The following is a 57507-nucleotide window of genomic DNA, read 5'->3' as shown; positions in this document are numbered from 1 at the left end:
ATTGGAAAGCTGCTCGTGGATTTCTCCTCACTGTACAGCAATGGAGTTTCAGAGTATCTTGCCTTGCAGGCTCAGTCAAGTGCACGGCTTCAAGAAGACTCTGTTTAAAATCCAATTCATTATGCAGTTGTACCAACTCTGTTTGCCTTTGGCATTCTTCCTATATGCAGCCTGTCCAGCCATCAGTCACTGCTGTCTAACAGTGTGACTGCAACTCCCCCAGACATGCCCTAACTGGTTTTAAACTAGCTAGGGTGAATACTGATAGCAGTGCAGCAAATGCAGTAGGGAGCTAAAGAATGGACTAACTAAGGGCTTAGTGAGTAAGATAACATGAATTAGGATGAGTGTGCGATTTTTTACAGGCTACCTAGCTGTTGCTACCTAGGTCACTTTAAGTAGGCTAACTTGAGCTGTAGTTTAAGTATATTTCAAGGTGGGGAGGCACCATGTGAAGTAACACATTTTAACAGCTCTGCTTTAACAACAGTCCAGTTCTTTTTTAGACCTTAGTAACAGCTGCTGTGAACAGCATTTGGAGATAATCTATTATAAATCATAGAATCACAGAATTATAAAATAGTTCAGGTTGAAAAGGACCTTAAGATCATCTAGTTCCAGCTCCCTGCTGTGTCACTATGGCATGACACTAGACCAGGTCTCCCGAGGCTCTGTGCAACCTGGCCTTGAACACTGCCAGGAATGGAGCATTTAGACTTCTCTGGGCAACCCATGTCAGTGCCTCACCACCCTAACAGTAAAGAGCTTCTTCCTTATACTTAACCTGAACCTTCTCTGTTTCAGTTTGAACCCATCACCCCTTGTCCTATCACTACAGTTCCTGATGATGAGTCCCTCTCCAGCATCCTTGTAGCCACCTTCAGACAATGGAAGCTGCCCTGAGGTCTTCACTCCGCTTCTCTTCTCCAGGCTGAGCAGCTCCAATGTTCTCAGCCTGTCTTCATACGGGAGGTGCTCCAGCCCCTGATCATCCTCATGGCCCTCTCTTGGACTTGCTCCAACAGCTCCAGGTACTTCTTATGTTGAGGACACCAGAAGTGCACACAGTGCTGCAAGTGGGGTCTCATGAGAGCAGAGCAGAGGGGCAGGATCACCTTCTTCGATCTCCTGGTCACGCTAATGCTGAGACACAATTTAGGAAATTACTCAGGACATGGGCATTTCCAGGCTGCTGCTGCAGAGTCACCCTAAGCCAGGGGACATGGTAAGTCCCTGTGTTAAGTCTTGTTTTAGATAAAACCGCTTCCTTTGCTTTGTATTTTAAGCTTAGAACTGAGAGAGTTTCTACCTATGTGTATGTGCATGTACACAGAAATAACAAGTGCACAAGTGAGTTATCTTTGGCCAACACCTACCACTTTATCACCAACAAGGGCATTTGATTTTGAATGATGCTTCTCACTTGACAGCGTGTATGGAGGGTCTGAAAGATAAGTGAACAAATGGAACTAGTTACATATTTGAGGAATCTGTGTGAGCAGTTAAGGCTCTACTTCCATCTTTAAAAGTCTGTAAAAAAAGACAGCATAAAATAAACTAGGTAAGAAAAAAACTGAAATATGTGTCTCTGTATCAAAGAAATTCCACCATCACACAAATAAGCCTCAGAGCTGAAATACTACCGTTCTGTAGAACATGACTGAAGAAAAATGTTTCTTTGGAATCACTTAAACAGAAAGTGAAGACATGACCACAGAAGCAAGCAATCATGGTGAGCAGTGGAAATGCACTGTAAACGCTGCTTCCCTCCGGTACAAAGAACTCGTACCAGCTCGCAGGTGTTTTATAGTCCCAAGCCTCCCTCGCCTCTGGTACTGTGGTTATTGCTACCAACCCTAAGGCTTCCCCTCTGTACAGCTCTACCCTGCTCCATCCTCCCGTTCCAAACCCTCTTTCCCGACCCAGGCACCAGGGCCAGCTCTGACCCCACACCTCATCCTACGGCCCATGAAGGGACAAGGGCCTGCTCGGGCGGACCAGCCGCCTCACGACCCTCCCACCACCCCTCCCCTGGACGCGGCCTCCTTCCCTGCGGAGACCCCCCCTCCCCGGGGGCTGCAGACAGGGCAGGGGGGCCGGGAAGCCGCTGTCCCTCCGGCCCGGACCCGGTACCGTAGGGGTAAGAGAGGGTCCGACCGGCAGCCATTTGTCGGCCGTCCCCAAGGAGCTGGGCCTGCAGAGCGCCGATCACCGAGCGGCTCATGGCGCCTCCGGCTGCGGTTCCCATGGCGACCGGCGGGCGGCGCCGGCCAATGCCACACAGCCTGCGGCAGGCTAGGGCTGTGAGCGCCGCTCCCTTCATGGGGCTTTCTTCGGGGACGGCTTCGCCCCATGGGTGTTCTCGCCCCACTTCCCCCGGATCCAGGGGCTGTCTGTCCCCTGTGGGCACCGAGGCCTCCATCTTGTGCTGCTGCAGGCGTGGACAGTGGAGGAGCAGGTGTCCATGCGGCGGAGAGCCCGTGTCCTGGGCTTCGCAGTGGAACTGGTGTGGGGAGGCTTGTCTGTAGTTTGAGGAGGATGGGGAATGGTCGGCGGGGATGAGTGGAGGAAATAGGATGGAGGTGTTTTTGCTCTGGTGCTCTCCAGTTCCTTTCGGCCCTCACTTGGTGCTTAAGGAGAGAAGATGCCAGGGAGACCTTATTTCAGCCTTTCAGTTATTAAAAGTGGCCTATAAGAAAGACAGGGGAGAGACTTTTTAGCAGGGTCTGTTGAGACAGGACAAGGGGTGATGGGTTTAAACTAAAAGAGGCTGGATGTGAGGAAGAAATTCCTTACGATGATGGTGATAAGACACTGGCACAGGTTGTGCAGAGAGGTGGTGGATGCCCCATCCCTGGAGACATTCAAGGCCAGGCTGGATGTGGTCCTGGGCAACCTGATCTAGTTGAAGATGTCCCTGCTCATTGCAAGGGGCAGCACCAGAGGAGCTTTGAGGGTCCCTTCCAACCCAAACCATTCTGTGAAAACCAGTTCAGCAATTACAGCTGGGGATTGGATTCAGGCCTAAATATTCCTGTTCCTGGCTTTGCTTGTTACTGCTCATGACTTCCGCTGCCATACACTGGTGAAAATAGGTTTGTTACCTACCAGCCCAGGGAGGCTGCAGGTGGTTTTGCATTTGTGAAGTGCCTCGATTGCCCTGCACAAAGCATTACAAAATAGCATCATGCTTCAAAAAACGTTCCTGTTTTTGCAAGGAGGAGGTCACCATCTTCTATGAGGAACAAAGTTGGACGCTTCTTTATGCTGTTAAAACAGGAGGGGCTAATGCTTTTGTCAGCCTAAGGAGATCTGGGGGCAGTGGTGGGAGACTTGGACATAAAAAGAATTGCAAGTGGGCCCTGTCCTCTGCCTGTACTCTTGAAGCAGGTCCCTCATGTTTGTTATTTTGTGTATAAAACTCTGTATACCAGAGAATTATTCATAGCTTTTCATGCCTGACATAAACTTTGACTCCTCAGTGTTCATCACAGGAGAGCAATGTGCAGATTGTGGTTCCAAATTCCTTGGCTCTGCCAGTTTACACATAGACGTTTAACTCCACTTTGAATTTAATTCAACTTCTTAAAGGCCCATCACTTGTTTGAAGCAACAACTTCTTTCGATGTAGGTCGATGGAGTATTTGGATGTGAACTAAGGAATGCTGTTACAGCTTTGTGGCTGAATGACATCTGCAGGATGCTACTTTCCACAGTGGATTAATCCATGCCCTAAGGATATCCAGCAGGCTGTAAAGGCTCTCATTGTACTGAAGAACTTTACAGTGTGATACCTTATTATAATTATTGACAGTAAACGTCAGTTTTCAGTAGAGTTGCCCAGAATTTCTCATGATCGAGTTTTCCTTTTTTGTATCTCATTTCATTAGAATTCCGTCATTTCAATGCTGCATTTTTTCCATGCTGGACATCTGCCTTGATGTAATGAGATGGGTAAACTGCCCTTTGGCCAAAAAATTATTCTTTATGGGCTCCACCCTCTCACATTTTTCCCCTTTAAGGCTTTCAGAGTTGACTGGATGCAGGTGGCCTGGACTTTCATCTTTCTGATGAGGGAAACTTGATTTGACATCTGATTTGATGAAGCCTTGGGTGATACGGTTTAGTGTGAGGTGTCCCTGCCCATGGCAGGGGGGCTGGAACTGGATGATCTTGAGGTCCTTTCCAACCCAAACTATTCTATGATTCTGTGATTCTATGAAAGAACCCGGTGGAAAACCAGGTGGAGAAGAACAACAAAACAATTACATGAGTTCTCGAACAGAGTACAACAAAATGCAACAGATGAGTGCTCTCTGGAGTTGTGGAAGACCAAAAGCTGTAGTCCCACTATTAACTTTATCTGCATTAAATTGGACTCAATGTTAGTTGCTACCTACTTTGTTCACCATGAGCTGCCTGTCCCCACTGCCTCTGATCTATTGGTGTTGCAGCTGAAAGACTGTGGGGAATCATTTTAGGAGACTGATGTGGCTGAAAACTACCCTGTCAGAAAAGGAAAGATTAAAGTTTTCAGGTCACTGCATAACTCCCTGAAGACTAATACTTATTCATGGGAGGTGGCAGGTGTATGTGGCTGAGCTAAAAGCTCAAGGTTTAGGTTTATGGAGCTTGCTTAGATTAGATAGGGGGGCTGTTTGTGAAATACTGGCCTATTTTAAACTAATATTTCTGAGAAATCTCTGTGAATGACAGATGTGAACAGTGAACAGCCTTACAAGTGTTGAAAGGTGTTATTATTATTGCTATCTTGAATGTTCTTTGCCTGAAGTCTTTATCTTCCTGTGTACCTGCAGATGGAGTGCAACCTGGCCAGGGCCCCTGCCATGCTGGTGTGTGCTGTGGAATATACTGCAATGGCCAAGTGGTGGGGTTTGGTCTGAATTGGTCTTCTTGTTTGGTTGGTTTAATTTTTAAATGCAGATGAGCCATTTCCAACAAAAAAGAAGCTCTTTGCTACAGTTTTCAGAGAACTTGGCTGATGAGCTTTCTCCTCAGACCTGCAGCCATAGCATGATTTTTTGGGGGTGTTTTTGATTGGTTTCTTCCCAGTAATAGCTTTTCTAGAACAGGACTGTAGCTGAGCTGGAGTGCTGTCTGTCTGATTTTATTTATAGCTGCTTGGCTCTGAGGAGACACCAGGTGCTCAGATGTATGAGCAAACTGTCCACACCTTTGGGAGTTACTGTGCAGTGACCGAGTGTAACTCTGCAGGAGTAACTCCGTGCCAGGGCATGTTGAAAAACTGCAGTAAAGTGCACTAGTTCAGCTGTCCGTGAAAGAGCCTGAGCCAAACACATTTTACCTCACATTAACCTTGAGATAAGATGGTGTAATTTGCTTCAAGATGAATTACTGATGCTCAGTTGAGGGACTTGTTACGCTGTGATGACTTGCTGATGTGTTTGACCTGTAAAATCAGATAAAGAGAAGTGGAAGATTTAGGCAAGGAGGGTAAGTCTGGGCTTTACTTAAGGGCAGAGTAGCTGGACAAGGAAGATGTATTGGATGTGAAAGTGTAGCTTTAGAGGAGAAACTTGGCTGGCTGAGCAAAGAAAAATTAGGGGAGTGGGGTGGTAGCAGTGTTCAGGGGAAGGAGGGAGAGACAAGGTGAGCAGCCAGAAAAGTGGAGCAGAAGTAATCTGGACAAGAGAATGAGAGGCCTAGATGTGGAGCTGAAAAAGTGGGGAGGGGTGTGGAAAGGCAGGACAGGAGGGGAGAAAGCAAAGAAGTTGAGCTAAGCAGATGACGAGTCTCTCTACTCGTGTCTTCCTTCTGCCCTCCAAAGCCTGGGAGGGAACTGGGTTTCTTGAATGTGATTTCCCCCCTGCAATCCATGAGGACCTGTGAAACCCCTGGCAATATGTAATCTTTAAAAGGCTTTAAACTGAATTATGCAGATAGTCCTCTTCTGCTCTCTGTCAAATGACAGCACACTTGTGATGCTGGGTGCATGTGATGCTTCGTGGTGGTGGGTTTTTTTTTCCTAGTTATTAAAAAATCTACGTTACAAGCAACCAAGCTATAGTGTTAAAAACGCTGTTGAGACCTTGACGGCAGGAAATGCCCAAATTAATGGAGTTAAAATTAGTAACCGTTAGCGTGCCATTTCCCATTCTTGCCACAGGATGTCACCATTTCTCCATGTGTGATCCATCCCGGGCTGACCTGGATGGCACCAGTTCAGCGCTTCTACTAAATGTGAAATGAGATCAAATTAATTTGGCCTTTGGACTCACCCAAGGGAAGCCCACACGGTTTACTGTGTACAATAAACAGCTCCTTCCAAAGGTGTGATTCAGAAGGAATGGGAAAGCAGCAGCACAAGGCTGCAGTCAATATGATTGCTGTGGTTTTAATCCAGAAGGGGGCATTCCTCCCAGCCCACCAGAAGAGGTGGTGAAGGAGAGTGTGGAAAAGAGGAGGATGAAGACGTGGTTGCTCTTCTGGCAGGAAGCCTGCTGAGAGGTTTCAGTAATGGCTTTGAGCTGCACTTTAAAAAAAGGGAGAATTAAAGACATTTTTAGCCCATGGTTCAGAGAAGTCCAGTTTCTGACAAACCCCCAAGTTTACCAACATTTCAGGCATCTTGTGAAGGCTATTCATGTATTTAATTTCACTTGGATTGGATGAGCTTTTGATAAGCTTCTTAATGAACAGGGATGACCTTTGGATGATTTGCTTGGCTGCAGTCAGGAATGTTGTTTCCTACTCGCATTGGTAGGAAAAGTATCTTGGATTGAATTCCTTAGGGAACTAGTGAATTCCTAGTGTTTGCATTCCTCCCATGCAATACATAGAGGAACAAATGGCAGTGCCAACATGTTAGCTTGCAGCTTTCAAGTTCCAGTGTGTTAAGATGTTTCTTTTCAAAATGAACTTTACATTCCCTCTGTTCCTTGCTCATCAGTCAATGGCTGAATCAGCAGAGGAGATCCTAATTCCTAGTCCACAGCCTCACCTGTGCATCAAACCACACCCAGGAGCCCTATTTAAACCCAGCTCTGTGCCTCAGTTGCTCTTTGGGCTCTGTAGGAGGAATGCTGCTTTTCAGCTCTGTCTATGCCTGTGAAGATTCTTAATCTGGACTTCAGACTGACTGCCCGGCTTGATCTTCTCTATGATTACAGAGCAGCTTGGCAATTGCTGGACCTGATGGTGACTTGCAGACTGGATTGCTGCCTGTTCTCAAGCGTGATAGACTCCTGACTGGACTTGGCTGCTGCTGGACCTTCTCTTCTAGGGTACCTTGAAACTGGGCCTAGGCTGGCAGAGGTCTCTTCTCCTGCTGTGGGAGCCCTGAGGTGGCCTGGTCTGCTCTTGTTTCCTGAGGGCTGTGGAGATCCCTGCAAGGTTTGCGGGCAGTGTTTTCCAAGTGCCATGAAGTGCTGCCACAGAAGTACCACTTCAAGGCACAGTATGTGGGGCTGGTGTGCCCTTTCTCTGCTATATGTGTGATTGGACTCAGAAAGGGCTTTTAATTGCAATGCTTCACATCAAGCTTGTGGGGGCAGTCTTGCTGAGGCTGACACAACTCCCAGTTTGACTGTGAGTTAACTGGCTAATTGGAGAGACATGGAAAGATGTACATGGAAAGAGGATAAGAGGCTTCTGAAACTGGAGGTGGAGAAAGAGAACTCCATTCAAAATCCATTAACAGGAGCTTCAGCCAGCCTCAAGCAGTCATCTGTAATGCAGCTAAAGCAGGGTAAGTGTTGAGCCTTACTACTTTTACTGATAAGACTTCACTTTTTAAAGCAGTATGCTGACCATGTTTAAATGTTTCTATGTATATTTACAAACATAACTTCTATTGATGTGTCTCAAACGCATTTGGAAGCTAGTTTGTGTGCTCTAGTGCTCCTCAGGGTTGCTTACAACTACTAGGTGCTAAAAGCCCTTCAGAATAAGATGAAGCAGGAGCTGCAAGGATATTAAAAGCAAACATTCAGATACTAATCAAACTTCCTACATGTCTCAATAACTGAACAAGTACTATTGTGCGTGCACAGCTAGGCAATAGTGCACTTTCTGGGTTTGGCTTGGAAAAGATGTCTTAGCATGGTGTTTGCTCTCTCAGGTGAGTTAAAGTCCTGCTAGAGCTGATTGAACCAGTGATGCAGGTGTTGGTCCATCTTATTCAGCCTGGTGAGGTTTCTGTTACTTGGCTTCAGGGCAGTGAACGAATCATTTTGTTTGGGAGGCTGCAGCTGTGTCTAACCCTGTCTCTATGCTGGCTGGGGAAAGAATGCCTTATGGAAAGGAAGTATACCTGTGTGGTGGTAATGATTACATTGCTGAAGAGGTGTTAAAGGCTATACAGCAGTGATGCTAGATTTTATGCATTGAGACCCTTTGTTATATGCATATTATGTAATTAAAAAGCATGTCTTGTGATTATTTGTATATGTACAGTTGTATAAAGTTAGTCCTTGTTACGTTAGCCTATTTTGTACTTCTGCATTGGCTCTAGATAACTTGGACCTTCTATCCAATTGATTTTGGCCCAGGTTCACAGGGTTAGTAATAAAACTGAGTTCTTCATAGGACTGGGGCTCCTGAGATATTTTTGAGTCTTTGTGCCCTCTAAGTGAGCATAACCTGCACACAGCATGGTATTCTCAGCTTCTAGAAACAAGTGCTAGAGGATTAGCCTATTAAGTTACAAGGAGAGAGAGGAAAACAGTACCCAAGTGCTAGCTATTGTTACATTTGGTTCTGACTGTGCATGTAATTAGAAATTAGCTAAACTCAATCATTTATTTGTGGTAAGCTGACACTGAGAGAACTTGTCTTTAGACTAGAGTGGATACTTGGTAAACTTTTTTTCCATTAGAATACCTCTATTTATAGGATGGGTTTACATGGGGAACCTGGCAAATTGCTTCAGAAGTACAAATCACTGGAATTTTGGTCCTTTTGTGCATATCTTATCACTTCAACATCATATCTACAAGATATTGACTATAATAGGGGACCTGGTTATTTATAAATGTATAGCCACATTTTAAGGGGAAAGGTTTATTTCTTTTTTGAAGAAGCAAAGGGCTTTGATTTTTGTGTAATTTTGCATGCAGCCTGATCTTGGTATAAACTAGGGAAAAATCTGCTGTTTGAATTTTCTAGTGCTTATGTTTAAGTTTCTAATAAACTTTTCCTCTGTAATTCTCAATATGTTTCTATTGTAATTCTCAATATGTTTTGATAGCATTCAGGGAACAAAAGGTAAGGCTGCTGTGGCTAATTTAACACCTGTAAATTCCTTGCAGATGAGCAAGGAAGCAATGTGTAGCCTTTTGGGAGGGAGAGGGGGGAAACATAAGCCTTTTTATATAAAAGCAGTAGTTCAAATGCTGTTCAGATAGATTCATTAATTAGGTGTTGGATTTTCCATCTGTGCAATTATAAACAGATTAATTCATAGCATTTTATGCAGATGAAAGAAGTAAAATAGATCTGTGACCAAAATAACAGGCCAGGGTTATTTCCATGTTCTTGTCTTTATGTTTTATTTGGAGGGTGGAAGAATTCTATCAAGTTTATTTTTCTTTCCTCTGCAATATTTATCTCCACAAATGAATCACATATAGGAGACTAGTTCAGTGAGGAAGTGAAACTGATGCGTAATCTCACATTTATGCAGTTTCAGGGTCTAATTGAATACTTACTGTCCCATTTTGCATGAAATGGTGTATGAACTTCGAGTTAGTTGACCAACATAGAATCACGAATCACGTAGAAACCTGTGCAGAACCCAGCCTTGTTTTTACTTTGCAGTTTGAATGTTTTTCTTTTAATGGATTGTGCCTTTTAACTGATTTCAGAATACTTAGAACAAAGCTTAGATCATCTCATTTTAAAGAGATAAGATCCCAAGAGAAGAAATATTTGGAGGTTTAACTCCTGGTATGTGTAGGATGATTTTGCTATGGTTCCATGTAATGGGTGTATAATATTTGACAAATTTACACATTTTATATTTTAATGGTTTTTTTTTTAATTCTGGTTTTTGTTTTAAATCTAAATGGTACTTTGCCTTGTGCAAGATGTCAGGTCTCTGATTCACGATGTTGCTGTTCCAGACTGAAAAAACCGTGGCTGATGTACTGAAGTGAGAGCTACTGGAGTTAGTGGTGGTAAATTACAATAATGTAGCTTTATAATGCTGATTTTAGGAGAACAGGAACATAGACCTACCGCAGTAACAACAGAGGTGCTAGAACAGAGAGTGTTCTCAAGGGTTTCCAAAAGAGGTTCCCAAACTTCTTTCTTTCAGATTTGGTGTTGGGAATGAATGCACTTTGCCTCAAGATAAAACCTCCCAGTCTCTGGTAACTTTATTGTTTTCTGGTTTTTAATGGAAGTTACATATAATTGTTTCTTTGGATGATACATATATGACTAGTACTGCAAGCATTTTTACATGGATGTTATATAGGCAGAAGGACGTTGCTCTGCTCAGAAAGATGAGCTGTGAGACTGCTCTAGCTAGCAGGTTTGTTATCATGACATTAGCCCAGTGCTCATGCTGGCAGGGTCTGCCACCTTGATCCTAGGGCTGCTGTGTAAGTGCTTTATACAGCTATTGGACTGGAGGTGGCGTATGAGTCATGGTGAGGACAGGAGTTGGGGTCATCTATTGCTCTTTTGAGCAGGTGTTAATGCTGATGAAAAGCAAATAAGGTAATTGTTGAGCAGTATTTTCAAAATGGGCATTCTTTCACATTTAAAGCGTTAACAATCATGTGGTTAGAGGTGTCAAAAAGCACTTTTTTTTTAAAGATTCTCCTAAGTTTTTGTGCATCCTGAATGGCATTTTGAAGAGTCAGGTACAAATTGGAATTAATCAAAATGGGGTTTTTTGGGTTGACAACAAAATCTTGTCCCTTATTACTTGGTCACTCTTTTAGTTATCACTTTCAAAAAACAGGCAAGCTATTTCTGGGATTCTGACCCTGAACAATAAATTTGGTAGTACTGAAGGCAGCATGGGGTGAGAAATGTATTATTGACACAAGCATTACAGGGTGTGCACATGTGTATGTATGCATGCATAGCACGATGTGTGACTGAAGTTAGCTTTTTTGAGTCTCCAGAAATTTCAGCTCTGATTTGGAACAAAGGATTAGGAAGATTCATAATTCTTCTGAATTACTTACCTAAATCATTCACCTAACCTGTTTGAATTAACAAGTGGGCTCCACAGTGTCTAACTCAGAAGACTGAGTCTTATTTCTGCCAGTTACTTGCCTGTGATGTGGGGGTGCTGTGTATTTTATTTTTATCTTGCTGTATTACTGTCTTGACTCCCTGGAAGTGTTCTGACTGATCTTGGTAAGGGAAAAGTACTTCATGCCAGAGAAGTGCAGGAACAGTTGGTATCAGGCTTCTCTGCACCAAAAAAAAAGTAATTAAAATGAGATAAGCCCCTTTTATTTTCCACATTAAAAGGAACAAAAGCATAGGTGAATGGAAGTGCAAATTCCTGGACAAATTACATATGCTGTAAAACTTCTGTGCTTTAACTTCTGTTCATTGTGATTTTTTAAAGTCAAATTGAACTACTTTCCAAAAGCCAAACCTGTGCTATTATATTCTGCACACTAGATGTTTAAGCATCCTCTGTGGCTCATTACCCTGTAGGTTTAACAGTTCTGGAATTAATTGTGGTGGCTTAGGAAAAAAAAATTGCCTTTTCCTAGTCCATATGCTTGGTGCTGCAGCAGCAGCTCTAAGGTAGTAAAGGGATCTATGTGGGGAGGGTGATGTGAGTGGTGTAGCTTTGGGGGTGCTGGTGCCAGAGAAACAGATGACTCCCACTGTCCTGTTGGACTTGTCAACTCAGCTGTTTGTGAGAGCAGTGCCTGCCTCATTTCAATTAAAAAGTAAAGGTTTGGCTAGTCTAGTTTCTATGCAGTTGAGTGGGTGCTCTGAGGAGAAATGCTTTCCCCAGGCTCTTAACCTTGAGCTTAGTTGTTTTCTAGAGCCATAATTGTTGCCATCATCAGCCTTCCTGAGGACGGACCTTTCACAGATAATTGCCCATCCTTGTCCTGCTTAGCTGAAGTGGTGTGTGCTTTGGCCATGACTGTGTGGCTACTACTGCAGCATGTGTGCTGGCAATCCCCCTTGCCTTGGGGTTGGCCCTGATGAGTGGGGGACAGCTGGGTGCCCCTGCTGCTATGTGAGGTAATTAATGCCATGGACTTGGCTTGGGTAGGGCATGGACCCCTGGCCTTCCATGCAGTGGCTGGGAAAACTGCAAGTTAAATCTCATCACAGAGGGTGTGAGGTTCATGTACCTTTGCTGCGGCTTATTTGCTTTGAAACAACTTGTTTCAAACAAGTTTAACCCACTATAGTTTTTCACTGTTTTGGTTGTGTAAGGTTTTGACAGGCACAATGTAGTGCATGCTGCTTCTCATCCTTTAAATGGTTTGATATCGCTTGAGTCCTAGGTCACTGTTGAACCACAAAAAATTCCCCATTTGCAGCCCTGTTATTCCAGGTAGTCCTAAACCCCATTTTCAGTACTAAGGCATATGCCAGTTTCTGCTTTTGCATCTGCAATATATAGTTTTAATGCAAATGACTCTGATACAGGGGTAACCAATGTACAGGGGGGTAATACAGAGAAATTGTACAAGGGGTTAAAGGAACTCCTTTGCTTAAACAAAAGTATTGTCTGTCCTAAGTACCTGCCATTGCCATCTTGCCAAGGCACTGATCACTGCTGCAGGGGGAGAAGCAGATGCCAGTTCTACTGACAAGGGACAAAAGCAGATGATTGGTTCTACTGATAAGCCTGGGAGAGGCAGACTGGGCGCCGACCAGACCCTAAGGCCATGTCTGAAGGTTAAAAGGTGTAAAGTTTAAGAGGAAGACTTGTTTACTTCATCTTGAAGACCCCTGCCCACGAGAGGAAGACTCATTTACTTCATCCTGAGACCCCTGCCCATGACCAGAAGGGGCACTGCGCGGGTGCAAAGGACCTTCCGGCTCATTATAATACGAAGTGGGGATAGATAATAAATATGTATAGGCGGATTGAGCAACCTCATGTCTATGTATACCTTAAGAGAACAAATGTAAAGGGAGAACACCCCTGAGGTGTGAATGCTTTGGAGGAGCTATCCCCATGCACCTCAGCGCTGAATAAAAGCATACCTACTTTACAACTTTAACTAATTGTGGAGTCTGTCAGCGCATCACTTCGGCGAGCCAGGCAGGAGGCCTCTGTCCGGCTGCAGGATCGGCCGAGGGGTGCACATCCTCGGTGCCACCGCTGCTTGCCTGGAGGAGCTCCGCTTCCCGTCTGCTCACTGCGGGGACAGACAACGACCTGTGCCGGCTGCGGAGAAACGGTATGCTTGGGGTTATGGTAACTTAGGGGGCCTGTAAGGCGTACGTGTGTCCCGGGTTGCTGGTAAGGCTTGCAGAGACGTCCGGCGCACAGCGAAGTTCCCCTTGGTAGGTGGCTTGCAAGCGGGGGGCTCGCCGGCCGATAGAGCGGCTGCCAGCGATCCTGGGAGCGGATCGGGTGAGCCTGGTTTTCCTGCATCCCAAGTTTTGGGAGCCCGGACCTGCCAAGGGAAGCAGGTGAAGGGTAAGCGAACCCACCAGGTTTCCGCTGCATCTCAGTTCTGAGAACCATGACCGTAAGAAGTTCTGAGGACCATGACCATAAGAAGCAGGAGGAGGGTAAGCGGAACCATAGTGGGAGTGTGTGGGATCCCATGTGTAAGTTTGTGTTTCTGTGTGGCTGAGATGTAGCATAGCTACGAAGCGAGTGTGGAGTCTATCCGCGCATCAACTCAACAGTCCCAATGTGCTCATACTCATTCATTAGTGCCATAAAAACCTTGAGATTTATTTAGTAAGTCTTGATATGCAGAATACTTTACTTTCATTTTAAATGGACTTGTGTCAAGGCCTTTCTGAAATTATATCTGTCTAAAACTTTAAGCTATGAGCTTTTGAACTGTGTTTAAAATAACTTTGTCAAGGCATATTTGAGCTTTTATTGCTGTATTAAACCACTTTTTATTGTGTCATAAAATGCGGAGACAATATTTACACTTCCAAATATTTTAAACTTGCAGCCAAGGCCAAGTTACTGTGCCTTTTCTTGAGAGAACACAAAACAAGTTGCTTGTAAAGTGCTTGGATATCTGTAGCTGAAAGATTCTAACAATACATGCTGTAAATCTGTGTACTATCTTTCTGTAGGATATAATTGTCCTTTGCACCAAGGAGGATTCCTTATGATCATTGTGTTTTCTGTTAGGCATTGCTTATGAAGAATAATCCTAGGTATTACCTAGGTGTAGGTAATCCTTAGTGCACAGGAATCCTTTGTGTGGGAAGGATGACATACTTGTCTCCCTCGAAGGCCTGTGAATTGCTCTGGCAGAAGTAAAACTTCACATTTTAAAAACATTTATTCCACATTGCCCTATTAATGTACCTCAGCATTGTTCCTCAGGGACTTGTTCTAGCACTGATGAGTAGCAGTCAAATTTCTGTGCTAGTGCAATTTCTTGCATCAGCTGACTTGCTGACAAATGTACTATTTCTACAGGCATTTGACCTTTAAAAACTGGCCTTGGATCACTTAGCTGCTTCACATTCATCTCAAAACTGCTTTGACACTTTAATGGGGATGAGCCTAATATTCAGGTTTCATTGTGAAGCCTATATGGAAGTAGGATGCCAAGTGCATGTTGCCTACAACTACGTATTAGATACTATAAGCCTCTCTCTCTGTGTTTGCCCATTGTTTTGGTATTCATTTTTCTTGGACCTTGGTGGGTTGTTCCCAAACATAAGTACTGCTGCTTTTAGCAGAGTTGTCATCTAGGTTGGTTGTTGGACCCAAGCTGCCGGAAAGTTTTACCTTTATGGGTTTGTTTTTGTTGGAAAGCCAAGCTGAGTTTGGAAATGTATCAAATCCCTCCATGTTTTCCAACGTACCTGAGATCATGAAGATATTTCTGCTGGAGCTGAAACAAAGTGGTAATTTTTTTTTTTGCTTTTGTATTCTGTTAATTTTTTGTGCATACCTCAAACTGTGGAAAAAAACAGTGAAAGCTGCTTTGCAAACTTCTTTTAAATATAAAAGTAAACCAAAATATATTAATGCTATTTAAGTTCCACTTTCCCTATATAAAATAAACACATCCCTTTGAAATGTGTGGGGGTTTTGACTATTTTAGGGATAGCTTTGCAGGATTCACATTGCAGAAGTGAGTGATTTGAGCACAGGTTATTCTGAACAACTAGATTTCAGCTCAGCAGCTTCCCTCAGTTCCCAAAGAGACAAGAAAGTTGGTCTAAGGAGGATTCTTTTTCTAAAGAAGAAGAAAAAAAAATACAACCTCACATCCAAACAACTACCTCCTCTCCCAAGTTCCTAACACAGAAATTAAGGGCTTTTTTATACTAGGATCCTGAATGAGAGAGCCAATTTCAAAGGCTTTATTTGGAGATTACTTGACAGCAGATGTCAAGAAGACTTGACATCTGGAAATAAAGCTTTAAGAAGTTCAGGCCACATATTTGACAAGTTCTTTTTGTGTAAATGGACAAAGTATCTGACTAAAAATAGTGGAAAATTCAGAAAAAAAATAAAAAATCAGAGCATGAAAGCTAGATAAACTTTTGTAAAGAGTACACTAACATTTGTTACATTGCCATGTTGGAAACAGTCATCTGGAACACCCTCTATGTTATCCAACCCTCTGCACAGCTAGTGTAGTCTTCAGCCAAAGACCATTCTATTCATACATGGGCAGGAGGGTTTTAGAAATGAGTGTATCTATGTTGAAGAGCTGGAGTAAATATGGCACAGAATGTTTGTGAATGTTTCCAGGCTCATACCTACTGTATGAGTTTATTAATACCTGAGTCCTCTACAGCCTGGTGTTATGTACTGGTAGTGGCTCTCAAAGGAAGATGCTCTGATGCAGACAGTACTTGAGTGTTGAGAGGTAACCATCTGCCCAAGACTTAGAGCCCAGGTATCTGTGTTCAGAGCTCCTTCAGTGTGGCTGCACAGCCTGTAGCAATGGTATGAATGCTCTCTGCTTGCAAGGAAAAGTTCTATCAGGTTTGCAGAAAACACTTCTTTAATGACCACTGAGTGCATTACAAAACAGAGCAGAAGAGAGGGTGTCTGCATGGACTGAAAAATGAGGGTCAGAAATGGTGGGGTTTACAGATCTAACGAAAAAATAAATCATTCAATTGTATAGTGCCTCTTCCAGCATGTGTTGTCACTGATATATTGGTACCTTGAATTGCTGAACCCTACTTGTGTAGTTAGGTGTACGTATCTGACAGCTTCAATCACGGTCTGATCAATGTTGATCTCTGCAGCCTATTAGTCAACTCTGCTAGATGCTAGTTCTAATTTTAACATCCTTTCCTGACTTTGAGGTCCAGGTTATTGATACAAACTTCATTTGGTGACTTAAGTAGGCACCGGTGGCTATGAACTACAGTACTGCTAAAAAACAGACCTAGCATCCCACCCCAAAAGGAACTTCAGCATATTTACCATGCAGAGGAGAATTACTGCTGCTTTCCTTTATAATTAGTGTACATGAGTAGTTATGATGTTAAAACTGTCCTGATGTCTAGCCATTCAATTCTACTCACTGGGGGGGATAATTTTCAGTAATGGTACATTTCTTCTGGGTTCCTAGTGCAGGTAGAAACAGTTTCCTTCTGCTTCAAAGACAAAGGTTTACTTCTAGGTTCTCAGGCAGGGTCTACATTGTGGTGTGTACAGATATGCCTTGCTTTACAGAACCTTTACCATGACAGAAGTATCTATGAATTAGAGAAGCCTCTAATTCTAATTAGAGGTTGATGTATGTGGGTGAGCAGTAATGATTTATATTCCCCTTGTTCCTCCTCTTGAGTCTGAAATATCCATGGTACCTTGTGCCAATTTTTCTTAAACACATTGCTCTTCAGCCCAAGACTGCCCTCTCTATTTACAGTTGCTGTACTGCATGTATGGTGCTTCTAACATATGTACTACCACCATGATATATTAAATTGCATGTTAAGAGCCCATTGCCTGTTCTGGGGCTATCTTTGGTTCATTGTCCCTTCAAAAAGGCAGCTGTGTGTGTTTGTCTGCTTATTTTGTACTGTGATATTATCACTTTTCTTGTTTTGCTTCTGAATCTAAACCACCCTAGTCTCCTAGAATTTCATATCTCTATGAATTTTTGTCTGAGTACTTTGCCCTTCTGTTGCTTGGCTCTACCAATTCCATCCTTAAAACCAGGCTTCCCTCAAATGTACAAGTATAATCCTCTATTGTGGAAGATAGTTTTGTTTCCAAAGATTAATACGTATTTGAATGCCAAGATGTTAACTTTGAATTCTTTGTATTAAACATTTAAACTTTGACCCTGATTCTGTCCAACTATGCAGGCTTTGTAGCTGTTAACATCTGTGTAGATCAACTATTTTCTTTCCTATCTTCTGCTTTTCCATGTTGAAATATGTTGCAACTGTTATATTTCATTGAAGTGTACGACATACCTAGGGCAGGTTCAAACCTGAGGGACTCTGAAGTGGCAAGTCTTGTATTATCAGTCTCCCAAGGCAGTTGCTAGCTGCAGTGTGTTTTGTCTATGGCTGGTTTGCAGTTCTTCCCATCTGACCAGTTCTAAAAGCCTTTATGCTAGAAATAGCAGAAAAAAAGACTTATTTTCTGCTTACAACATCGGAAAAGAGGAAAAGAACATTTACATCTGTGAGGTTTTTAGAAATTCCTCATACACTGTAGGTATAGTTCAAAGGATAATGTTGCCTAAATATTCTAACACAAATTTACATGAAGGATAAGAACTTTCTTCCAGACTGTATTTCCATCTGTCTGCACCCCTCAAACAAGATAGTAACAGTTACAGAAAAGTGAATGTATCTTTCTTACGTACATAATTGTTCAAGGAACGTTAATGGAACATCATAAGATGGCTGTTTAGAGGGAAAGAAAGGGGTAAACAAATTCTGAGAAATGATGTTTTCATTTTAATTCTCATTGTTTCATTTACTTACAATATCATACAGTGCACCAGAAGTACCACGAACATCTCTGGTGCAAGACAGGTGGTCAGAAACCACTGTCTGCTGAGGTACATGTTTTGAATGATCTGACAATGGTTGGGAACTGCACAACTCTGAGCCTGGGCTATTACCATGTATTTGTTCTTATGGGGGAGAGGAAGACACTGCTTGCTTTATCTTAACTTAAAAATAACATTATCTATGCTTTGAAGAAGCAAAATGTGTGTGCCTCCCCCTGTTCTTTGTGTCATTCTGACCTGAATGTTTTGTAGGGCTTTAAAAAATCATGTTGTTCTGGTATTTGCGTATCCTCTTTTGCAATGGATAGGTTTAACATGTTAACAGTTTTAAAATTTCCTTTTTTTGTGCTGATGTAATAAGGTGTTATATTACATGGCATGTTGAACATAGTATTTGGTGGGCTTGGTAGTCTCAGATGTTGCCTCTGTCTCTCTGCTTTTACTTCCCACCCACCTAATCTTCTGCTTATGATGAAAAGAAGTAAATGTAGTTTCTTAGCTTTTACAATGCCTGCCTGTCACAGTATTTAAATGCCTTGCCTCCCCCATTTTAGCCATTCCTAATTCACTGGAATAAAGTTTATTATATAACTAAAAGCTTGAATTAGATTAGAGCTTGTCAGCAGGTGATTTTCTACTTGCCATGTAATGATGGGCTGTTTTCTTAAGGATTCTTATGTGGTAGTGGTGCTTGAAGTTCAAAACCACCATGGCACATGGTGTGATGGAATTCTTGGTTTTGAGAGTCATTTGTATGAGTTTATAGCTAGAGTGCAGAAGTCCATTCTTGGGCTGAGAGCTGCTTTTTATAATGAATTTGTTGTTCAAAGAAGCTTTTATTCTTTCCCAATTTAATCATTATGCATATTTAATAGGTTTAGGTATGCAATAAATTACAGGTGTTACGCTTTCACTTTTTTGTTAATGCAAAAATTATGATATCATTTTTAAATTGAGCTTTGTAGGTCTCTAAACTGAACAGCTCCCTTCAGATGTTTGTAATTCAGGCTTGCATAAAACATGAAACCTATGTTCAGCCATATCATCTGAATCTGTGAATAATCTTTCGTACCTTTTGTGGTTGTTGACTAATATTTTGAGGTCATGATCCAACAAAACACTTATATACCCATAGCAGTTAATATTGCTGTTGAATAAAACACACGAGTACTTCAAGACTGGAGCCAGAAGAGCAGTTAAATGTGAGGATATTTTGTTTTCACTGTTTTCCTTCACTGGTATAATGAGATGATACATTGCCTTTAGTACATTTGTAAAACAAGTACAGCCATTTCAGATTCTGCTAGTTTATTATGCTCATCTGAACATGTGGTTCTTTAGAGTATGAAACGGAGCTGGCTTCCAGCTCTAGAGAAGGGTGAAGTTTGGACAAAATTTAAGGGGTTTCTGTAGGATATAGTGTGGGGTTGTTGTTTAATAGGAGCTGAGTAAAGGACATTAAATTTCGTGTGTTTCTTTGTGTGTTGAATGAGGTTGTTGGTTTGCTCTGAGATTGGATTTTCAGTTTGTATGCTAAGGATTTATAGAAGCACATTATATAAAGTCAAAGTAGGAAACTGGATAAAGCACAGCCCAACCCAATTAACCAATGTCACAGGGCCTGCAGGATTTTGGATTCGTACCAGTGATGATTTTGGACAAATGATTTAGTTTAGTCTCAATATACTTTTCTATAAAATGGGGTCAACATTATTTTCTTGCTCTGAAAGCATGGTGAGTCATAATTAACTGCTGGTTTGTAAAAGTTATGTGAATGTCTGCTGTGAAGTGGGTACAGTGTGGATGGCCCTGGTAGGACTGGAGCATTCTGAGATATAATGGCTTTCTGATTTCATGAGAAATTAGAGCTAGGGGTAAATACATCCTGCCAGTGCCACACTCTGGAAGATTTCAGTGTCTTGTCACTGAATCAACTTCATAATAATAAATATTTTATAAATATAAACAAATAATCTAGTTCTGTTACATTTGCACTATCTTTGCAAGACGCCTTTCTCAGTTAGTGCCAATCTGCAGATAACTTGTAGCTCAATCTGAAATACAGTGGTTAATGGCTCTAGGAGTTGGAGTTAAGGCGATGGACTGACCAAAGTGGTTTATAATCTGATTCGTCTTCAGCTTTCTGATGCTTTTTCTGAGCAATTTGACTTTAAGAATGATTCTTACCTATGTTTTTTTTTTGTTTTTTAATTTATTTCTGTGAAAAGTAAAGAAAGAAACGAAACATAATTTAGCTTTATTATGTGAACTTTTCTTCCTTACCTATATACACAGCTGGCTAATTGGCCACTCTGCACCTCCTTGGGGGCTCTCAAGGTGCAAGAGAAAAATGCCTATAGGCATTTTGGATGCAAACATACCTGCATTTATCTAATTTTCCTCACTAGAAAAATAATAGTGGAAGGGTTTGGTGAAAAGTTTTTGGTTGTAAAGGCCTTTGATAAATTCTATAATTGAGTTAGTCAAAAACTTCTTAGGGCTCCATCAAGTGTGCAAGAAGTGCTTTTGGTTAAACTTTGGGGAGTGAACTGATAAAAGATAAAACCCCTTAATCACAGTGAACATCTGGAATGCTGTTTTGTTTGGCACCTGCAAAATAACCAGCCACCATGAAAGGCTGCACAAAATGGCTGTCCATTAGCTCCCTCAGACACAGGTGGAGTGGAGGAACCCCCTGGGGTGTGTTATCAAACACTGTTAGGAAGGGAATAAACACACAGACAGATAAACACAAACAGTGAGGTTTGTGTTTCCTGTTACAAAGGCATAAACACACGAAAGGATAAACCCAAAGCCTGAGGTGTCTCTGCCCAGGGCAGCGCCCTCAGCCGGCACTGAGCCGCCATTAGCCTCTTTCAACAGGGAAGGCGGGAGGGGGGTGAGGCGGGAGGGGGGGTGAGGCGGGAGGGGGGGTGAGGCGGGAGGGGGGGTGAGGCGGGAGGGGGGTGAGGCGGGAGGGGGGGGGGACGACAGGAAAGGCAAGGCACCGGAGGAGACGCCCTGCCATTGGCTGGGTTCTTCGCGGGCTAGGAAAGCCAGCCTATCAGAGCGCTCGGCGGGAAGGTGCGGCTATAAATGAATGCAGCGGGAGAGGGTTACCTCAGAGCTCTGAGGGGAACAGAGGAGAGAGGAGGTGCGCGGAGCCCCCGCATTTGCCGTTAGTGCCTTAGACATTAATGGATGGGTGTGGTGGGAGGCAGAGGCTTTTACAAACTTAGGAGGGATGTATGAAGGACTTTTCCCACCACCATCCAAGTGGGAATGAGAAAGGAATTTTCATGCATAACTGAAGAGAAAGTGAGGGGAAAGGGGGGAGGTGTGCTGGCTTGAGGAGGGCAAAATGGTGAAAAAGAGAGCTGACATTGGAAAAAAAAAGGAAAGGTGCTGGCAGAGGGGAAAAAAGGAAGTTGGGAGGCCAATCTAGAGGGAAGGTGAAACATTACACTGCACTAATGTCTTGTTTGTGTATGGATATCAGATTATTACCTCAAATAATATATTTTACCTCAGAGTAGCTTTTAAAACATACTCATCTGAGAGAACCTGGTGTTGTCTTTCCAAAACAGAATGCAGCTGAACTTAAAGAAAAAGCAACATTGAGCAAGAAGAAGAACAGCGTCCGGCAGAAGAGGGGGCACAAGAAAGGCACCCTGGGCAAAGGGACCCCCTGTGGGCACAGGGGGAGGTCACGTAAGAGCATGATGGCACCTTTGGGGTGCCGTGAGGAATGTTGTGTGCTGGGCGACCTCCCTGTAAGCAGGGCTCAGGTCTTTGCTACTGTTGGTTTTGGCCTTTGGCCGTGTTGCTCCTTTGGCTGCCCGGAGAGCGTGGCAACCCTGTAAGGAGGGTGAGAGCCAGCGTCTCCGCACCCGAGGGGGAAATGGAGCTCTCTGGACCCCCAGGCCACCCTGTAAGCAGGGGAGGGCCATTTCCCTGCCCAACTTCTCTGCCCCTGCAGCTTTCTGCCTGCTGGTGGCCTACCCAGCGTGACCCCCTGTTGTCAGGGCGTGTCACAGCATTTGCCCCTTGGCCTGTTGAAGTTCTCTGGCTTCCACACAGGCCTGGGCATGGTCTGAGGCTTTCCTCTCTTGCTGGTGAGTAGGGTGAAACCCCAGACATTGGCTGCACAGAGACCGTCTCCCTTTTTGGGACGTTCTGTTTTGTGTGTCTTGTCCTTGTCAATCAATGTGTGTGAGTGGTGAGGGAGTGAGTGAGCTTATCCTTTAGGCCCCTGTTTTAATTGCTGCAGCTTAGCTTAAACCTCCCTGGAGGGAGAGCAGGGATCTGTGCAGTAACAGGGGGGTCCCCTCTAAGTCCATGAGCGGAGGGACGGTCTGGACTCGCCCCTTCTTTCCAAGGACGGTGCCAAGCCACTTAGTTGTGGTGCAGGCAATGCGACCTGCCTGTAGTCAGGACCTGGGTCTCTGCCTGCATGGCTGCCTGTCCTGCTGGTGACCTGCCAGCGTGACCCCCTGTTGTCAGGGTGTGTCGCAGTATTTTCCCCTTGGCGTGTTGAAGGTCTCCAGCTTCCACGCACAGTCCCAATCTGTGGAGCCCTTTGTTCCCTGGAGCAGCCCCAGCCTGCTTTAAGCAGGGCATGGGAGGTTGTTCTTAGCCAGCCCACAGGAACGAGCCCTCCCTCGCCCTTTAGAGGGTGCAGGTTGAGGAAATGCAGTGCCACAGGTTGCAGGCCCACCTTTGGCTGGGCTGACCTCCCCCTGGTTGGGGTCGAGGTTGTGCGCTGGGCTCCTGAAGGACTACGTGATGAAAATGATGATGATGATGATAATGATAATGACAATGATAATGATGATGATGATGATGATAATGATAATGACAATGATAATGACAATGATAATGATAATGGTAATGTTGATGTTGTGGTGCAGCCAGGAGGCCCGCCCGTAACTCGGACGCAGGTCGGAGCCTTGGGCTCCCTGGAGCTTATTTGGGAATGTCTGGCCCTAGTCTTTGAGAGGCTCGGGGCTGTATCCGCCAGTCCCCCGGCCTTTAGCTCTGAAGCTCCGGTACCTGGCTGTGGAGTCTCGTTCCTGTTGGTGCAGGGGGAAGGCCGAGCTCTGCGGCTCCCTGGGTGTCGTCCAGCCTGTAAGCAGGTCCTGGGTCTGGGAGCCTTTGTGCTCCCTCAGCTGGCAGCCTGTGTGGTGTGACCGCCCCGCTAGTGGGGTGAGGGTGAAGGTGCCCCTCAGTCGGAGAGGAGGAGCCTCCGAATGCCTTAAGGACCAGGGCCACCCTGTAAGTCAGGGCCCGGCCATGAGTCCTGGGCGCTTTACAGTGCAGGCCACGGCTCGGGCCCCCTGTGAGCAGGGGTGCGCAGCCTCTGTGGCCGTTGCTTTGCATGCCCAGCGGATTTGCCCAGGGTGCCCGCCTGCGAGCCCGGCTCTAGCCCCGGCCAGAACTCTGCGGCGCATCTGTGTGGTGAGCCAGGCTGAAATTGAGGGAGGGTGTGTGGGCGGGTGGGTGAGTGGGTGGGCTGGTGGTGCCTTGAGGAGCTCCCTCCAGGGCTATGGATCCACGTTTCCTTCAGGGAGAAGAGTTGGCCCTTCCCAGAGCTAATGACATTTTCCTTCCTTGGCAGAAGCTGTCAGAGAAGAGAGAAGAGGCTGCGTGTCAAGAGAAGAGAGAAGAGGCTGCGTGTCAAGAGAGAAGAGGCGGCGTGTCAAGAGAAGAGAGAAGAGGCGTCGTGTGGAACGGCGAGGAGCGGCGTGGGGCAGAAGAGGGGGCACGAGAAAGGCACCCTGGGCAAAGGGACCCCCTGTGGGCACAGGGGGAGGTCACGTAAGAGCATGATGGCACCTTTGGGGTGCCGTGAGGAATGTTGTGTGCTGGGCGACCTCCCTGTAAGCAGGGCTCAGGTCTTTGCTACTGTTGGTTTTGGCCTTTGGCCGTGTTGCTCCTTTAGCTGCCCGGAGAGCGTGGCAACCCTGTAAGGAGGGTGAGAGCCAGCGTCTCCGCACCCGAGGGGGAAATGGAGCTCTCTGGACCCCCAGGCCACCCTGTAAGCAGGGGAGGGCCATTTCCCTGCCCAACTTCTCTGCCCCAGCAGCTTTCTGCCTGCTGGTGGCCTACCCAGCGTGACCCCCTGTTGTCAGGGCGTGTCACAGCATTTGCCCCTTGGCCTGTTGAAGTTCTCTGGCTTCCACACAGGCCTGGGCATGGTCTGAGGCTTTCCTCTCTTGCTGGTGAGTAGGGTGAAACCCCAGACATTGGCTGCACAGAGACCGTCTCCCTTTTTGGGACGTTCTGTTTTGTGTGTCTTGTCCTTGTCAATCAATGTGTTTGAGTGGTGAGGGAGTGAGTGAGCTTATCCTTTAGGCCCCTGTTTTAATTGCTGCAGCTTAGCTTAAACCTCCCTGGAGGGAGAGCAGGGATCTGTGCAGTAACAGGGGGGTCCCCTCTAAGTCCATGAGCGGAGGGACGGTCTGGACTCGCCCCTTCTTTCCAAGGACGGTGCCAAGCCACTTAGTTGTGGTGCAGGCAATGCGACCTGCCTGTAGTCAGGACCTGGGTCTCTGCCTGCATGGCTGCCTGTCCTGCTGGTGACCTGCCAGCGTGACCCCCTGTTGTCAGGGTGTGTCGCAGTATTTTCCCCTTGGCGTGTTGAAGGTCTCCAGCTTCCACGCACAGTCCCAATCTGTGGAGCCCTTTGTTCCCTGGAGCAGCCCCAGCCTGCTTTAAGCAGGGCATGGGAGGTTGTTCTTAGCCAGCCCACAGGAACGAGCCCTCCCTCGCCCTTTAGAGGGTGCAGGTTGAGGAAATGCAGTGCCACAGGTTGCAGGCCCACCTTTGGCTGGGCTGACCTCCCCCTGGTTGGGGTCGAGGTTGTGCGCTGGGCTCCTGAAGGACAACGTGATGATGATGATGATGATGATGATGATGATGATAATGATAATGACAATGATAATGATGATGATGATGATGATAATGATAATGACAATGATAATGATGATGATGATGATGATAATGATAATGACAATGATAATGACAATGATAATGATAATGGTAATGTTGATGGTGTGGTGCAGCCAGGAGGCCCGCCCGTAACTCGGACGCAGGTCGGAGCCTTGGGCTCCCTGGAGCTTATTTGGGAATGTCTGGCCCTAGTCTTTGAGAGGCTCGGGGCTGTATCCGCCAGTCCCCCGGCCTTTAGCTCTGAAGCTGCGGTACCTGGCTGTGGAGTCTCGTTCCTGTTGGTGCAGGGGGAAGGCCGAGCTCTGCGGCTCCCTGGGTGTCGTCCAGCCTGTAAGCAGGTCCTGGGTCTGGGAGCCTTTGTGCTCCCTCAGCTGGCAGCCTGTGTGGTGTGACCGCCCCGCTAGTGGGGTGAGGGTGAAGGTGCCCCTCAGTCGGAGAGAAGGAGCCTCCGAATGCCTTAAGGACCAGGGCCACCCTGTAAGTCAGGGCCCGGCCATGAGTCCTGGGCGCTTTACAGTGCAGGCCACGGCTCGGGCCCCCTGTGAGCAGGGGTGCGCAGCCTCTGTGGCCGTTGCTTTGCATGCCCAGCGGATTTGCCCAGGGTGCCCGCCTGCGAGCCCGGCTCTAGCCCCGGCCAGAACTCTGCGGCGCATCTGTGCGGTGAGCCAGGCTGAAATTGAGGGAGGGTGTGCGGGCGGGTGGGTGAGTGGGTGGGCTGGTGGTGCCTTGAGGAGCTCCCTCCAGGGCTATGGATCCACGTTTCCTTCAGGGAGAAGAGTTGGCGCTTCCCAGAGCTAATGACATTTTCCTTCCTTGGCAGAAGCTGTCAGAGAAGAGAGAAGAGGCGGCGTGTCAAGAGAAGAGAGAAGAGGCTGCGTGTCAAGAGAGAAGAGGCGGCGTGTCAAGAGAGAAGAGGTGGCGTGTCAAGAGAAGAGAGAAGAGGCTTCGTGTGGAACGGCGAGGAGCGGCGTGGGGCAGAAGAGAGGGCACGAGAAAGGCACCCTGGGCAAAGGGACCCCCTGTGGGCACAGGGGGAGGTCACGTAAGAGCATGATGGCACCTTTGGGGTGCCGTGAGGAATGTTGTGTGCTGGGCGACCTCCCTGTAAGCAGGGCTCAGGTCTTTGCTACTGTTGGTTTTGGCCTTTGGCCGTGTTGCTCTTTTGGCTGCCCGGAGAGCGTGGCAACCCTGTAAGGAGGGTGAGAGCCAGCGTCTCCGCACCCGAGGGGGAAATGGAGCTCTCTGGACCCCCAGGCCACCCTGTAAGCAGGGGAGGGCCATTTCCCTGCCCAACTTCTCTGCCCCAGCAGCTTTCTGCCTGCTGGTGGCCTACCCAGCGTGACCCCCTGTTGTCAGGGCGTGTCACAGCATTTGCCCCTTGGCCTGTTGAAGTTCTCTGGCTTCCACACAGGCCTGGGCATGGTCTGAGGCTTTCCTCTCTTGCTGGTGAGTAGGGTGAAACCCCAGACATTGGCTGCACAGAGACCGTCTCCCTTTTTGGGACGTTCTGTTTTGTGTGTCTTGTCCTTGTCAATCAATGTGTTTGAGTGGTGAGGGAGTGAGTGAGCTTATCCTTTAGGCCCCTTTTTTAATTGCTGCAGCTTAGCTTAAACCTCCCTGGAGGGAGAGCAGGGATCTGTGCAGTAACAGGGGGGTCCCCTCTAAGTCCATGAGCGGAGGGACGGTCTGGACTCGCCCCTTCTTTCCAAGGACGGTGCCAAGCCACTTAGTTGTGGTGCAGGCAATGCGACCTGCCTGTAGTCAGGACCTGGGTCTCTGCCTGCATGGCTGCCTGTCCTGCTGGTGACCTGCCAGCGTGACCCCCTGTTGTCAGGGTGTGTCGCAGTATTTTCCCCTTGGCGTGTTGAAGGTCTCCAGCTTCCACGCACAGTCCCAATCTGTGGAGCCCTTTGTTCCCTGGAGCAGCCCCAGCCTGCTTTAAGCAGGGCATGGGAGGTTGTTCTTAGCCAGCCCACAGGAACGAGCCCTCCCTCGCCCTTTAGAGGGTGCAGGTTGAGGAAATGCAGTGCCACAGGTTGCAGGCCCACCTTTGGCTGGGCTGACCTCCCCCTGGTTGGGGTCGAGGTTGTGCGCTGGGCTCCTGAAGGACTACGTGATGAAAATGATGATGATGATGATAATGATAATGACAATGATAATGATGATAATGATGATGATAATGATAATGACAATGATAATGACAATGATAATGATAATGGTAATGGTAATGGTAATGTTGATGGTGTGGTGCAGCCAGGAGGCCCGCCCGTAACTCGGACGCAGGTCGGAGCCTTGGGCTCCCTGGAGCTTATTTGGGAATGTCTGGCCCTAGTCTTTGAGAGGCTCGGGGCTGTATCCGCCAGTCCCCCGGCCTTTAGCTCTGAAGCTCCGGTACCTGGCTGTGGAGTCTCGTTCCTGTTGGTGCAGGGGGAAGGCCGAGCTCTGCGGCTCCCTGGGTGTGGACCAGCCTGTAAGCAGGTCCTGGGTCTGGGAGCCTTTGTGCTCCCTCAGCTGGCAGCCTGTGTGGTGTGACCGCCCCGCTAGTGGGGTGAGGGTCAAGGTGCCCCTCAGTCAGAGAGAAGGAGCCTCCGAATGCCTTAAGGACCAGGGCCACCCTGTAAGTCAGGGCCCGGCCATGAGTCCTGGGCGCTTTACAGTGCAGGCCACGGCTCGGGCCCCCTGTGAGCAGGGGTGCGCAGCCTCTGTGGCCGTTGCTTTGCATGCCCAGCGGATTTGCCCAGGGTGCCCGCCTGCGAGCCCGGCTCTAGCCCCAGCCAGAACTCTGCGGCGCATCTGTGCGGTGAGCCCGGCTGAAAGTGTGGGTGGGCTGGTGGTGCCTTGAGGAGCTCCCTCCAGGGCTAGGGATCCACGTTTCCTTCAGGGAGAAGAGTTGGCGCTTCCCAGAGCTAATGATATTTTCCTTCCTTGGCAGAAGCTGTCAGAGAAGAGAGAAGAGGCGGCGTGTCAAGAGAAGAGAGAAGAGGTGGCGTGTCAAGAGAAGAGAGAAGAGGCTGCGTGTGGAACGGCGAGGAGCGGCGTGGGGCAGAAGAGGGGGCACGAGAAAGGCACCCTGGGCAAAGGGACCCCCTGTGGGCACAGGGGGAGGTCACGTAAGAGCATGATGGCACCTTTGGGGTGCCGTGAGGAATGTTGTGTGCTGGGCGACCTCCCTGTAAGCAGGGCTCAGGTCTTTGCTACTGTTGGTTTTGGCCTTTGGCCGTGTTGCTCCTTTGGCTGCCCGGAGTGCGTGGCAACCCTGTAAGGAGGGTGAGAGCCAGCGTCTCCGCACCCGAGGGGGAAATGGAGCTCTCTGGACCCCCAGGCCACCCTGTAAGCAGGGGAGGGCCATTTCCCTGTCCAACTTCTCTGCCCCAGCAGCTTTCTGCCTGCTGGTGGCCTACCCAGCGTGACCCCCTGTTGTCAGGGCGTGTCACAGCATTTGCCCCTTGGCGTGTTGAAGTTCTCTGGCTTCCACACAGGCCTGGGCATGGTCTGAGGCTTTCCTCTCTTGCTGGTGAGTAGGGTGAAACCCCAGACATTGGCTGCACAGAGACCGTCTCCCTTTTTGGGACGTTCTGTTTTGTGTGTCTTGTCCTTGTCAATCAATGTGTGTGAGTGGTGAGGGAGTGAGTGAGCTTATCCTTTAGGTCCCTGTTTTAATTGCTGCAGCTTAGCTTAAACCTCCCTGGAGGGAGAGCAGGGATCTGTGCAGTAACAGGGGGGTCCCCTCTAAGTCCATGAGCGGAGGGACGGTCTGGACTCGCCCCTTCTTTCCAAGGACGGTGCCAAGCCACTTAGTTGTGGTGCAGGCAATGCGACCTGCCTGTAGTCAGGACCTGGGTCTCTGCCTGCATGGCTGCCTGTCCTGCTGGTGACCTGCCAGCGTGACCCCCTGTTGTCAGGGTGTGTCGCAGTATTTTCCCCTTGGCGTGTTGAAGGTCTCCAGCTTCCACGCACAGTCCCAATCTGTGGAGCCCTTTGTTCCCTGGAGCAGCCCCAGCCTGCTTTAAGCAGGGCATGGGAGGCTGTTCTTAGCCAGCCCACAGGAACGAGCCCTCCCTCGCCCTTTAGACGGTGCAGGTTGAGGAAATGCAGTGCCACAGGTTGCAGGCCCACCTTTGGCTGGGCTGACCTCCCCCTGGTTGGGGTCGAGGTTGTGCGCTGGGCTCCTGAAGGACTACGTGATGAAAATGATGATGATGATAATGATAATGATAATGACAATGATAATGATGATGATGATGATAATGATAATGACAATGATAATGATAATGATAATGGTAATGTTGATGGTGTGGTGCAGCCAGGAGGCCCGCCCATAACTCGGACGCAGGTCGGAGCCTTGGGCTCCCTGGAGCTTATTTGGGAATGTCTGGCCCTAGTCTTTGAGAGGCTCGGGGCTGTATCCGCCAGTCCCCCGGCCTTTAGCTCTGAAGCTGCGGTACCTGGCTGTGGAGTCTCGTTCCTGTTGGTGCAGGGGGAAGGCCGAGCTCTGCGGCTCCCTGGGTGTGGACCAGCCTGTAAGCAGGTCCTGGGTCTGGGAGCCTTTGTGCTCCCTCAGCTGGCAGCCTGTGTGGTGTGACCGCCCCGCTAGTGGGGTGAGGGTCAAGGTGCCCCTCAGTCAGAGAGAAGGAGCCTCCGAATGCCTTAAGGACCAGGGCCACCCTGTAAGTCAGGGCCCGGCCATGAGTCCTGGGCGCTTTACAGTGCAGGCCACGGCTCGGGCCCCCTGTGAGCAGGGGTGCGCAGCCTCTGTGGCCATTGCTTTGCATGCCCAGCGGATTTGCCCAGGGTGCCCGCCTGCGAGCCCGGCTCTAGCCCCGGCCAGAACTCTGCGGCGCATCTGTGTGGTGAGCCAGGCTGAAATTGAGGGAGGGTGTGCGGGCGGGTGGGTGTGTGGGTGGGCTGGTGGTGCCTTGAGGAGCTCCCTCCAGGGCTAGGGATCCACGTTTCCTTCAGGGAGAAGAGTTGGCGCTTCCCAGAGCTAATGACATTTTCCTTCCTTGGCAGAAGCTGTCAGAGAAGAGAAAAGAGGCGGCGTGTGGAAAGGCGAGGAGCGGCGTGGAGCAGAAGAGGGGGCACGAGAAGGGCAAAGGGGCCCCCTGTGGGCACAGGGGGAGGTCACGTAAGAGCATGATGGCACCTTTGGGGTGCCGTGAGGAATGTTGTGTGCTGGGCGACCTCCCTGTAAGCAGGGCTCAGGTCTTTGCTACTGTTGGTTTTGGCCTTTGGCCGTGTTGCTCCTTTGGCTGCCTGGAGAGCGTGCAACCCTGTAAGGAGGGTGAGAGCCAGCGTCTCCGCACCCGAGGGAAATGGAGCTCTCTTGGAGCCCCAGGCCACCCTGTAAGCAGGGGAGGGCCATTTCCCTGCCCCTCTCCTGTGCCCCAGCAGCTTTCTGCCTGTTGGTGGCCTACCCAGCGTGACCCCCTGTTGTTAGTAATTTGAATATAAAAGCATAAAGTCAGAAATGGAAGATGGGATTAGCAATGTCACTTTTCTAAAGCAGTCTCATTACTTCTCATTTAAGTGGTTTGATTACTTTGTAGCTCATGTCCTGATTCTCCCCATTCCCTCACCATCTTTTCCTCTTTTGTTCTTACTCTTTGAGGTGATTTGTGATTTTAGCAAAGTGGAGGAGCAGCCAAGTGTCTTTTACGTTATGAAAGCTCAAGTTTTGTTAGTTGTTGTATTTACTCTTCCCAGCAATTCCAGGAATCGGGCTTTGTAGGGTGAATAACAAATAAAAGATCAGGTCATTTGTTTCCTACAAAAGAAGTTAATTCAAGCAAACAGAAGCTCTTTTTTGTTTTCCTGATGTATAACTTTTGTGTTTAAGTACAGTTCCCCAGCTCTGGAGTTGCCATTCATTGTAAGTAATAAAGCAAAGGTGACAAAAATCATCAGCTTTTTAGGGTTATTTATTTTTAGTTCTGCAAAGAACTTGAAACAATGAGTTATTTGTTGGGTCTCACTGCTGCTCGAAACCTCTCCATCATACAGCAAGTGTGGTGTGCTTAAGTAAGTTAAAAGATGGCGTGGCCTGCTTAGCTTAACTGGTTTTTACCACTTGAGGATCTGTTTTGATGAAATAGGAAAAGGCCAAACAGCATCATTCTTTAGAGAAAATACGTCAACAGGTAACTATTTGGAGAATGCATAATTACCTGTGAGTATTAAGCATGAAATACGCACATCTTAATTCAATTACAAGCAATGGCAGACTGAACAAAGAAGGGCTCACTGGTGTTTTGCAGTTAATATCACAGCCATCCCTTAGGATTTTTGAGAGGCTGGAGTCGGTGCTGCCAAGTTCATTGTGCATTTGGATTATTTGGATTTTTCTTTTTTTTAAATTGAGCTATTCATGATTAGTTTCTCATTTAGAGCCATGTGGCTCCATCGAATCACCCTGAAAGGTTAGTTATGAAACATTTATTTCATGGGTAGCACCAAAGGTGAATCAGGACAGCTTTAAATGGGAGGCTGACTAGATACTGACAAATATGATTACAACCAATATTTGGTTAAATAAAAACCCAAACTTGCAATTCATCCTTGACTAAAGATGTACGTATATTTCCATATATAAGCATTTGTGTGAGGGTGGAGCTGAAGCCTAAGAGGCTATGTGATAAAGAGAAACAACTTGCATTAATGGGGATGGAACATCTACTTTGACAATTGGGAACATTTATAAACTTTTATTGTGTTTACCCTATTTTGAAAACAACTATGAGAGTTACAAAGTGACAGCTGATTGTAGGTTTGAATTTATTTGCAAACTTACTTTACAAAATCAAGTAAATTACAGCTACTGTTTAAAGCTATTAACTACACTTATCACTGGCAGACTGCTTGTGGTTTAATTCAATGATGACAATATATTCCACCTTGGAAAAAAAAGAAGTGCTAATATATTCAAACTAAGGGTTATCCAAGGCTCTATCTTAGAGTACCTCTGTCAATTTGCAAATCAATCACATCTACGTTTCTGCCCACAAACAAGTGGTCCTTCCTCCTCCTGCGCTCCAGGCTAGTCCTCTTGAGGAGGCAGTTATCCCGCTGCCTGCCCGCTCCAACTGCAGTGCAAACTGCCTCGACCCACTCTGTTTGCCCACTCTGCTCCCTGGGCAGGTTTTTAACCCCTCAGGGCTGGGGCCGCTCCTCCTGGCTCCGGCCCCGGTGAGTCAGCTCCTCGGGTGAGCTGAGCTGAGCTCCTGGGCAAGTCCTGTGAGGACTTGAGGCTCCATCAGCGGCTCTTGTCGCTCTGAGGTGAGGCTCCCGGGCCCTGATCTCCCCCAGCTCCGGTGCTGCAGGTGCCCTCTCTCAAGGCACTCACCTCAGCAACTGACCGAGAGTTAACCAACGCCATCAACCAGTCTGAAGTGCTTCTAACGCGGACGAACGGGGCTGGATTGCAGCAGCACCGACATTTTACACGCCCGTCGGTCCGAGCCCATCGGTTTGGTTACCGGTACCGGACCCGTGAGGGTCCTCCCACCCTCCTCAAGCCCCGCCCACGCGCGGCTCCGCCCCCCGAGGCAAGATGGCGGCCGCGGTCCCCACCCGTCCTGCCCCGCGGGACCGGGGCCCCTCCCGTTCCGTGGGCGGTGCCATCAAGATGGCGGCGGCAGCGGGAGATCTGAGTTGTGTTCTCCGTTAGCGCTGCTTGGAGCGGGGCTGCGGCGCCATGGATGCCTCCGGCTGCATGAAGTCCCTGCTCCGGGCAGCCAGGCAGTATCGGGCTGCCCCGACGGCTGCCAGCGCGGCGCTGCTGCAGCGCAGCCTGGAGGTGAGGGGGAGCGGAGCGGGGGGTGCTGGTGCGGCCGGGAACATGGCGGTGGCCGTGCTGCCCGCCTGGGGTATGGGGCTGCGGGTCTGTGCTCGGGGCCCGGCCTCGGCTGTCTCCGTCTCGCCGTCACCGGCTGGGGGAGGCCGTCGGACTGAGGAGACGTTTCAGTGTTGAGCAGTGTTTCTGGACCAGTGCTGTGCTCTTCTTTACACCGTTGTGGGGTGGGTTTGCGTCAGTGTGCTTGCATGGGCATCAGCTGAGCGTGTAACGGGCCTTAGGAGTGACTTGCCTCCTCCTCCATCCCCTGTTTCTGACCCTCGAGGATCATTCATTTTCACCCCTTGTATCTGGGGTTTGCTGGTTTAATGGAACGTGTAATCAGAAGTGTTTGTTGCTCAGGGGAGGCCTGTCCGTCTGCCAGACCTCCAGGCAGAGCCTTGCATGCAGCCTTGCGGTGGGCACGCTCGATATGGTGAGAGACAGGCACACGGAGTTGCTTGATCTGCAAGGGACCTTTGTCAAATACAGATTGGTTTTCTAATTGCTAAAGCCCTAATGAACGAGTTAGTGTTCAGCCAAGATTTATTCTTTGTATCCGTTTAAGAGATAAATCCATGGGATATGCAAGAACAATATTATGCTGCTCTGACAGGAAAGGGTAATTGCTTTCTGCCTGTACTGATGTGCAGGTATATAATTTTCAGCATCTTCTATAGGCTTCCTTGAACTCCCATTATTTCATCTCGAGCACAGGGTGGTCCCAAAGCAGCACTGCCTCTTGCTGCTGATCCTTCCTGCAGAGCAGCACCTTTGGGTTCCTGTCCGCATCGTTAGAAAGCAGGCTGCTGGGCTGCGCTGAGGGCTGCTTACAAAACGTCTGCAATCTGTTTGGTTGTTCTTTCACAATAAATAATCCTTGTGTTCTGTCGATGATAAAGCACAAGTAGGAAGAATAACCTGGTATTAATTCTGTTGAATGTGAGCAGAAATACAGGTGTTGCTCTGCTACAGCTGTGAGATTAGAAAGGATGCTGTTACTGTGAATGCTGTAAGCAAGCAAACCAAAGAAGCCCCAATGTGTTATGAATGATCACAATGAAAACTTGCTGTTTTCCAAAAGTACAGAGAGCACATCCACAACAATGAAAGAGGGCTGTTTTTTTTCAGGCTTCTTCCCTCCTTCCCCTCTCCCACAAATGTAAGTGCAAATGTTCCGTTAGAGTACATTTACATTCTGAGCCTGGCAAATAGGGCAAAGTGTATTTAATACAGCTGTGTTTTGGCTTCTGTGTTAAATACTTTGCTGCAGTTGAGTAATGAAGGTTGGCTTTCTCCTTTCCTTTCCAGGTTATCTCTGGACTGAAGCTTACACGATTGTTTGCTTCAAATCAGATTCTGCCAAGTGAATGTCTCAGTTGCCTAGTAGAACTCCTTGAGGATGCTTATGTAAGCCCATCTCTAACCTTGTCTGTGGTTACGTTGCTGTCACAGCTAGGTAAGGTTTGCATCTAAACTTTTAATCTTTGATCTGGGAAAGGAAAGATGAGATGGGTGCTGATTCTGTGGTGTAGGTGATGAACCTGGACAAAGTCTAAGGTGTGAAAGATGAAGTGGTTTTCATTTTAGTGGAGTGCTTGGCTGAGCCGCATGAATGTGTGCACAAGGCCAGATAAGATGATATATGGCCATGAGAAGCAGATTTGAAGTCAGCACTGAAACAACAATGATGCTTAAATACTCCCTTTTTCTTTTAAATGAAGTGACAAAACCTGCCCAGGGGGATGCAGAGATGGAGAGAAGCCCTATTACATCAACAGCTGTCATCTCTTTAGTTTCCCTCTCTCATTGGAGTGTTTGCTGGGCTGCAGTTTGGGCTCTCCAATGGCCTGGGCCTGTATGCATCAAGTTTCCCAACTACAAAATAGGTTCTGCTGCCTCTTGCTTGTTTCTGCTTAGACTGGTAGCCAATGCACCAGTTGCTTTTGCTGTTAGATAGGTGATTTGTGTTGGTTTTAATAATTCTTAAATTCCAGCTGTAGACAATGAGACCAGAGAAACTCTTCAAGACACCTACAATCTGACCAGCGTGCTGGCACGAGTGGTTCATCGAAGTTCCACTAATCTTAGCGACCCAGTCTTATTACAGGTAACAAGAACTAATGCTTAATTATAATTGACTATAATTATGTGGTGTGCATTATACTGTATGCATATTATAACTCTTCCAAAGTGCTGTCTGTGATAATGTGTTGAGGGAGAGTTAATCTTAGCTGTGTGTTTTATTTGTTGTATGAGGCTAGTATAACAGGATTATAAGACTGCATAGATTTCCTTGTATTCAGTCTTTAATCCTGCTTGTGTTTCTCACCTGCTTAAATTTAAAGAAAACCAAAACCCAACCAACAAACCACAAAGAACAACCAACTAAAGAAAAGCTACCCCATATTTTGAATTACTTCAAGAAATCACTGCTTGAGGGCTTGGAAGGTTACTTTCAGTTGAGGTATTTAGTTATTTCTCCTAATGTTTGTAACAAAGGCATGGACACTGATCATCTTTGTCATGTCATTGTGAAGGCATGAAAGAAGCTGTTCAAGGCCAGGTTGGATGGGGCTTTGAGCAGACAGATCTAGTTGAGGGTGTCCCTGCCTGTGGCAGGGGGTTAGAACTGGATGAACTTTTAGGTCCCTTCCAACCCAAGTCAATCTATGATTCTCCATTAACTTCATATGAATGCAGTTGTGGGCTGAAAGAATGCTGAAGGGAGGACTTTACTACCACTGGATCTGTTTGCAGTCTACAGCAAACCTGTTTTCCTGTAAACATACTCTCTGTTAGAGGTTTCAAGGTACTTGTTGGATTTTGGTGGCACTTGTAGATCTTCCAATAGGGAAAAGCCCCTTTCTCACTGACAGAATGGAGAATTTGCTAATGAGGCAATGGGGAGAACTGAATGGACTTAAGGTAACTTCTCTGTCAAAATAAAATCATATTTATCTGTTTGGGCTTTTACTGAGTGGATCAGCGTGGTAGGACATTACTCATTGTGCTTGCAGTAGTTTATGTAATTGTTATGTTAACATTAGAGAGTCTGAAAATCAGTTTAGTGGTGGTGTCTTGTTCTTTTGGTTTCAGCTTTGTAACTTGTAGCATTCTTCAGTGATATGCTATAGAAAAGACATATGCAAGTATCTTTTTGTTTCCTCAGAGTATTCAGTTGCTGCAGAAGCTAACCTACAATGTTCCTGTCTTTTCCGCTGGTGCCAACATCGATGAACTGATTTCATTCCTAATGCAGCATGTGTAAGTGTGTACTTGGTTGTCTTTTCTTCTGGGAAGTAGCTACGTTTCCAAACTCTCCGAAGGCCAGTAGCATATTGCACTAAGCTGGGCTCCAGGAGAAGCTGTGGCATTTTTGTTCTGAATTCTTTGAAACCCATGCTGTTACAGATTGCCATCTGCAGTGATTGTGGAACTTTGGGTGACTGGATATTCATTTGCCTTGTAGCCCATCCCACGCCTTTAGGAGCAGGGAGCTGACAAAGAGAAAAGCCAAAAGAAAATTCCTGCCTGTCATTAGGAGTGAACTTGTTAGATGAATACAAATGTTGTGCACATGTACTCATGAAAGGTCTAATGACTATTAAGCATGTGCAATAAATTATCTTTGCTAGCATTGATCTCTGGTACTGAGGTTTGGGGTATTTTCAGAGGTATTCCATTAAAAACTGCTCACACTGTGGTGACTGCAGTTAGAATTTTGCTTTGCTTGGTGGGACGGTATCTAATTAAAAAAACCAAACAAAAACCCAAACATCCTCCATACCCTCTGCCCCTCCTGCTCCAACTTCTTGTAATTAAATTCTGGATGCTTTAATAAATACATGTTTTCTTTTTTAAACTCCTGGACTTTGAAGTCAACACACTGAAGATGAGTTAACAATGCCCTGTTTGGGCCTCCTGGCAAATCTCTGTCGTCACAACTCGTCTGTTCAAACTCGGATCAAATCTTTGGTGAGAGTTTTGCTTTTGTGGTGTGATCGTCTGGCTTGAGTGCAACAGACTTGACTCTGGGAATTACCTTTGTATTTCTTAGGCACCCTTTTTTTGTGGCAGTAATAACCCTGGCCTGCTTGTTCTGCAGTGCTGGTGTTTGTGTCTCACATGTTTGAGGGAATAACCAGTAGCTCAGAAAACTGGGTGCTTTTTCTTTCTCCCCATTGCTGTGTTACAGCACTAGTCTGTGTTATGCATTTGGTGTCTGCAACTGTTCTCTGTGAATGAAAGCTGAATTTAAAATTCAAGCATTCTTCCTTAGAAGAAATAAATGTTGTTAACATAGAAAGACTGTGCTTGGATTTTATTTTTCCATAAGCTGGGTTGGTAATTTTGGCCAAGAAAGGGATTTGCCTTTTAAAAGACATGAAAACACCACTGATCTTGATAAGCAGAGATAATGAGTACTGTTCTCTGAGCAGAGAAGGGACAGGGCTCAGTTTGCAGTGGTGATTTGCTATTGGAGATTTCAGTACAACTGCTTAATTACAGTAAAATTAAATTAAAATAATGATGGAATTTCTTCCTTGGATGGTTTTGTTGTTTTGCTTGGGCTTGGTTTTTGTTTGTTTTTTTGTATGTTTGCTTATTTTCATTATGAAAGTTCAAAAGATAATTTAGTCCTTGACATCAACACCAGTATTGTGCAGTATAAAACTAACATGCATTTCCTAGAGAATTGTTATGGTTCTCGTATGTTTTTTGTATTGTTCATTATTTGTATGGCTTATTTTTAAGTATGTGCAGTCTGTGAGTTTGGTATTTTTATAGAACAGAATTAAGTTTGTAATGCCTGTGTTTCTCCTTCTTGCTTTAGAATCATGTGAAGAATTTCTATCGCACCTTAATAGGCTTCCTAGCCCATAGTAGTTTGACTATGGTTGTGTTTGCACTTTCCCTGTTGTCAAGCCTTACTTTAAATGAAGAAGTAGGAGAAAAAGTAAGTAATGCTTTGAATCTGTTATATTCTTAATTTGTAGATAAAGGTAATGCTCACACTGGCCAAATAAGCTTCTAATTCCAGCTAGTTTTACTAAAAGCCTAGGCAAAGTAAGTACATACCTGTAGATAACTTTCTTCTTCCTTTCAGCTCTTCCATGCTCGAAATATCCATCAGACGGTTCAGTTAATATTCAATATTGTTGTAAATGGAGATGGTACCCTAACAAGAAAATATCTGTTGACCTATTCATGGATCTTCTGAAGAACCCCAAAGTTGCCGATTATCTTAGCAGGTATGGCTTCACTTCCTTAAAGTACAAGGTATTTCTCCTAAGCTCTTGATCAGTTTCTTTGTGCTATTTGTATTTTGAACCAAACCCTGGAAAAAAAGTCCCTAGAAGCTTTTTGAATGTTACTGGTTGATAATAACGGCTGTATATGAAACTGAAGGATTCTTGTGTTACTGGTTTCACATGCATGTGTCAATGAATGTGGTTTTTTATTACCCCTTAAGGAGTATTTAATAGTGTGGTCAGTAATTTGTCTGGACAGTATTGGTGGTCAGACATCTTGGTGAGGAGCTATTTTGCCTGTTGCAGGTCTATATTGTCTCAAAGTTGAATAGTATGGTTGAAGCTGTAAGAATTTTACTGAAGGGTGTTAAAGCTGTAGAGAGCTTGACTAGTTTTGCAAATTGAGCTAGCAGATTTCAGTGGCTGAATTTTGATCTAAATGTGATAGTAAAAATATCTGGAAAATCTTGGCTTATTTTAGGGAATTTTCTTTCTTTCTTAGGATATTTTTAAAGCTATGTTTATTTTAAGTAGAAGTTACATTATCAAAACTGTCACTGTAGTTGAAGTGTTCAGGAGTGAGGAGAGGAGCAGGGCACTTGCATTCGTCACTTGGTACAAATGTCTGGGGGTAACAAAGCTCCCTTTAATTTTTCTTTCCTCCTTTGTGCATGCTGTAGGTACGAGCACTTTACCTCATGCCTTGGTCAAGTATTAGATCTTCTTCATGGAAGGGATCCCAATTCATCATCTAAGGTATTTATACTTTTCCAATTTAAGGCTAAGAGGGTGCAACTCCGAATAGAGTTCTACTTCTGCCTACATAAGTAGGCTCCTTGTGTACAAGGATTGATAATGAAATATATTGACTTTGGGATTCCTAAATGACCTATAGTATACACCAGATTTCTATACTCTAGTTATTCTCAAGGCTGTCAGGTTGGATTTGTAGCCAGATTGTGTCTGCTTTCAGTTAGCAGACCTAAAGGCAAAAAGGCAACTTGAACACCTTTTGTGCTTTGGCTGTTAGGAAATTTTGGGATCTACCAGAAGTGCAGTGTGTACCTTACTTCACCTGCTAAAGCTTGAATTAATACTGCTAGGACTCTGATCAGGGAACAGTGATGCTCACTTCCAAGACTTATTCATACATTCTCTCATATTAGTTGAACAAATTGATGCCACATTTGATTAAGCAGTTAACTGTTGTATTCAACTTTGACTCACTATCACTTTCCATAAATGAAATATTGGCTATCGGTTGCTAAAGACTAAAATATTAAACATTGTGAAAATATTTGGGCTAAATACATCTGTGAAACAACTCTGAAGCTTTTTCTAGGAATGTGTTTCACATCCTAATAAATACTAAATGCTAGGGTTTCTATATATGTGATTTTGTTGTTGATTTAGCAAGACATTGACAAGGAGCCTTCCAGGATGCTTTCCTCTTCCTCCCCAAGTATGCACATGTGCATCTGTTCATGGCTTAGAGTATTTCCCCTTCCCCAGTTTTCTTCATTCTGAGTGTGTATGCATTTCTACTGCTTACTGGATAGTAATTGTCTCTGAATGTTCACAGCACCTTATGTTCTTACTGATGAGGCCATCACTATAACTGCCTGCACTTGTTGATTACAGCTGGTTCTCCTTCCCTTTCTAGAGGCATTAGGTGATGCCATTAAGATAAATTAAATATGGATTGCCCTTTCAAAAGTTTGGGGAAAAAACCCACACTATCATCCCATGGCTGCTTCTGAAGATAGATACTAATTGTTGCTGAGAACGTAAGGTATAAGAAAGCTTTTTAATATATCTCAGTGCATGCTAAGATGTACCTTACTCTGTGTGGCAGACGTGGTGGGGGACAATGTATGGAGGCATAACATAGAAATATGATGAAATTAGAAAACAGGACTAAGAGGAAAAAGTACTTTGCTGTGTTTCTGTTCTGGGCACAAGGGAGAGCAGTGTTTCTTCTGAAGAGGTAACTACTCTGGCTACATTGTTAAAATAAGTGCAACCAAAAGGCTTTTGTTAAAAGCCTGTGTTCTAGCTTAAGTTTCAAATAAATAAGGGGTTGGACTGCTCAGCTTAGGATACACAAAATTGACATGTCATTTATTTAAAAGACAATAAGGGGCATGTACTCCTTTTAGGCAATCACTCAAGCATAGAAAGGCACTTGCTTAGCACTGGTCTTTGGGTAAGGATCATGTTTAAAGTTCCTTTTACTAGGGAGTTCTATTGCTACAGCAGGTATTTGCTAGTAAATATTTATGGATGGCTTTGTAGGAGCATGTTGAAATTTACTCTGGCTTATATCAGCAGTGTTCTAAAATGTGCAATAGCATAAACAGAAGGTGTAACTCAGTCATGGCAATACAGTAGAACTTCTGAAATTGGTGTAACTCCTTATATTGGGGGAAAAAAACCCTAAAACAGACAACCAAACATAAAGACTTACTTTAGGGTGTTTACCTTTTTTATTACTCTTTTTGAAGGTCAGTTTCACTGTAATGAATATGATGATGTGAGGTCAAGATGGTTGAAACAGACAATAGAATCCTTCATCCCAGAACCTTTGGTTAACTTGATAATGGTCTCTAAACTGGACGGTAGACAGATTGGAGATCTGAAGCCTGAATTATATGATAAGGTAACAATATTATTTATTTGCGTATTATGTTTCTGCGTTTTGCTGCTTTTTTTTTCTTCCTATACTGCTCTCTCTTTAATTCTTTGCCCTCTCCCCCACTCCCCAAATATCTGACCTATCAAAGGGAACCAATGTCACATACAGGAGGATTTGCAAAGCCTCAGGAATTACCTTACGAAGTATGTTGTGCATTTAATCACCTGTTAGATGATGTTACCCATTTGGCTGTGGTAGTGTATTCTGAAGACCTTGTAGCTATGTTCTTCCAATGGTGTGTAATTATGAAGAAGGAGCAAGCGAGTGAGAGCTATTCAGATAGATGGTACATCTTGAGCAGTAATTTTTTATTTCCCCTGAATAGTCTCATAAAAACATTTCAAAATAGTAATTAGATTATTTCTGCCTCTAAAACCCAAGAAAATTACAAGGGTATTTTAAGTGAAAAAGTATGTTGAGTAGATAGTTTTGGCATACAGTGTTCAGATAGTGAATATCTTGTGAATTGTCTTGTTTGCTCTTATTTGTTGTATAGGTACTAGTTGATGCTCCTTGTTCAAATGACAGAAGTTGGCTATTCTCTTCTGATATTCAGCAAGTGACACTTAGGCTAATACAGAGGAAATAGTTATCATCTCTGCAATTCCAGCTGATAAGGTGAGAAGTTCAAAGGAAACTTGTTAAGGAGCTTTTCTTAATTAATAAAAATGACACGGGAGTAAGATTTGTCATATTTAATAATCAAAATCAGGTTTCACTGTGTGAAAAGAATGTGCAGGTTATGTTGCTGCAATGCTGGTTGGAATAAACAGCTGATCTAGGTTAATGTGAATATGGGAATTTGTATGGGGTAGTATAAGCAGTGAAGCTTAGGTCCTAAATCTTCTAAACATCTAAACCAAAACATTTTTCTACAGTCCTCAACTCTCATATATATCCATTTTCAGATGACTTGTAACAGTTTGGTACCATATCGAAGTATTTGTGGTGGACACAGCTAAAATGGTTGCAGATACATTCCTCAGCTGAAACAAAAATGTGCATATGATTTTTAATAGCATTTGTTTTAACATTTATCTGTGACAGTAGTCTATAAACCTGGCAAGCTGGATATTCTTCCCTAAACCCCCTTTGTTGTTGTTCCTGTTGTATTACAGAATTGTCCCTCACAGTTCCTTATCACCCCTTTTTGATAACTGAGCTGTAATTCAGGATTTAACGAGTGGCCAACCATCATTAGGTGATGCTGGTCATTAGCTAATGTTGCTTCAGAATATGCTTTCTGGGCTATTTATAAGAAGAGATTGAGTCCACTGTTGCACATCCATACACATTCCTTGAATTTAATGCCCGTTTGACTGTTTGTAGCACAGAAAGACTACTGGTCATCACTGGTAAGGCAAAAAAGCAGAAGAATGTGGGGTTTGGTGGGGAAGAGAAGATTGTTTGTTTGTTTTTCAAGCGCATCTACCCAGTAATCCAAATCAAGGTTGTCATGTGTTACACTTTTTAATGATACCAGCCATAGGCTGACATTTGTGAAGCATTTCAAACCCTACAGTTTTTGTCATTGGGCAAAAAAAGTGGTTTCTAGACTTGAATGTTTCTTCAAAAGTAACATTCATGCCTGAAGTCCATCTGTCAAGGCAAATTGAGGGAAAAATAACATATTATAAGAGAGAGAAAGAAAGTTTTTATGGAAACTTCCCATTGCAGCAGTTCAAGATAGTTTTGCATGACTTCCCGTTGAAAAAGGCCTAGCGGAAGCCTATGATTTATAACAGGAATATGAGTATGTTATTGCAGTAATGCATCATGTCACCCATTTCCTTTGAAGAAATCAATCACATTTAAAACACTGACCTGTTTCAGTTTTCCCTTTTCAATATTTGACATATAAAATCCAATTTGTGAACCCCTACCAAAAGAGAGCATATATCATGCAGAGAAATTTTGAGGATTTGCATAAATCACTCCAGAGTGTAATCCTGAAGTTCAGAACTCGTGACAGCAGGAACCTTGTTTTTTAAAACAGGAGAATTTCTGTCAACCCAAATAAGATTTAATTGAATTATTCCTAAATCAAGAAGAGAACTTTGCTTCCATTTGAAGTAGCATTTACTGTAGCAATGGCAATTAGATTGGTAAGGACAAAATACTTTTGATACGTAAATTGGAGTAAAAGAATGGTAATTTCAATTTCATTGCTCAACGTAGGTCCAAGTAGTTCTGTCTATTGACCAATCTATTGTTATGTGCACTGGATTTTTTTTCTTGTTTTGGGGTTTTTTTGAGCATATGTAATGAATGACGAAGTTCAAGAGTTGGAGATTGCAACCGTTATTGAGTAAAATATTTGACATCTGCTTCGTTAATGTCATAGCTATCCACTGCATTTTTATTGTTCCTTTTATCTGATCTTTTATGATGAATGAACTTTCAATACTAAAGACATCTCAGATGCCTTGTGAAAAGGAAAAAGGAAATGGTAAAATGAGACCAGGAAAGATGTAGCTGTACTGCATCTTATGTGAGTCAGCTCATGCAGAGCTACCTCTGGTTTATCTCTTCAGATTACCTGGTACTTTGTGCTTGGTGGGTGTTTCTCACCTTGTTTCCTTTATCTGTAAACCAAAAAAGAAGCATAAAGCCAGATCACAGCAATTTTGTTCAGGGTAGTGTAAGAAATACTATGTAATTTGAATATGAAGCTTACAAGTATAAGGACCAAGCATTATTTCAGTTTAGCAGTTTTGGATATAAGGGAGAAATTCTTTACTGTTAGGGTGGTGAGGTACTGGAATGGGTTGCCCAGGGAGTTTGTGAATACTCCATCCCTGGCAGTGTTCAAGGTCAGGTTGGATGAAGCCTTGGGTGATATGGTTTAGTGTGAGGTGTCCCTGGCCATGGGAGGGGGGTTGGAACTGGATGATCTTAAGGTCCTTTCCAACCCTGACTATTCTATGATTCTATTAAGTATAAGGATAACACAGACATGAGAAGAATGAAATGCAAAGGGGAGTTGTGTTTTCATTTTCTATCAAGTGGCACTCAGCCCAAAACTTGAGATTCCTTCTTTCTTAATTGAGAGGAAGTGAAGGAAGGAAAAGTATTTCTTGCAATACAATGTAATTTGTTAAGTACGTAGAGGCTTCAGAGAATGAAGAGCTGGGACGAGTGTTGAAACTGATGCAGTGATCTTTCTACTTCAGTCTGAACAAAATCTGAAATGTAAATAAGTGTCAGAAATGCTGAACATCAGATTTTATAAGCAGTGGGGGCACCATTGATTTGAAGGAAATTGAGACTGTAATGATTGTTAATACCAGAACCAAAGCATCCCTGCTGAGTGCTATAATCCAAGAACACATTGCAAATCTTGTTATTATTTGGGTTGTTCATGCAGAAAACAAATTGCAAAGTAAGGAAGGAATGTTCATTTCCTGATACTGAATGCTAGCACTAAATAGAGCAGTTCCTGTAAGTGAATTTACCAGTGTTATCAGTTCTTAGATAGAAATTAAATTTTGGGTTAAGCTGGAGTGCATAACAACTTAGTGGTGAAGCTATTATGGATGTTGTGATTATTCCAGTTACTGCCTTTGGAAGAAACTGTGGTAGGGTTTAGCTGAAACTAAATCCAACAGGACACAGTTTAGAAAGTGCAGCAAAGGCTTTTAGACTACTGCAACTTTTCTCTCCACGTCTCTTGGTAGTTAAATAGTTCTAGTTGGTGTAATAGAGTTCTGGTCCACAGGAGCGCAGACTAAAAGATACATATTGACTGAATTTTCTTTTTCACCTCTCTCTCCCTAGTAGTTATCTTACAGGGAGATTGTTTTGAATACATAAGACATGCACAGGCGAAATCAAGAGGTTTGGGGGATTCCAGGGTGCATGAGAGGTTTGAAGCGTGCTTTTGGCAGCAAGATAAGTCACACAAAATCCTTATTTTCTTAGTTGTTCTCCTTTGAGTTGTATGCATTGTCTTTTTTCCAAACTTGGGATGAAGCATTAAACTTGACTTCAGAAAACCAGAAAAGCCTTTATGCTTCCTAGTTAAGGAAATGTTTCGATACCTCTTTTGCTTATGATTTTTAAGGAACTATTCCTGGTTCTGTATAACAGACAAACCTCCTCTTACAAACCTTCTGTAGCTGACATGCAATAGCCAGATAAAATGAAAGTTTCCCTCTGTACAAGGAACTTTTTTTGCTTTGGATATCCATCAGAACAGGGCATTTGAAACTGGTGATCTTTTTTGAAGTCAAGGTTTCTGGAAGTTTTGAGGTTACTGTTTTTGCTTTCTCATTGCATAGTTTAGGTGGTAGCAGGGTTGTGCTCGTGCTTATACTTGGAAGGAAAAAGAAGAATGAAAACCTCAACTCAAATATTCTGAACCTGGTTTTTTTTGAGTTAAAGGGTACTTAAACCATGAGTTAATGCTGTGTAAGTAACCAGGTGTTGTGCAAATGGCTTCATGAAACTGTTGATCTGTATTTGTCTTCCCACAACAGAGACTGCTGATCATGCAGCCACTTTGCGTAGTGGCTTACCAGTCTGCACACATGGGCTGTAAAATGGAGTTGACTGTTCCTTTTAAGTCATCAGGTACAACTGGCAACCCTAAGTCTCTATAGGCTAATCTACATGCTAGAGGACCAGCTTTATTTTCTCTAGTCCAAACCTTTGAAAGTGTGCCTTGCGTTACTTAGAATAAATGTTCAAGGTTGTGATGAAAACATAGGCCACAGATATAGCAAACCTCACATTACAAGCTTCTCTTTGTTTTCCTCTGGTATGTGAAAATTAATGGTGTGGTTTCATAGAATACATATAGTTGTAGTTTATTTGTTGAAAAAGTCTTTTTCACATTGTGTGTAGTAAATAGTGTGATTTACTGGAAAAAGTCCTGGTACTTCTCCTCCCACATTGTGTCACCTCTGTGTTTTAATTGACATTTAGTTTTCTACATGTACCTATAATAAGAATTGCATGCTCTTAATTGTGGGGGTTTGTGTTGCTATAGTGTGAAGGTAAAATCTCTTTTTGTAAATGTACCCTCATAGAAGATGGTACCACTGTACTATTTCTGCTTTGTTTAAGACAAAAGCCTTTATAGCACATGGGCATGTAATGATGAAGTACAAAGGAAGATACTTGCGATTAGCTTGTTCTGTCAAGTCAAAGTAGTCCAGTTTTGTTTGTGATCTGCTACTGACAAAACAGATTCTCAGCCTTTAATGTTCATTGTAAAGGTAAGGAGAGCCAGTGTCTTGAAACCTCACAAAAAGTTACTGTCATAGAAGTTGCCTGAGTTTTAGTGTTGGGCATTAAGAGGATGACAAGGCTGAATGTCATGGGGCAAGGACAGGCGCGGAAGAGTTCCTCCAGAAATCCAGCAGCTGTGTTGTGCCACAGATTTCTGGTTTGGGATGTCCTGGGCTCTCTGGGTGAAATTCAGGAGTGGTTTGAAGTGACCTTAGGGAATTCTGAATCATGGTACTAGATGGAGAGAGAGGTGAGCTGGGGAAAGAAAATAAGTGGATGCTGTTTTCTGTGGAGAAGGGAAAGAAAGCACATAGGAAAGTGGACAAAACCATGATGAGGATTGCTTCATCATCCTGCTTCAGCTCTTTCCCTGGAATTTTTCTCTATGCTCCTCTGTAGCTGCATATGTCATTCACTTGTTATCCATAACCATATAGTCAATTAGCTTATCTGGGAATTCTTTAGAATTGCAACTGCTGGACCAACACATCTGTAGGTTGTGTTGATGATTCCTTCTTTAACCACTTTCTACCTTAGAAATGAGCTGTTAAACAGTTTCAGATTTTAAGTGCTGCCTACTTCCATAAGTTTTTGGTAGTGCACTGGGAGTAATTTATGGATCAAATCCCTTTTGATATGTTTCAAAACAAAGTGTATTGAATTAATAAATAACTTGAATTAATAAATGCACAAATAACCAAATAAGATACTCAGCAGCTGGGCAGTTGTTCTGAGATTATGGATTTGCATTCAAACACACATTTCACTTTAAACTCCACTTTCAGTCCATTCGATGTATATGTGTGTTTTATAAGCTGTAAGGAAAAAACACTAAAGCTGTATGTGAAAGTCTGTAGTAGGCTTCAAAGGTGTCTTGTTCTCCCTTCTGTGGCTGAAAAGGTCCTGCTTGGGCTATATATGTTTTTCTTCTTGTAGACAGTAAATTTAAGTTGGGAAGAGGGATGGAGCTCTGAAAGTGTGTAAGGTAAGAAAGTAATCCTGGGGTGACTGAAGTGACGGGAGGATTGAAGGTCTGTCACAGTGGGTTACCTCTGGCTGCTGGAGGATAGCCATCTAGGAACAACCTTACTGTTGGTGACACTGAGCATGCAGGAACCCATCACGTGAGTGTGCAAGGCAGCTGCAGTGTTGGGAATGGGAGCAAAATTCTTGAGCGTTGCACTTGTGGCCCTTGAATCTGAGAACAGGAAGTAAACGACTCAGTTACCATTACTGAGGACTGCAGTTCTAGTAATACAAAGGGTATCTCCTAGCCCTGTCTTAACAGGATGAGTATTTCAGAAGTCAGCATGCCTTAGAGGAGAAAGCTCAATAATGTTAAACTGAAGGTTTGGTCGTTGCTTTAGAAGAATTTAAAATGATTTGCTAAACCCATGTTACTTATCAGAATTTTGGGGACAGATTTTGGCTAGAGCTGAACAGGTTGGGGTTGGGGTTTGTGGTGTTTGGTTATTGGGGTTTTTTTTGATGGCTACGTCTACTTTTATTTATAGCTCAATCTAATGCCAAAAATAAGCAGTTCACTGAAGGTTTTTCCTATTGTTACCGTGCTATTCTGAACTGTAATGTCTTTCCACAGTAGCAAAGCTTGCTTTAGAGAGGAATAGAGGGAATACATGCTTTGGATATGGAGAGAATGTTTGAACTAGTGTCTCTGTCACCTGTGCACTTCTGTCACCACCTGTCACAAAGTATGATAATAATGGTATTTTGGCAGAAGAGGGATTTCCTTACCATTTTGAGTTGGTTTGGGGAAATAAAAGGAAAACCTTTAACATGCAGGCCATTATGACCATGATTTAGAGGGACTCTTGTGAGAGGAAGAAGCAAATGTGTGATATGTGTAGTCAATAAAAGGAATAGGATTGAGGGTGAAAGCAAATACATCCTGACAGGCTTTGTCTCTTGAATAGCTGATTAAAGGGTTAGCTGTTTTTATTCTGATCAGATATTATCTTGCATATTGAGCAGAAATACATCTCAGTTGCCAAAAGATGGCACTGTTGAAGTGTTGTATTCTTTTTAAAATGCCCTAAAATGTATATAATCTTTTTCCTTTAATAGTGATAATGGTTGAATGATTAACATAATTAATGCTGACCCTTCCTATGGCACGCAACATAAACCCAAGCATAGGAAGAATAGGCTGGACATGCAGGTGCTAGCTATAGTATGAAATATATATTTATTGCCTGCCTGTTTTTAAAAGGATGTTTGAGACACCAGGACTTTTAGAATGAACAAAATGTCAGCCTTTCATGTTTCATTTTCTCTAAGTTCAAATATCCTCTTTTTTGGGTTGTGTCTAACTAAATTTAGTTGATGTCAGGGTTTCTTGGCTTTTGAGTTGTCATGTGCCTCTAGAATGGTGTTTTTCCCCATAGATATGAAATAAAAATACTGTTGTGTTTTCCCCGAATTTATTATCTCTTCCATTGTTAGATTTAAAGGAAATCTTGAGAAATAAACTAATATTGGCTTTATAAGACCAATATTCTTTAAAAACCTTATCCAGTGCTCCTGTAAGAAGAGGGGTTAGGGCAGACCCTGCAAAAATATAAAGTATTTATAATTGTTTTTTTTCAACCTCGTTTAGAATGAGGAGGGGAGCAATCTGCATGTGTTAAATCGTTTTAGATTACTTCCTGAATGGGGTGGACATGAACCACCCTCTTGTTTGGATTGCAGAGGTGCCTTGTGCTAATGTGCTGGAAGGATTTAAGTGTGGATAGGGTGGCTGTAAAGCCATAAGGTCAGTATTTGAAAGCAAGTGTGGAGAAGCATCAGGTGAATATCTGTAGAATGATGTGCCAGTGATCCTCAGTCTATCCTGCAGTTATGTAATTACTTCTTTTGCATACTGTTTTATAGCATCTCCTGGAAGAACTACCTTTGGAGATCTTGTACACAGTCTTACCTGGTAAATAGGACATGTTAATGGATTGTCGTGCATCTCAGTCTTTTTCTGCTGTGCCTTGACTGTCTTGTGATCCTTAATCTATAACCTCACACTTCTGCTGTGGAGTAGCATGACAGTGTGTAGCATAAAAGCTTGAGTTACACATATCAGCTGCCAGCAGTGGTGCTGCTTCTTTGGGGTCTTGATTGCAAGTACTAAGGGGTTATCATGTTACTAGAGCAAAAACGGTTGTAGGGAAAGATGAACAAGTTACGAGGCTTGAGGAAAAGTCTCGTGTGCTTTTAATATGTGTTCTTACATTTCTCTATATGAATCTTGAAACTTTGCAGTATTAGTGCCTGCAACATGTAAAATTCATTATGGTAAATGTATCTAGCTGAATTTAAAGTTATGGAATCAAGTATAACTAGGTTTATATTGAGACTGAAAGTTCTAGTTCTTTCATAAACATTGTACCACTGAAAGAAAAATAGCTGCAGATTAATTATATTGAAGTGATGTATTTTATTTTTAAACATTGTATTGTAATAAGAGTAAGGTGAGGAAATATTTTAGGGTCTCTTGCCCTAGCATCCTGTAAGTCATTCTAGGTTTGGAGCCCATTTTTGGATGTTACAAAGTACCTTATAATAGGCCTTATAATATAGTACCTTATAATATAATTCCTTCGGCTAAGAGTTGAGCTTTAAGTAAGAATTTGGGGGATAATCAAGATGCCCTGATGCAAAAGGGATCTTGCATTCTGGACCATGGAGTCATTATAGTAGTAGTGGGTTGTGCTAGATGCCTGCAACTTATACTCTTGCTCCAACCTATCCCTTGGATAAGCTTGTTTTCATCCATTGTTTATGAAGGAAAACCAGTTTGTCAAATTTATTTGGACAGATTCTGTTATGAATGAATCCTCTGTCATGCTGATGATGAGGGGATCAAACTCCCTGAATCTGCTTAGCCCAGCACAGTATCACCCTTGTGACTTTGAGCCCAGCTCTTCTTCACTTTGAATTTTGCAGCTCAGTGCAGGTTTATCAAAAGCCAAGCACAGCTTAATCAGGGATGGCGTGTGGTTGACTTTGAACACAGGCACTGAAACAACTGTTGCTGAACTTGACAAGATGGATAGATACATTGATTAACCTTGCAGTGTAAAGTAATCCTCCTTAGATAGTTTAATTCACCACTTGGGTTCAGAATAAAGATAATTGCACTGAACAGCCTGAACTTTCTGGGTCATGGGCCAGTGAAGATTCCCAGGCCAAGGAGGCTTAGAATAGGGGGGTTTGATGTGAGATTTTGGGGATTTCACTGTGACTCAGCTGTCAGAGCATGGTGCCTTTGAAAGTGTTGTCTTAAGTGGTTGTTACTCTTGTATATGGTAAGAAAAGGACACATAGTGAATGTCCAGGCTTTTAATTCTGCTATATCAATGATTATATTTTAATACTTGCTTTAGCAATGTCTACTTCTTTGGTGTATACCTTTTGCCTTTTCCACTTTTACATGATAAAAATACTTTCTTACTTGTTTCATGTAGTATCTCTCTTATGGGTAAGAAAGCAGTTGCTGTTATCTGCTTCTATGAGTCAAGTTACCCGATATGCTAAAAGTACTTCTTGACTGTATTGCAAAAGCATTTTCACACTTCCAAGCCAACTAGCTGCTCTCTCATGGCTCAGCATTCCTGTATGCATGGAAAACGTATAGCTGCAGGGGATATTCTATGAAAATCACTAAAGAAGGTGGTTTCTAATGATACTGGGCAGATCAGCTCAACTTTGAGAACACATTTAGACTTTGGTCCTGGTCTCTTTGAGTTCTAATGTGAAAGCTAAAAAGCAAGCGACATGGGGAAAAAATGCTTTTATGTTTTCCAGAGCTGATATGAGGTCAAGGAGACAAGGAATCAGTACACAGTTCTCTTGCTGGCTTGTTAAATGGGCAGCTGCAGCCACAGCAGGACAGCTGCAGACAAGGAAGGCAGCTTAGAGAGACAGTGGAGACAGTTTCAGTCCTCCGGTCCAGTTCTATTGCTTTTGTAGCCTGCTAAGAAGTATATGTGTGTTGGGATACAGAGGGGAAGAAGCATGTATATCTGGAGCTGGGCAGTTCAAATGCATGCTGGCAACTGCAGAACTTTAGGAAATAAGATCTGGAAGTGCTTCTGGAACGACACACGCTCTGGTTTGCTGTCTCAAGGTGGCAGTGTAATGTTGTATATCAGCCTGTGTCTAAAACATTCTTAAACATCTTCACAGACTCAAAATCTACTTAGAGGTTTGAGACAAGCTTGCAGGTTTGTGGTAGCTTTAGCTAATTTTGGAAGAATCCTAGAAGGAGTCCATAAAGCCCAGTTAAACTGAAGGTATTCAGATTGCCTAAATACTGTGTAATCTGTTCTTCACCTCTAACAGGCTGAACTTGAGCTGCTCACTCACTTCAGCTAAATGTGCTAGCCATCTGCTCGCAATCCAGCTTTTCACTGAAGACTGGTACAACAAAGGTGTTAAACACTGATTTTTCTTCTCTTCTGCTAACTAAAATTGGAGTGGTATAGACTGCAATAAAATACATACTTGGCTTGCTGATTAATGTAACCAAGACTCAGAAGAAATGGGCAAGGTAATTTGTACACTCCACAGAGAAACAAATTTGGTATAATACATAGGAGTTTTCACCTGGGAAAGTGAAGAGAGTTGTGTTCTATCTGTCTGAAACAGTCATTTGTCCTGGTATTTCCTTCTTACTTTGGACAAGACTTTCAGACTAGCTTTGATCTGTGATCTGCTTTGATCCTGCTTCTGATGAGGCTTTTCTTTATCCTTTTCCTGAAAAGGCCAAATCCTGTTGAAAGGAGTTATCTCTTTCCCCCTGTATTTTCTCCTTTCGTTTCCCAATTGTTTTTGTTGAGATATCACCCTTGTCAAGTTCTCAGTTTGAGGAGCTACTGGTTTATTTTTCCCTTAGATTTATTTTTTTTTTCCCCTTTTTTTGAGAGGGGAAAACAATGATGCAGTATTATCAGTAATACTGACCAATCCAAGATTATTCAATGTTTGGCCATACAGTGTGATTCTGTGTGTCATTGTGCTTCACAAGTCCATGCTTCCAGTATCTGCCTTGCCCTCATGCACTTACTAAATTCCCAGTGACACGCTTGCAGTCCCCTGAGCATGCACCTTGTTGTCTCTCTGCTATTTACAAGCTGAGTAACAGCATTCACTTGAACAGGTTCTCTTGGTTTTTAAACAAAAGAAGTTTTGGGAACAGTTGTATTTTAATGTGATACTTGCTTTAATATGGTACTGGAAAACGGTAGTATCTGTTTTCCAGGAGTGGGGAGGTGATCTGTTGAGCTTACAATTCATTCTTTGAGTCACTGTCCCTGAATGCTCCAAAATGTCTGATTAAAAGAGATTATCATAAGAGAGCATTTCTATAGCAAATGAACTTTCAGTGGAGCTTCCCCTTTCAGTTACGTGGTGGTACCAGAATTGGAGAAAGTTCTTCTGTGATGCAAGATCTTGGGATATTTCTCCTTACTCTATTAGGATTTGCAGTAGTTGAATATGGACTGCACATCTCGTTTCTGTACTATCATAGGTTGTATTTTGTCTGTCTGAAAATAGACCTTGCAGATCTGCTTTAATGGAAAGCAAGCAGTCTGCTTAAACTCGCTTTCAGTGACAAAGTGGAAAAAAACCCCTCTGTTCTGTCCATCCGTCCACCAGTCATGAAGCTTTTGGGATACTTAAAATCTTAAGCCACTGTTTTGCTTTTGTTTAGTCAAAATTTGTCAACAGGTTAATAGGTGAAAGGCAAATAAGAAGATAGTGTTATCTGGTAAGTCATATTTCCTTAGGAAATCAGGTTGAAAAGCAGTGGCTCAGTGAAACCCATGAGTCCTCTTACCTGCAGTGGAAGTTGCAGCATTTGCAGAAGTGGTTGTAAAGGTACAGCCCAGTGATGAGTTCAGGCTGCTGCTTCAACTGTGCATTCTGAGATTGGTCCACACAAGCAGCTAGCTGTCTGATTAGCACTTTTGATGTGGTGGAACCCATTTTGTATGCAGCGGTTGCAGCATTTTCACAGTTGTGCTGTGCATATGAATGTCTAAAGTATGTTCTGCAGCTCTGAATGGATGCTGCTTTCTACCTGTCACTGTATATAAAATACCTTCAGTTAACTGAGACTACATTAATAAAGGGGAAAGCAAAAATGTGTTGCAGGTAGTTTCCTGAACTGTCAATTATATACTGTAAAAACAGTCATAGAATGAAAGAATGGCTAGGATTGGAAAGGACTTTAAGATTATCTAGCTTCAACCCCCCTGCTGTGGGCAGGGACACCTCACACTAGATCATGCCACCCAAGACTCCATCCAGCCTGGCCTTGAACACTGCCAGGGATGGAGCATTTATCACTTCTTTTGGCAATGCGATGTTTGTCAGTCACTTATAGCTATTTATAACTCTAGATTTATAAATGTTTAGATGTTCCCCCTCCCACCCATTGTTGTCCTAGGACCATGGCAAATTCTATTCTCACTGTACATCATCAGTATGTCACTTCTTATGTTAATCTGATTTTTTTTTCCCATTATTTGCAGGTCTGCTATTAAAGCCTTGCGTCCTGGTGGATTGTTGGTCTATTCTACATGCACGCTCTCAAAGGCAGAAAACAGTGATGTAATAAACCTCATTCTGAACTCCTGCAGTAATGTTATGCCTATAGATATAAGTCAAATGGCCAAAGCTGTTTCTCATGAATTCAGTTTTCTCAGTGGTATGCAACAGCATGAAGTTCTGGTTCTCCCAGAGAAAGGGAGAGCATGGGGTCCAATGTACGTAGCTAAATTAAGGAAAATGTAGTCCATCTGATGCCTGTTAGTTTTTTATAAGGGATATGTGATAAATGAACATTGATTTCTAATGTAATTTGTCTATATGAACATGTCCAAGGCCACTGAATTCAGAGCATTGTTGTTTTGTACCAACTCATGACTAATAAAAGGATAGCCAGACAGTTTAGCTAGAAATGCTGAATGTGTCTTCCAGTGTGGACCTGTGGGCCTTTGTGAAGTCCTTATGAAGTCAACAGAGCTTTGTATTAGTTTCAAGGTGCTGCTTTTAAATGGATTTGTGTTCAAGAACAGGAGCCTGATGCGGTGGGGTTTTGCCCTGGGCTTTGTGTTTTGCATTTGTGGTTTTTTAATTACTTGATTTTAATACATCATGTTTTAAAATAAATGGTTTCAATGGTCTGAAGTGGTGGAAATCCTGTATTCTCTCTCAAACACATCTAGAAACCTGGTTTTCTGTAAGAACTGATTTGTATGCGGAGTCTGTCATCTTAAGCGCTGACTATTCCAAGCACAGGTTTCATATTTGCTAAGTTGTTTACTGGTTAAAAACTGTCTTTTGCTTGCAGTTGCAAAGGTCAGCAGCTGTATTGACAACAGCTTTTTCTGTATTTTTTATATTTTTGAGCTTCTAAAAGTACATAAATTGATGAGTAAATTATGTTGAGATGTCCTTAAAACAGTGGATTTAGATGTGTTTAGCTTTGGTACTCATTTCATAGAATTTCGTGGCATAATGCAGTATATCCAGCAGTCTCTAGAGCATGTATTTGAAACAGAAGCAGAATGATTAATAACCACAATAATAGCACAGTATGCAGAGAGTTTTGTTACACAATTACAGTCACAAAGAGCAGAACAGGCAGTCTGGAGAAGTGGCTTATCCACATGACGAATTCACTAGCATTTACCTGTGGTGTGTAAGGAAAAAGAGTCCCGGTGCAAACATGTTCTGATGTTTGTGGGTTCCCTCAATTCTGTTACATAATGATGTGGATAAATATGTAGACATGTTCATGTGTATCCACATGCCTGTGGTTTAGGTGTAAGAACTTCTGGTCCAGCAGAGCTTGAGTTATGCCTGTGAGTGGATCGTGTAATAGTGTACATGTTATGTCAGCTGCTTGTCTTGAAGTAGAATGATGCCCTTTCATCCTTCTGGAAGCAAAGAGGAGTCCTTTCTCTGTTTGAAGCTTTTGTCAATTGTTTTTAAGAAACGGTGCTTAAAGAGTAGTTTGGGTTTTCTTTCTGGTAGATGAGTTGTTTGTGTGGAAATGTGTCTGTGAAACTGTGCATGTTTATATGTTTCATGATATGTGTGTACATCTCTGTATATGGAATTATGTATTTTTGCAATCACAAATGAGACTTGTTAATGCGTAATTGATAATCTTTTTTTTCTGAATACAAAAGAACATCAGCATGTAAGTACTGGAAAAACTACCAAACTGGTGAATGTGCCCCTCATGAACAAAGGCAGGAATGAAGTTGACTGCATGAGGTCTCCTGTAAGTACCTCCATGTAACCACCCTGGAAATGCAGTAGTTCTACATTAGTTTCTCCAGGGATTCTTTTGCTGTGAGCTCACAAATACTTGTTACAGCTATGACTGAGCTGCCTTTTATCTCTGAAGAATTCCTTTGACTTTTCACTGCCTTTATTCCCTGCTCCCTTTGTTACATTGCTGAGCCTCAGCTTGCATTCACAGCAATACTTTGTCAGTACACCATGGTCATGGAGCGCTCTGAGCATTGCGGCTGCTGGGAAGGTCTTGTCCATAGTGACTAGAGCAATGAGGGGGTACTGTTTTAAAGGCATAGCACCTGAGCTGAGGAAGACTTTAGTTGCCTAAAAGCAGGTGCTGATCCTGAGCAGTAGCTTTGGTTCTTCAGGCTTCTGTGACTAAGAAGAGGATGGGTTGGGGGGTTCGCCCTCACAATGGTGTCTTGCTGGTCCACATTTTACTGAAGGAAATGAATGGAGAAGGTACTGTGCATGAGCTTCCTTGGTTATTCCTTCCCCTACTTTGAGATGAAAATCTTTGAGGTGTCTCTGTAGTAATAAATTGTCAACAGTGTTTCTGAAAACTGAAGAGGATATAAAGCATATGCAATTTGAAGCACTGGAGTTACTAATGTATGCAGGTGATATTGTGTTCCTATGAAAAAGACCTAACCAACAGCATCTGTCCCAGAAATGTTGAATGTAATATCCAGGTTTGGAGTCATCTCAGGCTACTGGATGAAATAACAATACCTTTGTCAAGATGTTCTCCATCAGTTTTATTTGCCCTGTGGAAATTGAACTGGCAAGCCAAGAATGTAACTTTCAAATATGTAGTTAAACTGAATGGCTGAGGAGAACATGGTCTAGGTAATCACAGAAAGAACAAAGGGGTCTTTGAAGATGGAACTTAGCTCAATTTCAGCATATGGGTGAGTCCCTGTGAACTGTACTGCATTGAGACTTAAACTAGGCAGCAAAGCCTCCTAGTGTGTGTAAAAGCTGCGCTGTGTTCTGCCATAATCCTTTTGCTGATCTGGAGTTTCTTTTTAACTAATCTGAAAATGCACCCAAAAGGGAGGTAAAAATGAGGCTAATTAAGAAGTAATTTCTTTTGCCTTGCAGCAGATGAATGTTAGTCCAGAGTGCTGTGTTCTGTTCTAATCGGTTCTGGGGGATGCTGGTGGTATGGTAAGCACATGTCAGGGAAGAAGGGTGAAAAGGGAAAAGCAGAAAGGATGGGTGGCATGCCTGTAGAAGTAAGGGGCAAAGTTTGCTCCTGTTGGGAAACAGTGTCCTCTCAGGGATGCTTCTTGAGAGGTTTTGTGTCTGTTCAGGTACCTTTTAGATGCTTCTGAGGTCCTAAGATGGCTTCTGCTCACCTTAAGAATAAGGCTGCGATGTTTTCCTTTTTTGCACCTTTTTCCAGGGAATTGTGTTTGAATTCCTTACTATGTCCAGTCTCCTCTTTAAGAAGCAACACTGATGGAAATGGGTAGCAAACAAGTCAGTCTGTCTTAGAGGAAATTGCAGCCCCAGGTAAGCAAGTCATTACTATTTTTTGTTGGATTGTGGAGTCACTGGAGAATCTTCATGATCCTAATGAAGGCAATTGAGAGAGTGTGCAGCTACTCACCATCATATGTATTGCGCTCATCAGTGCCAGTGTACTTCAGAGGCAGCAGAGAGAATTTGAGCTGAATACTATCCTGCTTTTCTGCCATTCCCTTTTCAAACATACCAAAAGCCATTTCCCTTTAGTTTTTTGGGGGTGGCACAAAAAGAAACTGAGACCTTCTGTGAAGGCAACTTTGGTATGTGCCAGATTGTATCCTTGTTCAGTAACATTTGACACAATTCAGTTACAGCTTGCCAAAAGCATTCTCCGTGTGGAACAGAGTGGAAAAACAGATTACACACAATGGCTGTGGACTGTTTACAGTCAAGTAGGGGACTAATGAACACTTGGCTTTCTTAGTAAGATGTGCAAAGAGAACTTGAGCACATGCAGAAAGATCAAAGCTAACACCTATGGGAGAAAAATGTATATTACTGGGGAAGAGATGTCATGGTTTTAGCATGGAATAGCAGCAATGCTGCATCCTGCACAAGGAA

General features: G+C 43.9%; 2 protein-coding genes across 2 annotated transcripts; both read left to right on the top strand.

The window, feature by feature from the left end:
• The first annotated feature begins 32736 nt into the window (after positions 1–32736).
• On the top strand, positions 32737–38917 carry LOC115947196 (protein CIP2A homolog). The gene is made up of 8 exons (XM_034074072.1): positions 32737–32871; positions 34219–34366; positions 34905–35017; positions 36080–36174; positions 36789–36885; positions 37745–37867; positions 38018–38162; positions 38843–38917. The coding sequence occupies exons 1-7, from the start codon at positions 32770–32772 to the stop codon at positions 38129–38131; spliced, it is 792 nt and encodes a 263-aa protein (XP_033929963.1). The 5' UTR covers positions 32737–32769; the 3' UTR covers positions 38132–38162; positions 38843–38917.
• Positions 38918–39994: 1077 nt separating this feature from the next.
• On the top strand, positions 39995–54294 carry LOC117438620 (tRNA (cytosine(34)-C(5))-methyltransferase, mitochondrial-like). Its single transcript, XM_034074071.1, is given in 4 exon segments — positions 39995–40034; positions 40667–40821; positions 41354–41475; positions 53637–54294. Coding segments are annotated over 4 exon segments (579 nt in total). The 3' UTR covers positions 53899–54294.
• Positions 54295–57507: the final 3213 nt, after the last annotated feature.

Source organism: Melopsittacus undulatus, unplaced genomic scaffold (assembly GCF_012275295.1).
Source record: "Melopsittacus undulatus isolate bMelUnd1 unplaced genomic scaffold, bMelUnd1.mat.Z mat_scaffold_503_arrow_ctg1, whole genome shotgun sequence".
Taxonomy (NCBI): domain Eukaryota; kingdom Metazoa; phylum Chordata; class Aves; order Psittaciformes; family Psittaculidae; genus Melopsittacus; species Melopsittacus undulatus.
The sequence above is the reverse complement of the archived record's forward strand: the minus strand, read 5'-3'. Positions and strand labels throughout refer to the sequence as shown.

Bases quoted from the DNA above. Each gene is read 5' to 3' on its own strand.
- LOC115947196 (XM_034074072.1), top strand. From the start codon at position 32,770: ATGGATGCCTCCGGCTGCATGAAGTCCCTGCTCCGGGCAGCCAGGCAG. The intron at 32,872-34,218 runs GTGAGGGGGAGC...TTTCCTTTCCAG, and splicing joins TGCTGCAGCGCAGCCTGGAG to GTTATCTCTGGACTGAAGCT. The intron at 37,868-38,017 runs GTAAGTAATGCT...TCTTCCTTTCAG, and splicing joins ATGAAGAAGTAGGAGAAAAA to CTCTTCCATGCTCGAAATAT.